This window comes from Rousettus aegyptiacus, unplaced genomic scaffold, assembly GCF_014176215.1.
Source record: "Rousettus aegyptiacus isolate mRouAeg1 unplaced genomic scaffold, mRouAeg1.p scaffold_m13_p_4, whole genome shotgun sequence".
NCBI lineage: Eukaryota > Metazoa > Chordata > Mammalia > Chiroptera > Pteropodidae > Rousettus > Rousettus aegyptiacus.
Genome location: NW_023416307.1, coordinates 82,965,900 through 83,037,988, shown reverse-complemented (window position 1 = coordinate 83,037,988; position 72,089 = coordinate 82,965,900).

Here is a 72,089-nt window from a genome sequence, read left to right as displayed (position 1 = left end):
TCTCTACTTGTAGACCTTGAGTGCTACAAAATGCTCACATTCCCAGACAATGCTGAGGTTAGCTTATCTCATTATACTGAAAAGAAGAAAAAAACTGGCTTGTTCTCAATACATGGTAGAAACAAGGAAATATGTTCTGATAGCAACCCAGAAAGAAAGAAATGTTTGTTTTTAATTCTCCACCAGAATGTACATATTTAAGAATCCCTTTAAGCATGGACTTTATGCCATTGCATAAACAAAATCAAAAGTACTGATAGCTGACTTTGTTCTTCTAATTGCTTGTTTATGTTTGTTTTTACATATTGTGTTAGTTATGCCTAAGAGGACTGACTGACTTTAAAGGTGGTGTAAGTTGATTTTAAATATGTTTTCACTATTTGGAAAATTAGAAAAAATAGCTTTTACTTACAAATCCATACACTTTAATACTTTAATTGAGATGACCTAGATTAAAATTATTGACGCAAATTATTTTGGGGAGGAATCCTATTTTGCAGAAAATATAACATGAAAAACAAACATACTTTTATTACTAAGGGTTGTAATATATTTCAAAGTTCTTATCTAATTATTCCTAGAAATTCTTTTCTTCAAACTGAAGTAAATAATTTGAAAAAAAAGTTATTTAATGAGTAAAAAATGATACTGATAAAAATTAATACAGCTGAAAATTAACTAATTAATGACTGCCTTTAATAACGTGTCTGTCTTTGTCATTCTGTATTTTATAAATGTTTTTATTTTGGAGATCTTCCAATTCTTTAAGTATAATTTAGTTCCAATCAATTTTACTCATAAATTAGGAAAATGTGATATGTTTTACCAATATTTGCCGTGTGTGTGTGTGTGTGTGTGTGTGTGCGCGCGCGCGCGCGCGCGCGCGCTCGCGCACATGTGCCTGTGTGCATGTGTATGTCTATTCTGGTATTTGAAATAGAAAGAAAATATAAAGAAAAGTGTTTTCCTTGCTTGAAGATATCTAAATTTACTTGGCATATCAATGAACTATTAAAACAGATTGAGACTCTATCTGAACCTAGATCTAAGTAGGGCCATTATTATTGTCATTCTTAAGAGAATATCAAGATTTAACTTTTGCTGGATTTATGGTGTTGCAATCAACTCTTGAGAACTGTGAATGTAACTTACTTCTGTTACCTTGTTATCACTTTTGATTCTTTCACACATTTCTGACTTATTATATAAGTATAAAGGAAATATTAGCATAGTTTATATGATATTTATAGTAATTCCACCTAAATTCAACACTGGCAATATATTGTTGGAATATAACCAAATCACCTGGAGAAAATCTGCAAAAGTTTATACTCTATCAGGGACAGTCAGCTATATTGACCAAGGGGAATCTTTCTCAAGAAAAAGGGAAAAGAGCCTGAGAATCTGGCACACGTGGCTTTAATCAATCACAATTTTTGTGTTCAGGTGGCAAATAATTTAACTTTTTTGTGGGCCTCAGTTTTCTCAAGTGAAATGTGCATGATGATCAGTAATAATCTGAGAGTTTTACCATATTATAAATATTAGGTAACATTCTGCACTAAATTCCCAGTAGTGTTGATTTTCTAATTCTAAAACTGTGACACAATATGATGACATTTCCTGCTAAAATAATAAACAATGGTAATACATTTTCAAGAGACTTTATTATGTTTTTTGTACAGGTATCTGTAGTTGTAATAGTAAACTAACACTTTTTATTTTATTGATGAGCATAATAATTTCTTTTAGAAAGTAGAAACTATGCTTAAATTCCTTAGTGGCTAATTTATACATTAATTAGAAATTAATATATTTATTCTTTGACAGCTGAGGTTAGATAGGAAATTAGAATGTAACTACTTTTATATTTTTTTTTCATGGAAATTTTTCTTTTATTTAAAGCCACAGGGTGGGAGGGGAATAGTTTCTCAAAGATTATTTAGTGAGTGTCAAATGTGTTTATTTCAGTATGTTCATGACTAATCTTTGCATGTATTCTTACCTGGGGCAGAATCATACTTTTCCCCAAGAATTAAAGGAAGACAACTATTTATGGGACAGCAATTGCTTTCTCTGAAACACAAGATCTGACTATGTAAACATATTTCCAATTTCTCAATATTAATGAATTCTCTTGATATTTTTACTATAATCTAAGAGGTATTCATGATAATTAGAGGATTTTTGAATCACTGCATAGTATTCTTTACAATTGGTTTAGTTTCTAATCTTTTTCCTTCAAATAATTTTTCCATTGAGGCTTATCACTAAATTAAAAGCCTTTATTACTTTTTAATTATTATTTCCTTCAAAAACATTATCTAGACCCCCAAATTTAAAGTTAATGACCATATAGATCTTTGTTGGTGTTGCTTATAGATATTGTTTTTGAAAAACCCTAGACCTTTTTTAACCTATATATTCAAATTGAGCTTTTTAAAAAAATTTTCTAACTCCAACAACAATAAATATTTGTGTAAGAAGATGTTATAAGTAAATGGGCATTTATAAAGATCATATTTTATTACTTTAACATAGTATATCTTGGGGATTTCATCATACTACCTAATTAATTTATGATTGATGCATATTAGGACAAATTTCAGTTATAGAATGAAATAATAGCATAAAGCATTTTGCCATATCTAATTGGAAAAAATTATAGGACACTGTTTATAATCATCATTGACTTTTAAATACTAAAAGTTTTAGTTTTGTCTTCCTATATTATATAAAGAAGTTTCTTTAGGATAAAAAAAATGGAAGTATAGAAATCATTTTTAAAGCAAATAATTTACTTTAGAACAATATCATTCTCTTTACTGTAACTTTAGCATAATGTAGAATATAGATAATTCCACTGATCTTGTAATATTTATTTATTTTTATTTCTTCTTACTAAAATTTTGTTTTATTTAGTCCAGTTATTTTCTCATGTTAATACTAAAATTAGGTCATTAAAATATGTAATCCAAAAAGATATGAATTATTAAGAAATATTTAATCTAACGAATATGAGAGCTTTCTTTTACAGATTTCAAAGGCAACATCCTTTTTTTGTTATTGTTTATTAGCTTCAATTCTATACTAGCTAATTATGTTTCTGGCAAGATGTTTACTATAATTTGCCCAAAGATTTAAAATATTAATCACCACAAATTGTTTAAACATTTAATAAACTATGTACAAAGAAATAAGTTAAGAGTCTGTTTAGAATAAAACAAATTCAAAAACACTGATGTAATATAATGATAATTGCTATATAATTGCTATATATCTTTGTAACTTGATATAAATCTTAAGCACTAATAAAACATCATTAACTATTAAAGTAAAAAACCTGTAAGAGATACTGAAAAATCATTTTAAGCCTTCATGTTCTGTGCACTCGAAATGCATAGTTTCACTAAACACTTTTTTGAAGTGAATACTGTTAGTATCTATGCCTAAAAATTGGATTTAATGTTAAAAGAATAACTTATCCTCCATATTCAATATGTTGGCATGCCTGTATATAACATTTTAAGCTGTCAAAAACTAGAATTTTCAAGAATTTGCTTTGAAATATGAAATAATATTTAATATAAAACCTGACAAGTACACATGCATGTAATTAAAGTTACATCAAAAAATTAAACCAGCTAATAATATATATGAAGTACAAAAAACATATAATTTAACAATTATTAAAATATAATACATTCTCTTAAACTAAGGGTTGGCAAGCTTTCTGTATGGAATCAGATAGCAAGGCCGTGGATTTCTGGGCAACTATTAACTATTGTAGTACAAAAGCATCTGTAGACAATATATAAACAAAGAAGTGTGGAGTGTGTCTGTGTTACAATAAAATTTTCTGTGCAAAGAAGGGCCCATGGTAGGTTGCCTCACTCAACGCTACATAGGAATTTTAAGCTTACACATTCTAATTAAAACACTTTTTCTAGTTGGAAGGTTTCTGAACTGGACATTTCATCAGTTCATTTATATTTAGTCCATCTGTGTGATTAGAAAGGTTATTCCACATAGTGATAATATCGGGCACGAATGGATTTTTTTAAAAATTAGAGAAACTTCTTTTTTTTTTTTTTTTAAGAAATACTACTAGAGAGAAAAGAATACAAATATGTCATATCAGATTATGATTAATAAATTTATTCAAACAACAATTTTATTATGCATTGATATTTTATTTTAGTAAGATATACTCATAAAATGCCAACTACTTTAATATACATATGTACATATACATAAATTTACCCATTTATACACAAATAAGTATATGCAAATATCTAAGTGTATATATATATAATATACATGAGTTTGTTAATTCGATTCCAGTAATATATATATAATTTATACTTGTAAATGTTTGTAAGTTATTCCAAATTTAATTCTGTTTCTGCCAAATAACTGTGCACATAATCCACATATGACATTTAAGTTTCTCGATTGTTTTTCTATTTGCCTGATATTGAAAAATTTAAATAAGAAATGTAAACTTCTCACTGTACCTATACTTTCCAAGGTATCACTAAGGTAGATCAAGTGCACCTGCTCCAATACTATGAAGCTCATATTGGATTTCAACCTATGGCTTTAAAACCCTAGGCATGGTGTAATTTTCTGAATTATTCATACATAATCACTCCAGGGGATTACATTTACGCATGATGAAAAAGTGTCTTAAAACAGGCAGCCACGAAGGGTCTTGTTCTGTAGTTGATATTTAGAATACATTAGGGATGATAATAACGTAATATTCACATCCTAAATGTGTTAAATTTAACTATTCAGAGATGATAGCAGAGATCATGATGATTTCAGATGTCTCAGATAAATATTTAATCATCATTTCTCCATTTATTTATTATTAGAGGAAAATACATTTAAAAAGAAGAAAAAGAAGAGCAATTCACTAAGTGGCTTGATTCTACACAATACATAGTCAGTTAAAAATGTCCATCAAAAGTGTGGCTATCAAAAATAATGGAATAAGTAAATTGTCTCTTAAAGTAATAATAGAATAATACTATTATTACCATTGTTAATAATCATAATTTTAAATGAAAGTACATACTATTTTCAAGACCTAAAATAATTAAAAGACATATAAGCAAATTACATTTAAAATAATCTAAACTTTATATGAATTTAGGTATTACAAATGATTTGGCACAAGACAGGATTTAATAAATTTAAAAAGTATAGAGCAAGTTTTTGGATTTCCAGAAATAGAACACAGAAGTACAGATATAGTCCAATGATAAGTAAAAATAGGTGAACATGTTTGTATAATTTTATAACATATTGTTTTTATAAAATTCGTTCTCATTTGCAAATCCATCTCTACTCAATCCATAAAGAATGAGCTTTCATTATCCAAAAATATGGCTGGATACAACTGCTTTGATGATTGATACGTGTGAAAAAGCCTTGATTCTCAAATTAGCTTGGTATGAATGGCACTTTGAAAAGAACTAGTACACAATTCACTGAGCAAGAGAATGACTGGCAGAAGATTAAAGGTGTAGGCCAGCTCCTATGAGAATCTGTAAACCATAATATATTCCAGTTGCTATGGATGCCTATTAGAAGGTGTTAAGCAGCATGACGACATAACATTTAATATTAAAAATGTCACCAGGGAACCCTCTGTTAATGAATTGTTAGGAAGCAAAATTGGAAGTTGATAATTGGTCAGGTTGAAACTATATTTTGAGCATAGGAAGAAAGAATTTTGATTGATTGATTGGTTGATTGTAGAGAGTGCTGAAGAAAGTGGAAGGTGGAAATGAAGGTGCCTGGAATAGAAAGAGATTATAGGTAGGTGGAAGCAGAAAAGCAAAGTTTAGTTTAATTTACCAGTGAGATGTCCAACAAGAGATTTCATAGCACTATAATGTGTGAGTCTGGAGTTTAGGATGTATGTCCGAAGTCAGGAAATACATTTAAGGGTTGTTAGCATGAAAATGGAAAAGAGGAAGATGTCAATCAGGAATATGTTTACCAATGAATACTAAGATTGTAATAGGAAAGCCAATATGAACTCTCTATTTTGACAATGGTAGTCCAATTTCTTTCTGCTAAATCTTGTTGCCTTTAGTGAGAACTAAAGGAGTTGCGAAGAAAACAGTTTTATTTAAGCAAATACTTTTGAACATATTTAATTTTGCCATTTAATTAACACATTTAATCATAGCTAAAATATTTACAATAATCAATTTAATAAGACAAAATCATTCCTTATTGATTTAAGCAAATATTATTGGCCACATATAAGAAAGTTCTTCCAAGGAAAATAAAAACTATTATGAGAGGTATAATTTAAAATTAAGTTTAGATGATTATTTATTATCATTTATATTTGGTTTATAATATGAACCTTGTATAGTGTTTTTAACAATTATCCAAGAAATAAAACCAAGATTCAAAATAAATAAACATATGAAAACATATATTTTAAGTTTTTTCTTTAGGTTTAGAGTTAATAGCTATTTTTCTCATGGCTGTTTTCTTCTATAGGAAACATTATATTTGAGAAAATTTATTTAATACTCTAGTACAGAATTAATTAAATTTCTTGTTGGCTTTAGGCTGAAAGATACCTTAGAGGTTAATTTTGGGGAAAAAATGTAAAATAAAATGAAAGAAGGTAATTTAATCTGAGAACATAAAAATGTTTTTCAGGATTTCCAACATGAAACTACTTTTAAAGGAAAAAAAAAATACACCTCTGATATCTACAAGATAGTAGTATTTATTCATGACCTACAGACTCAGTTCTCTGAAAAAAAATTATAGTAAAAAATTACAGCATTTCATATTTATAAGATGTTTAAAAATATTTGTTGATTTTATAATTATTGCTACTTTGTAAGAGGTTTTTATACTAATTTGAATGCGTACACATGCATATTTTTGTAAGCATTAATTAATTCAATAATTTTTATTTGACATTCTTTTTCAGTGTTTTTAATATAAAGATTTTATAATAGTCAATTGTAAAAAAATATATAATGAAAAAGTGACAAAAATTATCTCAAATAATTGACTGGAGGAATTGTTCAGAGTAAAGACACTCTGTTAATACATTTCTATATGAATAAATGTTAATGGTAAATAAATATTAAAACTTTGAGTACTGAGACAGCGTATGTAAGTGTGTAGAAGAGTACCTAGTACCCAGAGGAACCAATATAAAGAACACTTAAAACTCGATAATAAGAAAATAAACAAACCACTTAAAATATGGACAAAAAGTCTGACCAGACACCTCACCACAGAAAGTATAAAAATAGCAAAAAAGCATATAAAAATGCTGCCCATCATGTCATTAGAGGGTTAAAAAACCAAAAACAAAAATGAGATACTACTATGCATGTATTAGAATGGCTAAAATTCCAAACACAAAAATCACCAAATACTGGCAAGAAATGAACCAAAAGATACTCTCATTCATTGCTGGTGGAAATGAAAAATATTACAGACACTTTGGAAGACGGTCTGGTAGTTTCTTGCAAAACTAAATATACTTGTACCATGCAATCCAACGATTGCGCCTTTGATTTTTTTTCTCCAAATGAGTAGAAAAATTTCATTTACACAAAAATCTGCACATGACAAATGTTTATAGCAGCCTTATTCATAATTACCAAAACTTGTAAGCAACCAAGATATCCTTAAAGATGTCATTACACATTTTTCAAAAGCCATAAAATGTTCCCAAAGAATAAACTCTAATGTAAACTATGAACTTTAGTTAATAATAATAGTTCAATATTGACTCATGAACTGTAACAAATGTACCACACTAATGCAAGATGTTAATAAGGGAAACTGAGGAAAGGGGAAAGAGAAATATGAGAACTTTCTGTATGTTTCGCTCAATTGTTCTTTGAAACTAAATCAATTGATTAAAAAACAAGACAAAACAAGAAATAAAGAAGTACAAATAGTAGTTGGTAGTTGGGCATGGGGAGCTCAACAGAGAGAATGCAGTTAGAGAGAATTGAGTGGATCATTTTATGAACTATATAGATGTCTAACCAATGACTTGTATACTTGAAACTAATTTAAATTCAAAAATTTTAAAAATTAAAAAAAACAAAACCAGAGAAATCAAAAAAAGTGACTAAAAAGACTGAGTATATATTCAAGTATTCAGAAAAGAACTATATTTAATTATCATTAAAGTACTCAACAAAATAAAAAAAAAAGAAACAAAAATCTTTTCATGTTATATATGCATGGCTCTACATAATATAGTAAAGTAGTTCTAATTTTATGAATATTAAATAAGATAATGCACTTTAAGTGCTAAATGTATACCTTACATATAATAACTATGAATAAAATATTGCTGTTTTGTTGATATTGTGTTCCTGTAAGAGTTGTTATCTGAAAAATCACCATCTGAATTTAAATTCTATGAGATGATAATTTAAATAACTTGAGAAAAATTGGAAAGTGAAATATTAGTTCAGTATATATAAAACAGGTCATAAAAACTAATGGTTGAAATTGATAAAGCAAAACATCATTTAAAAAATGGAATAAATTTCCTAGAGCAAGCAAATAAATACCATCGAATAAAAAAAATAATGAATTTTTAGTTGGTGACCAAGAACATACTCCCAATTCTCTCTAATTTGCCATCTCCAAAAAGAATTGTAATCGAATTGTAAACAATGGGGAAAAATTTTAAAAACTAATTGCACTCAAATATTGATGCAAAGATATGAGAAAAAAAGCTATATTTATAGGACAGTTATGTCTACAAATCAGAAGTACAGAAGACTCTTGCACATGAACTTTCAAAACAATAGTCAATGAGAGAAACTACATAGAGCAGCAGAAGTGCCAAAAGAATGAAAACAAATATTAATGCAAGTGTTCAAAATGGGAAGTAGGGGGATTCTAGAACTACATATCAGTTAGCCAGTAAGTTTGATGTGTGACTTTGGCAATATCCTAAAACAGATTATGTAGAAGATGTTTTGTGAGCATTTCACAAGTATGGCGTTAATCCCTAGGCACCAACAGGAATTCACGTGGTGCAACTCATATCTAAGTAATTGCCTTTACATTATCATTGTAGCAATTAGGTCAATAGACAGGGCGTGAGGGAGGGGAATAGAGATCTTAACATTTTGAATACACTGAAAAATTTTGCAAAGATTTATATCAAAATTTACTTGTGTTTCTAAAATTGCGCTGGCATAAAAATGCTATTATATGAATTTTTTTTTTGTCATTGAATAGCTAATTCTTGGTATAAATAGAATAAGTATTATATATCAGAAACACCTGTGGAACATTTTCTAAAAACATGTGCTCAGATCCAGGTCCTTTTCCAGATATCCTGATACAGTAATTCTGGTTATATGTAGGCTATTTCAAATAGTAACTAGTTTAATAATATAATGCAGTTAATCTATGAAAATTAACACTATTTATAATTATCCTTTTAGTTTTGAGGTTGCACTATTTACATTTTATAAATTATTATATTTTTAATTATTCTGTAGCTATTCCACCTATAATTCAAATCATGATAATGATACTATCTTGTTTTTACATTACTAAACTTGATTGCCTAACATAAAATCTATTTTCAACAGAACATGCAGAGTGACCCTTTAAAAAATAAGTAATATCATATTATGAGTCCTATCAAAAGCCTTCAATGAATTTACTTCTTATATGGAGTGAAACCTTTACCCACAGCGTTAATACAACTGAGCTCCCTCTTCTCCTCTCAGATCTTATCTCCTAATGACTTTTTTTCTCATTCACTCCACTGCAGCTAAACTGGAGCCCTCTGACAGAGATCGAACAGCACCTGAAAGAGGGGGGTGAAGTCTAAGGGAAAAAAAAGAAGAAGACAGAAAAGTTCTTCGGGAGGGCGTACAGTCAGAGCTGCAGCCTCCAGTTTATTTAACCAAGCCTATTTATACCTAAGCACAGAGTACATTACCATAGGAATGCTGACATTTACATAAGTTCTTATACACCCTTCCCTCAGGGTACAAACATTCTTGCTTCTGGGCTGTAAAACATTCCACCATCTTAAAAGGATTTCTTTAGGAGGCAAATCTACTCACCAGGGTCAGTAATGTTTAACTTAAAACCCTGCTTAATCTCCTCACCAGGGTCAGTAATGATTAACTTAAAACCCTGCTTCCTAAAACCATTGTTTAAGCAGATTTAGCAGCTGCTTCAGTGCCTCCTAATGGCTCCCGACACTGGCCTTTCTTATTGGTCTCAAATAAGCCAAGAATGCCACCATCTTGGTGTCTTTGAATTTGCAATTCCTATACTTCAGATATCTACATGGATTGCTCTATTCCATATTTATTTTATGTATTGCCTGTATCCTACACAAAGATTTTTGTTTATTTTGTTCAATGTTATATCCGGATACTTAACAGTGTTCATATATTAGATGAAGCATACATTCATGAGTGACTGCATAAATAAAGAAATTAAGTTACTTCTACTCCTGTGTGTCCTAAAATATATATAATTACTGTTTTCCCTTGAAATTAATTAGAATATTAACTATATAAGTTATTGATTATAGTGTTGTATGAGATCATATTCTATTTCATGTTGCAATTCTTATAAAAACATTTATAATAATAAGTAAGTTAACATTAATAATACAAATACTTTCAAAAAGTATATATCAAAGTCACTTTGTTGCTTTATTTAAAATCTGACATTTTAATTTTTCAAGTTGATAGTAGGACAACTAGATTTAACATACAGAGGAATAAATTTGAACTCATAGCTCACATTATATACATTTTTTAACTCATATTGAATTAGACTTAAAGGTAACATGGAGTAAATCTTAGTGGCCTCATGTTAATAAAAAGCACAAGGAAAAAATAAATAAATAAATAAATGGGAATTCATCAACATTTAAAAAAATTTTGCTTCAAAATATGTCATCAACAGATGAAAAAATAACTTACAGAATGGTAAAAAACACTTGCAAACTATACATATGATAAGGGACTTATATCCAGTATATATTAAAACACACACACATATACACATACAACTCAAAAAGACTAATAGAATGCCCAATATAAAAATCAGCAAAGGACTTTAATAAACATTTATCAAAGAAGGCATACCAATTACCAATAAGCATGTAAATTATTAGTCATTAGTCTTTAAGGAAGTAGAAATCAAAATCACTTCAAACCCACTAAGATGAACAATAAAAACAAACAATAACAAATGTTGGCAAGGACATAGAAGAAATGGAGAAGAAATGGAACTCATATATTGCTGATGAAATTGCAAAATGGTACAGCCAAGAAATTCCATTCCTAAAATATACCTCAAAGTGGTAAAAACACACACTTACATACATGTTTATATAATAGCAGCTTATTAATAATGATAATAAATGGAAATAACTAACATACTTATTAACCGATTAATAAAAAAAATAAGGTATATCCATATAGTGGAATATTACTAGCATTAAGAAAAGATGAACCTAGAAAACATTATGCCAAGTAACAGAAGCTAGTCACAAAAATTCACACTATGTTTCTGCTCATATTTCCAAACTAGGCAAATTCATAGAGACAGAAAGTAAATCAGTAGTTACCAAGGAATAGGGGAAAGGAGAGAATAAAGTATTGCTACTGTAAAGTTTGCACAACTCTGTGAATATACTAAAAATAAAAATTAAAAAAAACCTGAATTGTACACTTTAGAAAGATGACTTTTATGATATGTGAATTATATCTTAATAAAACTGTTTTTAAAATTCAATACATAACATTGTGACTTTTGGGAAAAATGGAAATGCTTAAAACCTTTTGAAAAAATTTCATTTATTTTTGAGTGTTTCTTAATATTTAAACTATCTACACAAAATCCTACACATGGATATTAATAGCATCCTTATTTATAATTGCCAAAACTTGGAAGCAACCAAGATGTCCTTCAATAGGTGAATGGATAAACAAACTCTGGTACATCTAGACAATTAAATATTATTTAGTGCTTAAAAAATAAGCTATAAAGCCATGAAAAGACATCAATTAACCTTAAATGCATAAACAAAAGACGCCAATGTGAAAAAAAAAAATACATTGTATTTTTCTGCTTAGGCTGTCATAATAAAAATACCACAAACTGGGAGGCTTAACAGAAATTTATTTCTTACACCTGTGGAGCTGAAAGTCCAAGATCAACGTGTCAGTAGTTTTGATTTCTCCTGAGGCTTCTCTCCTTGTCTTGGGATGTCCTCACATGACTGTTTCTCTGCTTGCATATGTCACGGAAATCTCTTTCTCTTCTTATGAGGACACCAGTCATGTTGGATTAGAGTACCACTTATATGACCCCAAATAACTGTAATTACTTCCCTAAATAACCTATCTCCAAATACAGTTCCAACAGGGTTTAGGATTTCAACATATGACTTTGGGGACACATTTCAGTCCATGATAGCTATATGCTTTATAATTCCAGCTGTATGAAATTCTGGGAACAGCAAAACTATGGAGACAGTAAAAAGATCAGCAGCTCTCAAGTTTACAGAAGAGGAGAGAAAAAAGAATAGTGGATGAAAAAGAATGTTTGGGTCAGTTAAACTATTTTGTTTGATATGATGATGGTGGATACATGTTAGTTATACATTTTTCAAAATATATAGAATGTACAACATTCAGCCCTAAGGTAAACTAAATACTTTGGATGATAATAACATGTCACAGCAGGTTAATCATTGCAACAAATATATTGCTCTAGTGGATGATGCTGATAGTGTGGGGATCTGAGGATGTGTGAGAGCAGGGGTATATGAGAACTCTCTGCCTAATTTTTCTGTGAACCTAAAATTTCTCCGAAACACAGTCTATTAAAAAAAAAAAATACTATATGAGTTTCCTAGGGCTGCTGTAACAAAGTACCACAAACTGGGGAGTTTAACACAACATTTATTTTCTCATGGGTCTGAAGGCCAGAAGCGTGAAATCAAGTTGTTGGCAGGGCCATGTTCCCTCTGAAACCTGTAGATTAATCCTTCCTTGCTTCTTTCTAATTAGTTTTGGGTTGTTTGCTGGCAATCTTTAGTGTTCCTTGGCTTATAGCTATGTAACTCCAATCTCTAACTTTGTCATTCACCTATGTGTTTCTGTGTCTTCAGATGAATGCCTTTTTATAAAGGCACCAGCATCATGGATTAGGGGTACACCCTATTCCAGTATGACTTTATCTTCATCAGTTATACTGGCAATGTCTCTATTTCCAAGTAAGGTCACATTCTGTGCATCTGGAGGTGAGAGTTTCAACATATCTTTTTGGGGGGAGGTGGGAGGGAGACGAAATTTGTACCATAGCATGACTACATGATTGCTTATGGTTTGGCCTCCTACTCTCTCTGAATTCACTTTCTGCCCATCTGTTCCTTATCCAGTGTGGTAAGGCCAAATTGGCTTCATTGTTGTTCTGTAAACCAGCCAAACAGATTTCTACACCAGGGTCTTTGCAGTTGTGCCTTCTTCTGCTTATGATACTCTTCTCTAGAGATAACTATGGTGCCTCACTTTGTCACTTCATCCAGATCTCAGCTTAACTATAATCTCTTGAGAAAGCCTTCTCTGGCCAACTGAGCAAACACACTGGATCTCCTTTGTTTTTCATCATAATGCCTCTTGTTATTTGATGTTTCCTTTATTTAATAAATGCTTTTATTCAAGAATATTATGTCTCCACTCACTGGATTGGCATAGAACATGGTAAATACTCAGTAGAGAAATATTGATTGATTGGATGATGAAAATCTGATGAAATAGCATCAAGTCAATCACCAGACTATTCATTGTGAGACCCAAGGATAACCTACATACTCTTACTCTGCAACTATCCAGTTCCTATGTCATTCTCTGTCTCTTCCTTAATTGATGACTGGATTTCTCTACCATTAGATTGAAGAAGTTCTCTCTTTGGCAAGGATCGATTCCTAATAGTAGAGATTAAAGTAAAACTTTATATCATAAATGTTATCCTTAAAAATCCCTAAGCTCCTGAAAAGTATGATTTTGTCATAATTTTAGAATACAAAACCTTGGGTAGTAAAATGTGTATATAAATGTAAAATATAGACTATACTGTATGCTACATAATAAAAATTCATTTTCAAAGTGTGATATTACAATTTCTACAATTACATTAGAAAAAAGAAATATTATACAGTCGAAATTGTTAAATATGAAAATATGACTATTTCTACTTCTGACAAGTCTTCATAACTCCCAAACTGACATTTGTATGGCAGTTGAACCTGTTTGTGTTATTTTTCTGGGCAGTGTTAATTCCTGGTCTTCACAGTGATGCACTGTGCTGAAGTGAGAGCACCGTGTTTCTCCCACCATTGTTAACCTTATTTTATTAGTCTACTAGCAAATACATGCTCTTAGTTTATCATAATATCCCCAACAAATAGCTAGATGAGTTGATCAGCCCTTTCATTTAACTGTCCCTTTGAGTATAGCATTTGCCTTGGTATATACTGAGTCCTTTGGCAAGATCAGCTGGGGCAGCACACACAATGTCACACTGAGGTGATTCCTGCTGATAACCTGCTAATGTTGCTAAGATACACTGCTTCTTGCTCCTCAGGATAAGTTGCTTTTCCATGGAATGCACTAGCCCATTAAGTAAAGGAAAACCTTCACACCTCTTTTACTTATGTTATAATGAGAGGTATAGAGCCTGTCCACAAATTGTTTCCTATGTCTTTTTTATTAGACTCATAGGATTATGGTAACACTGTCCAGATTAAATAACTTCTTTCCGTGAACCACATCCTGCTGAACAAATGCTGCAATGCTTTATTTGAAAAGAGAAGTCAACTATACATTTCCTATTTATCATCACAGTTTTAAATTGCTTTCTCAATGTCTTTTATGTATTTCATTACTCTCTGTTTTTAATCCTCCAAGGCATATGACTTAATTGCAATTCACAACTCATTCTTTGAAATTGACCTTCTTTCTTTTTCCTCTTGAGGTGACTTTGTCTCCTTCAGCAATACGCCTAGATCACCTCCCTAGCTGTATAACCTCAAGATGGTACAAACGCCCATCTTGTTTTTGCAACTTTTAGGATATCTCTCCTCAACATCCCCATGTGCAGCTTGAAGTACCACTGGCTTCAAGGGGTACAACTGGGCAGACCTCACAAGTATTATGCTTGACATATTGTTCATGCAGAATTACCCTTCCCTTTCTTCTAACTTCACATACAAACTCACATTCCAGGCCACTTGATATTCATAAATTTTCTTGTGTTGCCCTGCACAAACAAGGTATCACCATGTATAAGCCATGTTCAACTCCTTGTTTTATCAATAGTGAAGGTGTTTAGAGCATCTGGCCATATGGTCACAAGATCCTCCTGTGACTAAGGATAGGCATTCATGAAACAGCTGCCCAGATTTAAGAGTTCCTGTTCTGAAATAGAACAAATTGCACAATCTGGAAGCAAACCCCATGACTATGTCTGTAATAAAAAAATTCTCTAATGAAGAAAAATAAATATGCCAAAATAAACCAACTGCACTTAAAACTATGCTGCTTTTCTTTACATATGCTTTTGAGTTTCATGAAAATGGCTCAGCTTTGAGGATTTACTCTGTAAATATTTTAAATACTCAGAGAAGAAAATAATAATGATTTTGATGACATTTTTCAAAGAACCAAAGCAACGATATTAGAAGAAATTGTGCTCGACCTGCTTGTTATGTATCCTCAGTGTATAAGTAATGTCAAAGAAAATTTACATTTTGTAACATTCTATGTCTGATGAATTATTTTTCCTTAAAAAGAGTTATGAAAAAAAGAAGAGTTTGTTTTTGTTGTTGTTTATTTGTTTATGAGGGAAAATAGGCGTAGGTAGTATTAAATAACAACAGAAAGATCGTTCTCTTTAAAAATTAAATTTTTTGAGTTTGAGTATATTTTAGGGTTTACCAGAAGATAAGAAAATACATATGCATATTTATAAAAATTTAGAAACCCTAAATCTATCATTAGACCTGTTAGAGATATTACTTAACAAAATGGCTATTTCCCATGTTTCAGTTAAATGGAAAATGAGCTTTTTCTTGAGTCTGTTTCATATGTATACTGTCAACAGCTAGCAGAGACCAAAGTTGCACAAAGAATTTTTATGGAATTAATAACTTTAATTCACTGAGAATCTGTTATACAAAAATCTTTTGCTTATAGGCTATATACATTTAGATAATTAATAGAACAAATTGCTTTATTTTCAGTACGGTTCAATGAGTTTTGACAAATGTCTAACAGCAACTTGAATCAAGGCATAGAATATTTCCATCTCTGTAAAATGGTTACTTTTTCCTTTATGCAGTAAACTTCTACCCTCTTACCAGTTTATGGTTTCAAGTATGTACTTACCTGCTTTCAATCATTGTGTATTTGGCTTTTCTAGACTTTTATTTACATGAAATGGTTCAGCAGGCATTTTTTCTGTGTCCAGGTTTTTTTGTTCAGAATGAATTTTTAGAAAGGAATTCATGTTGTTGCAGTTATTAGTAATTTGTTCATTTTTTTTACTGGATATGTTGAACATACCACCATTTGTTTAAGCATCCACCTATTGTTAGACATTTTAGTTATTTTCAGTTTGAGAGTAGTATAAATAAATCTGATAAAAATGCTTATGTAAGCTTGTATGTAGACATATGTATGCATTTTCCTTGGATAAATATTTAAGTATGGGTTTACTAGGTTGTATGATAAGTATGTGGTTAATTTGATGAGAGGTATTGATTTATATTCTCACCACAGCATCTGAGAGTTCTAGCTGCTCCAAATTCTAATCCACACTTGTCATCATCAATCTTTTTAAATGTATTTATTCTAATGCATTTTATGGTATCTGATGGTAGTTTTAATATTCATTTTCTTAATGATCTTAATTTTCTCATTATCTTAATGAGAAACTTATGTTTCTCTTAATGAGAATAAATATCTTTTCATGTGCTTATTTGCTATCTGCATATTCTGTTATGTGGAGTACAAATATTTCTTTAAATATTTATTTGATTATTTGTTTTCCTGTTATTATTTGTAAAGATTCATTATATATCAGGACATAATTCCTTTATTAGATAAATGACATTTCTAGTCTTTTATTTTTTATTTTTGGTCTTTTCTTTCTTTTCCCTCCCTCACAGTATCTTTTAAAGTGCAGACAATTTCATTTTAATTAAATGTAATTTATTATTTTTTATTTTAAATTAGTCATTTGATTCTATAAATATAATTTTATAGTGCATCTTGAAATTACAGTGTAAATCTTCAAACTTTCTTTTTTAATAAGATTTATTTTGGGGGTTTTCCTAGGTACTTTGAATGTTCATATAAAGATCAGAATTGATGTGTCTATTTCTATAAATATCCTCTTGGGACTTTGATTTTGAATTCTTTTAACTTCATGAACATATTTATAATAGTTGTTTGAAAATTTGTCTGCTAATTTTATCATCTCTGTCATTTATGGATGTGTTTCTATCTAGTGATTGATTTCTCCTGATTACCTGCATGTTTATTAATTTTTACTGTATATTATATATTATAGATGTTACTTTTTTGAGTGTCTAGATTTTTAAAAAATTATTCTTTAAAAGGTGTTGAGTTTTGTTCTGACAGGTAGTTAATTTAATTATAGTTCAGTTTGATTCTGTCAAGACTTATTTCTAAGCTATCTTAGTGTGGGTATAGAGTAACCTTTGTTCTGGGAGTAGTTTAGTCCTACTCTCAAGGTAGGGCCTCTCTAAAATTTGTATTGAATGTACCATATGTTCAATGAGGTTATTTCACTCTTGTTAGCTTATGTTGGGTAGCAAATTTTGCCAATCCAAAATATGGCTCTTTGGCTTATGGATTATTTTGAGGAAATGCAGACACAGGAAAAGCTCTGAAAACAGAGTAGAAGTTACCCTTTCATAAGGGAGATTTATGCCAGGAAAGGGGTCTGCACCGGGAAGAGAGCTAATATTAGAAATAAATTTTACACCTGAGAGACTTACCTGCAGGTCAGGGGAAAGCTTTCTTTACCACATATGTTCTCTTCTCATTTTCCCATGAATCGCCTTACCCCTTTGAGGCTCTAGACCCATATATGGTTCTTAGTTCAGGATAGCATGTAGGTTTTGAACATGGCCACTTTATGAGTCTTATTTTTGTGGGGCTTCTGTATGTAAATACACACATAAATTTTTTCTCTCTCGTTAACCTTTTATTATAGGGGGATCTCAGCCCAGAACTTAGAAAGGTAGAAAGAAAATTATTTTTTCTTCAGCACCTTTAGTATGTGGTCAAAATCTTAAAGAGAACCTTATTCAAATGTCTGGAATTTTTCTCTGGGTATTTCCTCCATTTTGTCCTGCAAATTTCATTTTTTACACATCCCCGAATTCTAATATCTGCTTTACCTGATTTTTGTTAGTGAGGTGTTCATGTTCTGTTCCATTCTTATCTGTCTATAAACTGGGGTAGCATTGTGCCTCCAGAAAAGCAAATAAGCAGCTTGTTTCACCTGGCTCGTTTTACTTTTCAAAGATAATCAACTGCAGTTACCCACTATGTACTTTTATAGGTAGAGACTTCATGAAACCAAGTAATAAAAAGTTGCCCATAAAATAATAAGGAAAAAAACAATTACAAGGAAACTCAGGGTTTTAAGACATCTGAGATCCAGGCAACAAGAGTTATGTGATTTCATTGAGCACATGGGACATTGAGCAGAGATTCAGGAAAGGCCCTACGCTTGAGAGCAGTAATAAACTACTTCCAAAATAAAGATTGTAGCTACAGTAAACAAACTTAGAAACAAGTGTTGTTAAAAACAACTGGAAGTCAGAAACATAAGATTATAGCTCTTATAGTAAAATAAGAATAAATGCTTTGTTTTCTGTTTTGGGGATTCACCATCTATGAAATAATTAACATGCTATTTGAAATGTGTTTCTAATCTAGAAATTATTTTTAGAAATTATTGCTTTTGCCAATTTACAGTTGAAATATTTTTCCTCCTCCACCTCCATTTTAAGAAATCTTCTTGTCATTCTTTCCCATTAAGTTAATTTTTGATTAACTTAGCTTTCCTTTTATATTTTTTATGTTAATTTTTATTTCTGAATTAAACTTCTCTTATTTTATTTTTAGTTTTTATATTTGATATATATTTATTTGATTTATATTTATTAGCTTTAATTTCTTATCTCTAAAGTATTAAAAGCACATTTATTATAATTTAGTTGATCATTTTAAATAATATTTATTTTTGCCTTTTGAATATTTACTTATATCTATCTTATTTTAGTTCCATTTACAGTTTTATTTTTTTTAATTTATTTAGATGGTTGGTTGAATTAATGCTAACTCCATTAATAGTTTTAGAAATTATCTGTTTCAAGTTCCTATCCTTAATTTATTTTTATTTTTAATTAAAATTAATTTAATTAAATGTGATCCTAACTACTTATAAGTTCATATTAATTATTTATTCTTTTTTCTCATATTATTCTCATGCTATATTTAATAAATTCAATATATTTTTAAATAATTCTAACAGAATATATAAGGAATTAAAGATTTAGGAACAATAATATCTAAGATAATTTCAAGCCATTTATTCATTACTTAAAATGTTTAATCGCCAATGTTCTTACCTCAAATTACAAGAAGATCTATAAAATCATGATTCATTTAAAAAAATTACTGCGGTACAAAAAAGTACATAAATTAGACCTTCTCTAAATATTTATGAAGCTACTCAAGTGTATACAGGACACTTTGATTAGCTTTAGTTCCTTCAAGAGTAATAGGACAATAGTTTTAGGAAACAAAGCATTTGCAAAATAATCAAGTACTAACCTAATGCCTTCTTGTCTGCAAGTTTCAGGAGTATGTTTAAACATTAAAGAATCAAAAAGAGAATGTGTTTCGCTCAAAAAGTTTACTGGTTGGAGAATGGAATAAGACCTACCCTTCTGCTGTCTAGCATTACAGTGGGTGCTCCACCATCTCATTATCAATCTTGAAGAATTCAATTACCTCCTACATTAAATATAGGTTATCTTGATGAGGACATCTATTTTATGACGTTCAGTGATCTACCCAGAGTTGAATTTATGAAAAGAATTGAAAGCAGAGCAACCCTTTTGTGTATACCACTGAAAAGCCTCCAGATTTAAGAACTATTGTCAGAGTATGAAGTGAAAAGAATTGTAAAATTGTAAAAAAAAATTATAAAATTTAAAAAGCCCACCATACAAAATGCAACATATTTTTAGAATATGTACATATATATGAAAACTACAAAAAAAGAAAAAAAGTTATAAAACTACTACTGGCTTATTTGTGAAGGAAGCAATACACAAGGAGATTCATAATGTGGATGACGTTCTACTGTTTAATTTGGCTGGTAGATATGTGACAATTGGTTTTATTCCTGGTAACTGACATTTCAAATTTCATACTTCTTATCCAAATATGTCATTTGTTGTAAGATATATTCTGAACACAGATATATCAAACTTAAAAAACATGCATATTTTATTATAAATGTAATATAATGTATCTTTTTATACTAATGATGTATTTTACTATCCAAATCGTGAAATAATCTTTCTATTGAAATGATTCGATGTCTTTAATACATATTTTTATGAATTTATTCTAAATAAAGATAAGTTATATATCTTTCTATTGTTTAAAATAATAGTGTATTTTCCTCAGAAACCAATTTTGTTTTTTTATTAGACTTTAACTTGAATACAATAGAAAAGTATATTAGTATAATTTTGCATTTAATATTCTATCGTTCTGTGTTCCTTATACTATTTTTTTCCGCACACAAATAGCCCTTTTGATATGCCTTAGATATCTGCAATCACATGTGATTTTTTCTTTTCTACTTTTAGTTGGAGATTTGATTGTTTCCAATTCTATCAGTTGACCCCAATTCACTATACCCATTTTTCAAATTCCGTGAGGAAGTAGAATGATAGCCTTTCAATTTTTATAATTGTAAGTTGAATCACTTGTAGTGTCAATCTCTCTGATTGATTACAAAAAGCTTTATGCTTATTTTGTTAATTGACTTCAATCACTTTAGAGTCAGTTAAAAATATAATTCATGTAATCTCCTGAAATGTAAAAAAATTAAATATCTGTTTCTATCCCCAACTTTGTTAAAATCATTTTAGCAGAAAAGATTATCAAATTTCCAAGTAAACATATGATTATCTAGCATTCATGCATTATGGAAATTTTCTTTTTTTTCAATTTTACATATCGTGCATTTCATTATCCATATAAAACTAGAGGCATTGACCACTCTACAAGTTGTATATAGTGTATCCATTTGAGAACACATAGTTGAATTTACAGTGCAATGACAGAGTTAGGCATATGTGGTTAGGTATTTTACAATTAATTTAGTAAATCAATGCTAATGTATGTCTGCATTAGTATTCCTTTTCAAACATGCAGAAAAGTAATTACAATGTACACAAGACAAATATTAGGAATGATTTGTCCCATTTACTACTCTACAAAAGAATTAGTGTGATGGCCAATTAATGGATGCTTTTAAACATAGTTATTACATTGTTTATCATGCAGAATTTACTCAAGGAAGGTTAAACATGTAATTAAAAACATTGATTTAATTCTTTCTACAAATGACTCAAAATTATCATAAAACATAATATATGGTCATAGAAGAGGACTTTAACGAAACTTGGAATAGTTAAGGTGGTTTATCATGATAATTTGCTACTCATAAATGAGAAGTTTAAGAGTACGTTTAAAAATTTTTCAAACTAATGTTATACATTTGATAAAATTGGCTCTATAATATATTTGATATAATATATATTATATATACATGAATATTCTATTGGCAGTAGTAACCTTTTCTTAAATGAAGATGGCTGCTTTTCTTCAAATAGATAAAATAGAAAATGTTTATCAGCTTTAATATCAAAACTAATCACTTTGTGTTGTCATTCCACGTGAATCGGAGTCAAAACCAACACAGGCAAGGGGAGAAGATTGAAAATCGGAATGGATAAAGAAAAAGCAAAATGTACCGCTTCTGCTTTCCCTAAAGCTATACCTCAACTAAATGTGCAATCTTTTGTCGGCGTCTCAGAAAGCAAAACATCTGTTCTTACATGCTTCCATTACAGTTCCTCAAAATTTTGTTTTTGTTGTTTTTTGAGATATCATTTGGCTTTCTGTAGAGAAAAAAATATTAATTTTGTTTATATTATTGTTTCCTATTCTAAACAAATACGATTCAATGTCTAATGGAAATACTCCAAAGCATTTTAAATAGGTGCTAACAATCTTTATGGCTTTCTAACAATGGGAAATAGAGTTTATTTTTATCAAACATTTTTTTTTTATTAAAAGAATAAAGTATTAACATTTCTAAGAACATCATATATCATAAAATAGCTATACAATTTAGTTAATTAGGATAAAATGAAATGTTATTTCTCAAATACTTAACAATTTCCACCCTCATACAAGCTCTACCATTTATTGTTTAAATATCTCAAAAAGTCATTCAGAAAAATTTCTAGTCACTAAAATAGCAACTGAATATAAGAGGAATTAGTGAAAAAAACATGTATTTTATATATATTCTCAAATTATATTCTTATTTTTATTCTTGATAATTATTTTTGCAATTATTGCATACAAGAATCTTCAAGTAGTGTAACTTTGGTTTTTCAGATAATGCACAAATCTATTGGCTCAGGAAAACAAGGTGAATGCTGAAAGGGCATTTATTTTGTATTTTAAGCCAGCTAATACTGAAGGCTTTATATTCCTGTTTATAACCAACTAAGAAGTGCTGAATCATAGATGATTATTATTAATGATTTCTTAAGCAAAACTAGAGTTTTTAATGGGTGAGCATTTCATCTTTAATGTATAGGTGAAAAAATGTTGCGAAAGAAATATGTCACCGATTCTGAGTGCCAACTCGTTAAGAATATTTTAATACAGGTGGGGGTGATGTTTATCACAAGATGCCATAAAGGAGAGGAAGAAAGGATTTCCTGTCGAAACTCCAAAGAGATGTATTGAAATGCACCCAGTCCCTTTATTTTATACTACCTTCTACTGTTAAAACATGTGTGTTGTTTTAGCAACTCTGAACTATTATGGAGTTCTAATAGCTGTTTTAATTTAGATATGCATTGATCCTATTCAAACTTTAAACCCTTGTTTTACTTGGAGGCATAACTTGGTTTCCAATTGCTAATTTATAGGGCAGGATCAAGAATATCTAACATACTATAAACCGAAATGCTGTAAGCCTTTACCACATTAAACAATTGAATCCAAGCAGACCAAAAGTAATGTCGATAAGGTCATTTTCAACAGTCATGTGCCGAGTCAGCCTGCTAAAGTCTAACAGCACCTAAAAGGGGGGGGTGAAGCCTGAGGGAAAAAAGTAGACAGGAAAGTTCACATGGGAGGGCGTGCAGTCAGAGCTGCAGCAGCCTCGAGTTTATTTTGCAACTCATATCTATACCCTACTGAGTGCGTGAGAAGCAAAACACCTCTAAATAACAACCAATCATGGAAACTCTGTAGCTATTCAAAAAATATTCTGTTTCCTGCCCCCACACCAGGTGCACTTCCTCCTGAGTCAGCAGACTGCATGGTTGACTGACTCTGCAAAAACATCCTGCTTAACAAACAATTTTGTTTTCCTCAAAATGGCTCCCAACAGTCATGAAAATTCAGTTCCCCATACCTAAAGTCTTAAAATCTCATGTCAGTACTGGTTTTTAAGATATGAGTAATAACTATTTCTTATTTGCTAATGAAACAACTTTAAAATATTATATTCTAAATCTGTTTTGAAAATTTGAACAATAAAATTAGTACTAACTGAAATATTTTATTTTAGCCCTGGCAGAATTATAAAAAGTTGATCTCATATCAAATTTACAGTCTGAATTTCCCTCTCATAAATCCTTGATTGTCCTTAATCTATATTTCTTTGTTATTACCATTTTGGTTTCATCAAAGCATCTCTGACCTTTTTTTGTACCACACCCTGGTCTTTACCAATAATATTTTATTTTTCTTCACTTATACTTTGCTTCAAAATCTATGAATCAGTCTAAATGTTAAATATCAAATTATATAATACATTATTTGGAGTAAAGTTACCATACAAATTTAAGAAGTAGTAAAAAATATGCTTACTTTCTTTTAAAACTACTCTTGTTCAGTACAAATGCCATTTTGGAATTAATTATGGCAAATTATTTTATATTTATTATTATCAATTTAATTGTACTTTTAGAAGTGATCGATATCATCATATGGAACCACTATTAACAGAGTTTAAGTTATTGTTGAATCACTCATTAACTAATAGACAGTTACAGAGCAATTACTATTCAGAAAATTGTTCTAAACACTGTAGAACTTAAAATATATTTGATGGGTCTCTGCCCTAAAAAAAGTTCATAGTGTTTTTAGAAGATTTTTATGTTGCTGTGAGTTCCAATACATTTATTTTGCTATTAATTTGTCCCTGAACGGATTGCCAATAAAAATGTGTTCTTCTAAACATATTAATAACTCCAATTCAGGTTTTGTCACTATAGAACATGCTCAATTTTTCTGTGAAAAATTTCTACCAATTTCTAGGATTCAGTCTGTGAAATGGGCAACTATTCTTTGCCTGATTTCTTCTTGGGAGAATAAATACTTAAGCATGACTGTGAAGCTTTAAATAAAAAATGATATTAAATTCAAATTTTATCATTAATATCTGCCATCATTCTAAAAGATAAATTGTACTCGTCCTCAGGATGATGAAAAATAATAACAATTAAAAAATTTACTTAACAGATGATATAGGTATGCTTTTTAGGAAATAAAATGTCTTTTTAGTCAAGATGGTCACACTCATTCATGTGTGTTTATGAAATGTTATTTTGTCTCTGCCTATAATAAGGAGTGTGAAGGTTGGAAGGCATAATTAAAAAAAAATTAAATGGATATTTGAGTGCATTTTGACTGATTTTCAGATAAGTTCTTAATGATAAAAATGGTCAGAGTTACATTTTTAAATGAGGCATATTCTTATTACATCATTTGAGAATCCTGGAATACCATCTAGTCATAAGATAGATACATTACACTTCTAATAAAAGAAACATACTTTGACACTAAGAATAACCACCATCAAGATAGATTGCCTCATTTTATATTAATATAGTTTGAAATTTTTCTATAGTGCAATATGTACATTTGAAAGACTGTATACCTTTTAAAATAGCTGGAAAGATGACATTTGAGAGGTCACCCAGTTTAACAGAGCACAATCACTATTTTAGTTTTAATACACAAGCGTACCTACCACTATTCTAACTCTCCCTGACCACCCCAAGAAAAGCCTAAAGCTAAGTTTATGCATTTTCCTTAATTTTATTTAGAATAAATAAACTAAACAATGGTTTATTTTATGGTATGGTAAAATTTCTCAGCTTTTGAACAGTTTGAGTAAACTCATTAAGTAGGATTTATGCTACATGTATTTGTAACTTGTTATTCTCTTTTATGTATTATGCTTATAATTTTCATTCAAGTAGATTTGTCAACTGAACTTTGTTCATTTTCACCTCTTCACAGTATTTTGTAGAATAAATATACAACAATTTATTTATCCACTTTATTATTCATGGATACCAGTGCTGTTTTTAATCATTATTGTTATTCAACAAGTTTGCTCAAATGCTCCTGTCCAAATGTTTCTATGGCATACACACTGAAGTTGGAATTCTTTATATGTATATTTAACTTTTTTTAGCAATAACACCAAATGACTTCAACTGCTCAAATTTTAGCACTAAAATCAGAAGAGCATTGTTCCAGTCAAGCACAAAGAAAATGGCTTTTCTGGAAAGTGTGGTGACAGGGGAATTTACAAACACTGAAGCAAAAGTGTCATTTCTTACATCCAGTCTCTAGTATTATATCTTCTTGTAGGCAGGTAGCACTTTAACTGGGATTTTACTAGAAAGCTTTGAACATATGGAAGTCTTTCTATAAGTTTTATTGTTCCAGACTATTTAGAATTTGAGTCACATCTCTACTGGGGATATAAATAGAATCAGAATTGCTATATCATAAGATATATGTGCTTTCAAGTTTAATGGCTACATCTTAAATATTTTTCCAAAACAATGTACCAAGTTACATTCCTAGCAATAGTTTATTCCTAGAAACTGTTCTCTAACTTTGATAACACTGGGAATTTTCAGACATTTAAACTTTTGCCAGTCTGGTGAATGTGAAATGGTACCTTATAGTGATTTTATTTTGTATGTCCTGATTATTAATGGACTTGATCCTATGAAATGTTTATTCTTGTCTTGTGTCCACTTTTCTCTTGAGTTGTTTTTTTATTATAAATTTGTATAAATTATTTGTGTACTTCATATATTACAATTATAATATCTTCTCCTAATATGTGACTTATCTGTCCACTCCCTTTATGATATTTTCTTAAATTAAAAAAAAATATTTTATATTCATTGTCAAATTTGTTCAATTTGTTTAGTTGCCTTTGAATTTGTGTATCTCTTTTTAAGAAAAGTTTACTATCTAAGATCTGAAGATAAACTGTATTTTCTTCCAAAGTACTGTCCCCACCCCCTTTGGGTATGGTGTGCTAATAATACTTAGAAAATCTAAGAAGACATCAAAAAAAGTTGAAATTTATTAAGAGCCAAAAAGACATTATTAAGAAAATATTTTTAGAGCTATTAGCTTCATGCTACAAAGGTTAGAAGGGAGAAAAAAATGGAAATTTATTTTCTGTATCTCCATATGGATAAGATTTTTCCCAATATCCTTTTTGAATATTCATTCATTGGCAATGCTAGCTTAAGTAGTTGTTAGGATTCAATACATTCATGGGTCTCTTTATGGTCTTTCTTTTCAGTGTCTTGTTATGTTTGTCAATTCTGATGCTAATACGAAACAGTTGTAAAACAGAAGGACTTTATTACTCTAGAGCCCCATCTCCTTAGTGAGACCTGAATTTTAATTTTCAGTAAATCCTTAACCTTGGTCATGTGATTCTGTTGAAAGCCTGCCACTGTTTTTGGAAAAGGTGAAAGTCTTGAGGGGAAAAAGTGTATTATATGCTAGACTCTGCTATGATCTAAATGTTGTGTCTCCTCCAAATTCATATGTTAAAATCCTAACCAACAAAGGAAACCTTCAAAAAAATGAAAAGCAGCATACTGAATGGGAGAAGATACTCACCAATGATATATTTGATAAGAGAGAAATCTCCAAATATACAAAAACCTCATACAACTTAACACCAAAAAACAAAACAAAACAAAAACAAACAAAAAAATAATCTAATTTAAAAATGGGCAGAGGACCAAAATATCTGAATAGACATTTCTCCAAAGAGGATGTACAGATGGCTGATAGACATGTGAAAAAATTCTTAATGTCATTAATCATCAGAGAAATGCAAATTAAAACCACAATGAGATATTACCTTACACTTGTCAAAATGGCGATCATCAATAAATTGACAAGCAGGTATTGGTGAGGGTGTAGAAAAAAGGAAATCCTCTTGCACTGTTGGTGAGATTGTAAATTGGTGCAGCCTCTGTGGAAAGCAGTATGTTGGGTCCTCAAAAAATTAAAATTAGAACTACCTTATGACCCAGCTATTCCACTTCTGGATATTTATTCAGAAAAATTCAAAACACTAATTTGGAAAGATATATTTATTCCTACATTTATCACAGCATTATTTACAATAGCCAAGATATGGATGCAACTTAAACATCCACCCATAGACAACTGACTAAAAAAGATATGGTAAATATATATAGGGGAATATTATTCGACTATAAAAAATGAAATCTTACCATTTGTGACAACATGGGTGGACCTGGAGGGTTTTTCATTTATGCTATATGAAATAAGCCAGACAGAGAAAGACAAATAATATATAATTTTACTTATATGTGGACTCTAAAAACAAACAAACAAATAAACAAACAAACAAACAAACAAAGAAAACAGAAAGAGACTCATAGATAACAGAGAGCAAACTAATGGTTGCCAGACGGGAATGGGATAGAGTTGTGGGGCTGGGTAGAAAAGGTGAAGGGATTAAGAATACAGATTGGAAATTACAAATAGTCATGAGGATATAAACTACAGCATAGGGAATATAGTCGATAATACTGTAATAACTATGTATGGTGCTAGATGGGTAGTAGATTTATGGGGGGAGCACTTCATAAGCTATAGTTGACTAATCACTATGGGATATACATGAAAATAACGGAAATTGAATGTTAACTGTAATTGAAAAGAATTATTAAATTAAAAAAATCTTTACTACAAAGATGGTGGTATTAGGAGGTGGAGCTTTGGAAGGTGATTAGTCACGAGGGCTCCATCTTCATTAATGGGATTATTTCCTTTATAAAGAGGCTATCAAGGAATTCCTAGCCCTTTCTACCACATGAAGTCACCGAAAAGTTGGCAGTCTACACTTGGAAGAGGGTCTTTGCCAGAACCCGACCATACTGGCAACTTGATCTCAGACTTCCAGCCTTCTGAACTATAGGAAGTAAATTTATGCTGTTTATAAGCCACCTAGTCTATGGGATTATGTTAATTACAGCCTAATGGACTAAGACAGGCACATTTCTCGATTTCTTTCACTCCAAGGTCTTGGCTTCTCAAAGGTATGTTGCTTATAAAGGTCTCTAATATTTATAGTCAGTTATTCATCATTTTTTTTTCTGTTCATATTTTGTATTTTTCCTGAGCAAAAAGTATGGTCCAAAAGCAGATTAGTTTTTAGTTACCATAGAAAAAGACAACCTGCTTATTGATTTTTTTTCTATTTTCATTTTACTTATAATTTTAATAATCTTTCTTAAGTCTGCCTTATACATTTTATAGCCTGTTTTTCTTATGATTTTAAAAATTGATTTTTAATTAGCTTAAATATATTAACTATTTATTTTAGATTTTGTATATCATAATTCTGTATTATTTAAAGTTCTGATTTTGTAGTTTGCTTTCCTTCTTTTCCAACTCAATGTGGCTTGCTTTCTCAAAAGTTTATAATTCTTTTATTGTTTCCCTTGAAATTTTATCCGTAGCTGTTCTTGACGGTTTGAATTAAAATAATTCCCTTTGGAGAGGATTATTTGTTTACTTTTTTGTGCAATCAATGTAGAACAACTTTACACTTTTTGTGTCTTTTCAGTCCATATAAAATCATTGTTAATTTTTGGTTCAAACAAACAACTGATTATTTGCTTGAGGGTAAAAGATACCATATTTGTATATATGTATGTATATACATATACAATTATATGTGTATATATATATTTTATATATATATATATATATACATTTACTTACTTATTTATTTTTTATTTCCCTTCACACTTCCCTAGAGCTAAGGACAAGCCTGGAAAGTTTCTTTGCTATCTTTCTCTATTGGGTAACTTTCCCCTCCTTCTTCTCCTTATTTATATTAATATGTCATACTTCAAGGGTTCTGGTTTCTTCAGGATTCTAAATTCTATTTCTCACTTTTCAAGGGCATCAGGAATTGCCTCCTGTTCTTGACATGTGGCCCATTAAAATCCAGGCGATAAGCCAGTAAGACTGGCAGTTAATTCAGGGCAAATTCCAATATCAGCATTCCTTAATTCTGTGAATTCACACTCATGTTATTTTTGTTTTTCTGTTCTCTATTGAATTTTCATACATTTCTTGTCAGTTAGACTGTTATCTTTAATATGATTTAAAACATATTTTAACTAGCATTTTTGGTGTGCTATACATAGTTTTCTCAGAACACTGAGAAATAGTTACAAAGCTTTCCATCTTGCCTTAGTTAACTACAACTCAATATGAATAATAATGTGTTAATTATTCTTAAACATTTAATTAAATGGAATTTCTTTAATAGAGTATGTCTTTTGAAAGAAATATATTATATAAATCCAAGATATTATTATAACATATTTTTACATAAAAAATAATCAAAAAACACTCTCAAGGAAAAAATGTGTTCATCGCCTCATTTTGTTTAATTCTAAAACAAACATATTAAACTAGAAAGTGCTAAATAAAATAATATGAAGACATAAAGATTTATTCATACAGCATGATTATCATAAGCACTAGAATACTTCAGAGGGTCACAATATTCCTTATTTTTTCAAAATTCTTAAATTTCTAAATGGAAGAATAGGTTTATAAACTGATTTTGTGGCCTTTAACTTTCAGATAGGTCAGATGCTTTGAACCTTGTTTGAATCTTTCTTGCAACATTAACTCAAACAATTGCTAAGAAGATACATAACCAGCTTCAAATAAAATAGAAACCAGCCAAGGACTGACGGCACCTATCACTTGTATCCAATTACTTAGTTTGCTTGTTCAGTAACATATAACTGACATTGATTAGAATCCACTGCATCTGAGAATGGAAATAAGTATTGTGCTGGAGGAAGAAGGGACATGTATAAAAGATGAAAGGATCCAAGAACTAATGGCTTCCCTCAAATGTAGTGGTGGTCTGTGCCAACTCAGCCTCATATTTTTTGACTGTGCATGACCCAAATGTGGAGGGAGTTGGACAACAGGATTTGTGTCTGGCCATGAGATTATTTCAGTGTTGTTGCTCTATATGCCATGTTGCTTTTTGCTCTGTGGCATCCTCGAGAGCTAAGTAAATTTGATGCTGAGTAAAGGCTATAATGTATCATAAGTATGGCCATCAATCTGAAAACCAAGACCACTGTTTCAACCAAAACAGAGTGAAGAATTACTAACTATCCCAGAAAGTTATATTTAAAAATGGGGTGTTTTATAAATTAAGGATGTTTTCCCGAAATCTCCAGATTAAAGGTATATGGAATACACTACAATTTTTAAAAGTGTGATGAAAGTGTTGTTTAAAGGTTTACTGGAAAAAATACCTTTTTAGGACATAAAAAGGAAGAATACATTTTATTGAGCTCTATATCTTAGATATTTATATGTTCTCAACAAATAAAATGTATTTGATAGTCTTGTATTCCACTGAGATTTTAGTTGTCTAAAATTATTCTGTAAAGACTATTTTAAAGGTTACACCTAGGTAGTTTACCTAAAACAAGACAATGCTTACAACAGAATGTTTGTAAATGCAGTAAAAATTGCTTTAAAAGTGTACCGTAATCAAATGTGGAATTTTGTATCACACTTACTCTTTCACTATTAGTTGTCTCACTACACTATTGAAGAAAATTATTTCTCTTATTCTCTCTACTTCTAATTTAGCCTAAATATCTCCATAGTTTGGCATATTACTGATAGAAAACTGATAGAATTTGAAAAGTTATATTAAGATAAAGATAACATCAGAAAGACAAATGCAAAAAATGCTTCTGAAAATTTTAAAAAATAAATAAATATTAAAACACATAATATTTGTTTAAAACTCCAAATATTTAAGGCTCATGAGATTAAAAAGGTAATGATAAAATCCATGTATGAATATCTTTATGAAGAGATGTTAATTCATTTCTTTCAACTCTATGCCATATACCTAGAGATAATTACTCCATGTCATGAATTGATAATCCCTATAACCTTAAGCTAGCATACATATGGTAATCAGTTTTAAAAATAGTACATATAGGTCCTTGGCCTTCTGTCAATGCCTGTGTTATTCTTATGTATTTGTATGTTTGTGTTTCTCTCTGTGTATATTTTATATACATCATATTAGATATAATTAATCTCAGAGAAGTACTGATTTTACTACAATGGATTATCCTCTGCTCATTAAGTGTGTAACCTTTTGATTAACATATTATTAATTTGGCAGTATTTTGGTCACATCTGAAAAAAATTAAGGCAATCTTTTGAGAACAGTTAGAGGGTAAGAACTCATATTGATCAGTACTAAGTAGTAAAAATTTATTGCAATGTTGTCAGTTGCCTTATTCCAGATCAATACAAATCTCACCTAAAGCTTCTTAAATGCAATAAGAATCTGACAAGACCTTTTTGTCACAGATTAGTGTTAAAGCAATGAAAAAGCCCCCAAGGAAAATTGTCTTTCTGGCTAAAATGCCAGCTGTATTGTTTCTGAGGTGTTCTATGCATGTATGACATCTTCATTGATATTGTGGATGTCTAAAAAGAAAGACAAAAAAAATTATACGTTTTTGTGCAAAGTGATACAAACTAAGAAAACTTGAGAACTTAAATTTATATTCATTGTTTCTATCAAAATCCACTATTTGATGCGTACGATATTGTGAGTAGAATTAGATTACAGAAATCCAAGCCTAATTAAATTCTGCAACATGTTTAGACTATTCCATCATATTGATTTTAAATTAATAAAAGTAATGTAACATTTTAATAAGATGTAAAAATAGTTAACAAAATATTCACTTTCCTGAAGAAGGAAAGAGTTACAAGTTGAATCCAATTTAAATTTAGATTTTACCCAACTAAACAACTACATGAAATAGTAGAATCTAATTTAGAACTGCAGAGGAGTTCTCAGGAGCTTGAGACAAACTGAATTTTATGAATTCTGATAACACTAGAATTTAGTCATCTTGGCAGTATTGTAATGTCATTTTTCATAAGTAAACCCATTGAGGCTTGCCTATTTTGGTATATTCATCTTTTGGCACTTTCAATTATTTGGACAGAGAAAGCACATGCATCTTCCATGATATTTATGCAAATTTAGTTCTATGAAAGGTACCAGTTTTACTGTGTAGAGGCTTATCTTTTCAAATAAAAGAAAACTCTGATTTTGGAATTGTAACTTTTACTTAAACTCATTATTTTTGTACCCTTCCCCTAAGCAGATAATCTCATGCATGCTTTGCATGCCACTCTTGCTTTTTATTGTGTATCACTTCTCTAGATTCTTGCCTTTCTGGTATCAAATAATATTTCTTTTTATGCACCTATGTGGCTCTATTTACTATGATTTGTATTATTGCCAAAATTTGTCTGATTTTAAGCATTATATTAAGTATTATATTAATTAAATATAAAATTCAGCATACTAATAGATAATATGGTTTTACAAATGTAACATACAATTACATGATACAAATAAAATTATATCATTACAAATGCACATATAAATAATGCATGTATATTATATATACATATACATTATATTATATTGTATCATTTTATTATCTACTTATAATCTTAATTATATAATTAATATTTTGGTCAACAAAGAACTACATGTATGTTAGTAGTCCTATGAGATTATAATGGAGCTGAAAAGTGATATTAAAGCTGTAGTAAGTCCATAGTGCAACAAATTACTCATGTGTTTATGGTGATGCTGCTGTAAACAAATCTGTGCTGCCAGTGTATAAGCACATAACACATACAATTATGTACAGAATATAATACTGGATAATGAAAATAACAACGTTACTGATTTATATATTTAACATATTTTAACTTTTGTCATTATTTTAGAGTGTATTCTTTATATGTATTTTTTTAAAAAGTTCATTGTGAAACAGTACACCCTGTTACACCAGCAGCAGATTCACACATTCCATGTTTACCAAGTCTTTTGATTGCATCACTTTCTATTGTACGTAAATTAATCTTATGTTATTTGTTTATCATCACCCCTAAGCATACAAAACTCAGTAAGAAGCCACATTAAGTGACTGACTTGGAAACAAATTAGAAATGATTAATGATTAGGAAACTGGAAACAGTGACGGTTATTACTTGCCAGTTAGGCAAGCCCCACTCCACCACAGCTACCGTATTGAATAAGAACAAAGTGATAGAAGCTGTTAAACTGACTGTTTCATTGTAGGCAATGAGACTAACAAAAATTTAATAAGAGCCTGTATCTGACATGGAGAAATCCTATCGAACATCAGACACAGAAGGATATCCCTCTCAACCTCATGATGAGCATGACCAAAGCAAAAAAAATTTTTTGCAATGTTGAAAGAAAAACTGAACAAAATTATGATATTGAATTTACTGCTATTTCTGGGTCATTTAAACAATTCAAGAATTGTTATTCATTACATAATGTGGCAGTGAGTAGTGAGTTTGTGAGTGCTGATGTGAAAGCAGCTGAAGAACTTTTGGAAATTCTAGATAAATTGTGGAGGAAAATTACTTGACAGAACAAATATTTAATATTGAGGGAATCTCTCTATTATGGAAATAAATGCCGGAAAGTTCTTTCATCCATAGGGAGGCCAAGTCAATGCCAGGTTTTGAGGCTTTTAAGGACAGAATAATAGTCTCACTTGAGAACAAAACTGCAGGATACAAATTGAAACCCATTGTGATCTGTCACAATGAGAACCCCAGGGCCTTCATGCATATCCATAAGCACACATTCACTGCCAGTAACTACTAGAGCAATTAGAAGTCAGGGATAGCCTGATTCCTCTTTCAAGATGTCCTCCTATGCCAGTGTTTGGAGAAAAACATACTTTTAAAGATTTTGCTTATTGTTGATAATGCTCCAGGACAACCTCTTTTTCTTGGTAATCTTTATCCTAATATCGAAAGGGTATTTCTCCCTACAAACACCACCTCTTTAATCCAACCAATGGATCAAGGAGTTATAGCAGTTTTTAAGGTCTACTACTAGAAAAAGGATCTTATCTCTGGCTATTGCTTCAACTGAGGAAGATACTGAGAAGACAGAGATACTGCTTTCTATGACTGCATCAAAAACCTTGCTTGATACTGTCACCAAATAAAGTGTTACTTGCATCTTGAAGACAGTCAAGAGGTTCATCCATGACTTCAAATAATTTCTCAAGGATGAGGAGATTGCAAAAAATCATCACAGCTAACGTTGAGATGGCAAACTACTTTAACCTGGGTATGGAAGAGGATGGCATTGAGGAAATCCTGGAGGTGGTTCCTAAGAAGTTGCCTAATGAGAAGTTATTGGAACCAGAACAGAACCATAGCTAAAGAAAAGGCAGGAGAAAAAGAAACTGCAGGGAAAAACAACAAAAAAGAATCCCCAAGAAAATTCACAGCAAAGGGTTTAGCAGAAGCTTTTGCAGACTTTTAGAAGCTTCTTAAAAAGTTTGAAAACATAGACCCTGACATCAAAAAGTTTTCATTAATAGAGAGGAATGCTGGTGGTGCATTAACTGCTTACAATTAAATTCATGATGAATAAAAAAAACAAAACAAACCACCACAAATATATGCCCCAAAAGAGTGACACTTCCTCAGTAAGAGTTTCAGGCCGGTCCTTCAGGAGACATTCCAAAAGAAGGCATGGTTATCCCAGGAGATGAGAACTACACGTGTGTTATTGCCCCTGAAGACTTTTTAGGGAAAGAAGATGTGAAGGAGAAAGATAGTGATATTGAAAATCCTGACCCTGTGTATATTTAGGCTAATGACTATGGTTATGTCTTGGTTTTTATTAAAAAAAAAAAAATTAAAAAGTAGAAGGGAGGGGAAAAAATGGTGTAAATGATTGGGGCTCTGTTCATCCTTTCAGTGACCAAATCAAAGTTGTGACAGGAACAAGGAGCGACAGCAAGGAAAAATCTACTGGAATCTAGATGAACAAGTCATACAACTAGGGAAAAATCTAAGAAATCACCCTGCAACAGCAGAAGGTAGGATGGAGCAAGGACGAAGTGCTGCCTGGTCCTGAGCAGCTAAGTGAGAAGGAAGCTGCAGCAGCGGCAGACTCCTCTTAAAAGGGCCCTGTCAATGAGTGGATTTTCATGGTGACGGACCTGTTTGCTCTGAGCACCAGTGCCGATTAAGAGGTGTGCAGGGGGTACCAGAAACTTACAGGGAGACATTGTCGAAGTGAGGGATGAGGTGAGACTCACTCTGTACAGAAGCGCCAGTGTATATCCATGGTTCCCTGTTAAGCTCTCCCCTTTACCAGTACAGTGGACACAGCACCGCCATAGCCATGACTTCATTAATCTGGATAAGAGAAGTCGCTCTGCCCAGAGGGTTCCCTGAAACTCCGCCTCCGCCAATTCCCCACATCCTAGTTTATCCTCAGCGAGTCAGGCGCTCATTGCTGAGACACACTGGAGGCAGCTGGTCTTGGTTTCTGATGTGGCCTTTTGAGGCAACTATAAGCACAACACTTGTGAATAGCTTGCTGAATCTTAACTGGTGGCCTCAGCAGGGTAGAGTCTTGGGCTAAATTTGGCCTGCAGCTGAACTCTTCTTGGGACTGTGCCACTGGACAGACACCTACTTCACAGATCCACACAAATAAGACTGGGAGACGTGGGAGTGTTACTTAGTACATAGAAACAGACATGGAAAGATAACCAAAATGGGAAGACAAGCAGAAACCATATGAGACAACAGAACAGAGACCCACATATAATGAAATAAAGTAATCTAACAGATGCAGAGTTAAAACATTAGTTATAAAGATGCTCAATGAACTTTTGGGAAGTGTAGATAAATTCAGTGAGACTTTCAACAAAGAGATAAAAAAAACCCATAAAAATGGAAATGAAAATTTTAAAAGGAAACCGGTCTGAAGTGAAGAACACATTATCTGAGATGAGGAGCATATTAAATGGGATAAACAAAGAAATAAACAAAGTGAAAAAAGAAAAGGATCAAATGCCCTATCTAGACAGTGGGAAAGCCAAGGACACTCAATCAGAATGGCAAGAAAAAAGATGTCAAGACTATAAAAATAATTTACAGAGCATATGGGACACTATTTAGGGTCCAAATATCCATCTGATTGGCATACTTGAAATAAATCAAGATATTGAAAAGCTGTTTGAAGAAATAATGATGGAAAACTTCCTGAACCTGGTGAAGGAAATGGACATAAAACCCTAGGAAGCTCAGAAGATTCCAAAAATTAGGGATCCAAAAAGGCCCACACCAAGACACATCATAATTAAAATGCCAAAGGTTAAATACAAAGAAAGAATATTAAAAGCAGCAAGAGAAAAACAGTTACTTATAAGGGAACACCCATAAGATCAGCAGCTTATTTCTCAAAAGAACCTATGCAGACAGAAGGTCTTGGCACAAAATATTTGACAGGATGAAGACCCAAGATCTACAACCAAGAATACTTTATCCAGCAAAGCTATCATTTAGAGGTAAGCTCTTTAGGTAAAGAGCTTCCCAGACAAAAATAAACTAAAGGAATTTATCACCACCAAGCCAGTATTACAGGAAATGTTGGAGGGACTTCTTTAGGAAAAAATAGGACAGGTATCAAAAACAGGAATAAAGGATGGTAACAACTACATTCCTATCAACAAGTACCTCAAATGGAAAAGAATTAAGTGCTCCAACCAAAAGATAGAGTAGCTGAAAGGATAAGAAAAGAAGACTCCTACATATGAAAAGGAAAGGGATAGAAAAAGATATTGCTTTAATGAACTTAGAAGGTATTTATGTCAGACAGAGAAAGGAAACACTATATGATTTTACTTATATGCAGAATCTAAGGAATAAAAATAACAAACTAACCAAAAACAGACTCACAAATATAGGGGACAATTTGGTGATGGACAGAGGGGAGAAGGGCTTGGGGGACTGGGAGAATGGAGTAAAGGGTTAAAGAAGTAAAAATGAGTAGCTGATGGATGGTCACAGGGATGGGGAGCACACCATAGGGAATGCAATATGTTGGTTAGGTGGGAGGGTTGGAGTGAGAGGGAGCAATTAGGGGAATCCTTTTATGAACTATATCGATGTCTAACCAATGTACTGTATACTTGAAACTAATTAAAATAAATAAATTTTAAAAAATTAAAACGTAAAAAAATAAATAAATTTAAAATAAAAAAAGCTTACAGAATAAAAATACAAAGAAAGAAAATATTTTGTATAGCTGCACAATGTGTTTTAAACAAAGTGTTATTACAAAAGAGCCAAAAAGTTAAAAAAAATTAAATGTTTATTAAGCAAAAATGTTATAGTAAGCCAAGGTTAATTTGTTGTTGAATAAACAAAAATATTTTTTTATTAATTTAGTGTAGCCTAAATGTTCAGTGTTTTTAAAGTCTACAATAGTATACAGTGATGTCCAGGGACTTCACATTTACTCACCACTCACTCATTGACTCACTCAAACAACTTTTGCACAATATTTTAACTCTACTATTTCTATGTCTAAATATGTTTAGATATACTTACTATACTGTTACAGTTGCCTACAGTATTCCATGCAGTAACATACTGTATAGTTTTGTAGCCTAAAAACAATAAGCTATATGATATAGAGTGTAGTAAACTATACTACCCGAGTTTGTGTAAGTGCACTCTGTGATGTTCAGATAATGACAAAATCTCCTACTGACACACTTCTCAGAATGCAACCCAATCATAAGACAACACATGACTGTAATATTATATTATATTATATTATATTATATTATATTATATATTATACTATATTAATTATATTATATTATTCAGTACCAGTCTAAGTGCAGTGATACTGTAATGATAACCACTATCATTATTTAATGTTTCCCAGTTGACTTAATGAATGCTGCTACATCACAAGAAATTCCAGAATTAAAATTGACAAGATAAGAGCATGGAAATATCATTTACAAGTGAAGCAAAGTAGTTATTTAGCCTACTTGCAATTCTTAGTCACAAGCAAACATGCCTATAAGGGTAACCTTGAATATGATTTATTGGGATGTAAGACAACACAGTAAGGGGCAAGGGTGGTTTAGATTATTAGTAATATCAATGTACACCTATCTTTATAATGTGATGGAGTTTAAAATCCATCATTAGTATCACATTCTGCATTAGTATGTTCTAATGTAAATATGAAGAAACATGTGGCTTATTACACAGAAGAGCCTGCCACTACATAGGGCTGTCACCAGTATCACAGCTTTGGAACTGCCTTTTTTCAAAAATTTGAGAAATGATAAAAAGACAAAAGTTATATAAAAGGAGTATAGCTTTGAGAGAAAAATATATTTGGCTTCGAACACAGACTCAATTTGACTAGCTCTGCAGCCTTCTGAAATTTAGTTCAGCTCTTTGACCTTAAGTCCTTGGTCTTTTAAAATGGGGATAGCCACAATATACCTTTCTGAGAAACATTTCCACCTTAGAGTCTTCATACCCTCTGGAGCAGGAGAAATAGTGTTTTTATGTGAGTTCTCATTTATCCACTATTAAAATAAATACACTTTCCTCCACCATGTTTTAATTTCTTATTCCTGCCACTGCAGCTGAATTACTCTTGACTTTCCTAGCTACTAATTCTCAATCATTGGGCTTTGAAACCAGATCTTCTCTAGTTGGTCTCCTGAATATGGGATCTGTTTCACAGTATAATCTGATAGTTTTCAGAAATCTCCAGTCCAAGAATAAAACTGTAGCCTGTGTCGGAATACAGCCTCACCTATTGGTTTATGTCTTGTCTATGGTTGCTCTCACTATAAAAGGAGACCTGTGAAAGAGAATGTATGACTATCGAAGCCTAAAATGACCACCATCTTCCCTTTGTGCTTCTGATTTAGACAAAGGGGTGATAGTCTGGTTTATGAGTTATTTCAAGTGAAATTTATCTTTCTAGTATAAAGAAGAAGGCTCTAAACACCTCATTTAATCCTGTAACTGCATCCTGCTTTTATAACAGTTATTAACAATCACTAGGTAGGTATAGGTCAGAGGACTAAATTAAAAAAAAAAAATGTTTTAAATGATCAAATTAAGCACACCTTTTCTGGGCTTTCTGACATCAAACTTATGCATCGGTTTCTTACTTTAAAATAGTCATTAGTGGTAGACTATTATGAAAAGAACATGTAGAGCAAACATGAGACCACAATTTAATTTCCATGAGGAATTCTGTTTACTGTTAAAATCATTCACAAATGATATTTATTCTCCATTCCAAATTTCCAAACACCTGAATTACCACTTGGGTGGAGAAATCTTTGGCTAATAGCCCTAGTATCTTAATATTTAATATATTTTTTGCACTTAAAATGTACTTAATTCTAGAAAAAGAAAAAAACAAACTGAAGTTTCTATTCCTGTAAAGATAGCACCTTTAGTGGCTGCTAAAGCCAGTGTAAGAAGCATTAAATAGATGCATTTATTCATCAAGATATTATGCTCCTGTGGCTATGCACATGGAATAAATCAGGCTTAGCGGTTGCACTCTCCCTCAGGACTGCCAATTGGGTTGAAATATCTTTCTGCCTGAAGTCATATGGTTTAGAACCTAATCAAATGTGTGGATTAGGATTCCAGAGCATTTTTGACAGTCTAGGGAACAAATAGAAGTGAAAGAGGGAGTTTCTGGGTAATTTTTTTGTCTGTGCTTTTTTTAGATACTGATAATAGTGAAAGGGTGATAAAGTTCATTTTAATTTCTGCTAAATCAAATATGGCTTCTACATATCATGTCTATGTCTCAGTATGTATGTTTTGTAACTGCTTTTGAAAGCTAACCACAGAGCTGGAAAGGACAAGTGAGAAAACTATATTTTATAAAAGTAAGTAAATGATAAAACATCTTAAAAATCATTTATTTGGAGGTGACTTCTGTGACTTCCACTCTTACAATAAGTTTTAAAAATTTTACATCCTGCTTCCCCTTTGATACACACTGTTTCTTCATCTCTTTTTTCTGAGCATATAAAAGCATGTTTCTCAAAAAGAAACTAACACATTTTTAAAAAATAGTGATAAAAGGCCTTGTATGATTAGGCATAAAGAAGATTTAGAGAATCTGTGGATAATAAATATGGTGCCTTGCAAAGTAAGCATTCTTTCTCAAAACATCATTATTTTGGTTATCAATTGCTGTGTGTAGCAAACAACCAAAACTTCGATGGTAAAAACATCAAAAATCTCTAGATGTAATTTTATGGATCAAGAATTTGGGCAGAGTACAGTAGGGATGCTTTTCATATCTCCAGGATTCTCTTCATTAGTCCTGAGCCGAGGTGGTTCATATGGATGTAGATAGCTGAGATGGCTTGACTGTGTTACAAAGCTTAGGGCTTCAGTTCTGTCTGATATCTGGGACACTCGGTGCTTCTCCTCTTGCTTTCTGCTGAGGCAGGAGTGCTCAAGAAAATTTCTTTATTCATATTATGGTGCTTGGGCTGGAATATGTGGAACCGTAAGGGGTTGGTTGGACATCTGTCTCAATATTCAGGCCCCTCCATATGTCTAACTTGGGCTTCCTCATAGCATGACATTCTCATGATAGTCAGGCTTTTCCCAAGACAGCTGGCTTCTCTCTGAGTCTTCCAAAGGGCACAGGTGGACACTGTAAAGTTTTTCCTGTCTCTGAAATTACTTTCACCACATCTTATTGATCAAATAATGTGCTATGACCCATCAGAATTCAAGGGGAGGGGATATAATGGCATGAACATAACAAACATGCACTCTAGAAAGGAACTTATAGTAGTTGTCAGTGGCCATACTTTGTTTTAATTTTCACCGTTGTCACTCCTCCGGTGATAGCAGTATGAACCCAACAATATGAATAAGAGGGAAGAAGATAAGCTCTAGCAGTAGAGAGCCATCGACTGTATTTACTACCTGACAGGCTTGATATACCTCACCTCTTCCTTTGATTCTCACTTCCTTACTTGGATATGTAAACCATATAGCACCTGGTTGATGCTAACTAAACCATAATTGTTACCATTTTTTATTAGGTTTAAGAGTGTTCTGTTTTCACAAAACAAAACAAAACAAAACAAAACAAAACAAAAACAGAATTAAGATGAATGGTGTTGTTACTGCCTTTTTCACATATTGTTTTATCTTTCTATTCTTCTTCAAGCACACATAGTAATATCGTGAGAAACCAGTTAGAAGCATGGGTTCTTGTCTCTTAACACAAGTGTTGCAAATATGCTCTTCCCTATGCATTTGTATCCAAAGGAAGTCATTCTGTGCATAGGTTACAGGTGTTAAAACTAGCTTATTGAAGAATCCTTATGTTACTTAATGAATTAAAGGAAGATTTGTAGCCATGGTCAATGAGAAGACATGTATTCCAATGTTAAGGCACATCTGCTATGTGCTGTTATGCCACTTGAACATCATAAAATGCATAATGGGGACTCGTCACACTAAAAAAAGTTTCAGAGTCCAGAACAAAACAGGTAACAGATGTTCTTGTCAGATGGTCAAACTAAAATATATATTATAACTAACATGTGAGGCAGAAAATAAATAGAATTTATACTTTACATAGGGTTTTAATTATTCTGCACTCAGAAAAGTTTTAGTTAAGTTGGGAATTATTTTTCAAAGGGGGTGGTATCATTCTGGAAGGTATCAATATTATATGGTAAATCGAGTTGTGATGATACTGTTCTCTATTACTGATTTGACTATATTTGACAGAAAAAGCCATTGTATAAATTAAAATAAAGCCTTATATTTTACATCTAACTTACAGTTTATTTAATGTGGTATACAGTATATAATTTTAATGTTCATATTTTTTATTTCAATTAATTTATGCCTTTTATTGAAATATAATTGACACATAACATTATATTTTTTCAGGTATACAACATAATAACTTAACATGTGTATATATTGTGAAATGATCACCACAATGTCTATTTAACATCTATCACCACATGGTTAAAATTTTTTCTTGTGACGAGAACGTTTAAGATCTACTCTCTTAGTAACTTTCAAATATATCATACTACTGTATGATATATTAACTATAATTACCATAATAAAACATTACATCCTGAGGACTTATTTATTTTATAAGAAAGTTTGTACCTTTTGACCACTACACCTATTTCTTCCACTCCCATTCCCACTCACTGTCCTGGCAAGCACTAATCTGTTCTCTGTATCTATGAATTTGTTGCTTTTCTTATTTTTAGATCTCACACATTAATGTTGCAAATTTATGTGTAACATATTAATAATTTATAAAATGCAATGATTTCACTTAGTAGTAGAACCTATTTGGTTATTACTGGCTATATTTTAGAAAAACTTAGTATTCTCCTTCACATTTTTAAATATGCACATGTAGAGCTCATAAAAAATAATTTAGAAAAGAAATAACAACAATTAAAAATAATGAGTATATTTGTTCTTTAGTCCTGAACTATACCATAAAATACAAGATTCCCTAACATTGCAAGAGTCAATTATAGAACTAAGCACTCTTATTCACAGTATGAGGAAAAGACTAAACCTTTATTAATATATAAGCATGAAACAGTCAGAAATTTTTTTTATTTTACTGAACTGAAGAATAAAAAAACAAAACAAAACAAAAAACAAGCTCATTTAAGCTCCATGGCAAAAGTGCCATATTCCAGCTGTCTCTCATTAGGTAATCTGGTGGCATCCTTTGCAAATCTGGTTAACCCTCAGGATTACTTTGACTCCTTCTTACTTGGAAACTCATTTTGAATGCTATTGCTTGGCTGTAGCTGTCTTTTCCCATTTAAAAACTAGCATTGATGATAATTGCCTAGTCTTTACACTGCTTAGTTTTTAAAGGAATCTTTGACATGCCACCTCTATAATGTTTTCACCACCCATCATTTACAGGAACTACCTTACAACTCACAAATAATTGGACTTAATTGTGGGTGCACTCAGACCTTTACAATATCAAAACAAGAGGCCAGAAACCAATAGTGGCGCAATTATTACAGAATATCATAGTCACGTTATTATATCAAGAAAAAGATAAAGTGACAAAAGGGAATATGTTTTTAAAATATGTTTGTCTCATTGAGTTTATCATAATACGTTTCTCCTTTTTGTTCCCAGTAATGAAACCTTATCGTCTCAGAGTAGCTGCTTACTAACTGCTCTATTCTGTGTCCTTTATTATAAAAACACTGCAGCAAATCTTTCACAACCAGATAAAATATTTCACCCTTTATTAGCTTCTTTTTCTATAGACGAAGAACAGCCAGTAAAGATGTTGTTCTTTGAAACAAGTAGATTAGTCCATTTTCTCTTGGGGTTTGGCAAAGTCCTTCAACAGACGTGACTGGCAGAGGAAGGGCTGAAGATGCTGGCCCCGGGGAATAGATTGCTGACTTGATAAATCTTTAGGTCATAAAAAGGTCATTTCTTGATGTCTGGAAGAAAGATTGACTTACTAATAAATATCAGCAAGAGATCTAACTATAGTGTAAAATATAAAGAAAATAAATTAATATTGAAAGAACATTTGCATGGTAGCAACGCCAAATGTCCAAGCAAATACAGACAAGCTATTTTTAGTTTTAAACATATTGTGAATGACTTTTTAAAGATTTAAAGTCATTGCTGAAGGAAAGCACATTTTTCTTAGTTGTTTAGATGTCCAGTGGGCTTTGTAAAAAATACAAAGTGAGCCTTTAAATAGGCAATTATAAGCAAAAATAATTATGGCCACATCTTGGAAATGCTACATCGAAATGTAGAGGTAAAAAAGTTTTGAAATTATAAGGCATTTCACAAAAGCTGCTAGAAATTAAAAATTACATGTACAGTTGAGGTTGAACTACTTATTATTAATTAATTCATATACTTCACTGTAATACTTGACTGCAACATTTTCAACTTGAAAAGGAAATGACAGATTATAAAACAAAAACAAAAACAAAACGGGTGATACAATTAGTTAGGGCCATTACAACCGTATCACCACAGCAGCTATTCCTAAGTTTAGAAAATAAATCTTCTTTCCTCCTCCAATTAGCTTTTTTTTGTTTTTTAAATCAAGAGATTGAAATATTCTGAGCATATGCTTACAATGTTTTTAACCTCCTGTAAGATACTAGTGAACTATTTCCTTTGTTTGTTTTTAGTTTACATTTTTACCAGTTTTTTTGACCATAGGCCATCTGACTTCCCCTTAATATTAGGGCTCTTTTCTTTATTCCTAGTGGATTAATTTCACATGCTAAGTCTATATCTTGGGAGCTGTATCCTAAGAAGTTTCTTCAAAATTCTGTATTGTGATAATTCTTTTTCTGAAAGAGCAAAAGAGGAGTATGAGTAGATATTCTAAAAGAAGAGCTTCACTATAAAGGGAAATATACCCTGGCTGCTGCCCAAGGTGAACATTATCACAATGGTCCAAACACTATTTCAATTTTCCAAAAGTTTAGTGTCTAATTTTAATATGACACCCACACGCGCGCGTGCGCGCGCACACACACACACACACACACACAGATTGCTAGATTGTGATGTTGTGATGCCTGGCAAGGATTCTAAGATAAGACTTTGTCTCTAATATTTTACAAATTCAATATTTCGATGTATTCCCAGAATCCAGTTGATGTTACGTGTGTGTGTGTGTGTGTGTGTGTGTATACATATTGATTACTATAATTAATATAATGCATGTGTATATATGTCAGGCTGTAAATCATCCTAAAATGTGGGCAATGTAAGATTTGTATAGAGAACCAGAATGCAAGGCTAGAATTTTATGAAGGACTTCTGAGGTCCTGTAATGATGAGAAAAATTGTTATAATTTTTGTTAGATCCTTTATATGCATTATCTCCAATCCTTGCACAGCCCCACATATATATTACAACTTCTGTTTCATAAATGGTTTCTAAAAGTGTTCAATTACTTGTCCTGAGTCACATATATTTTCATTGGAGTTGTCAGGTCTTTATTATATATCCACCTGACTTAAATATCAAATGTTTGACCAATCCAAGGATGACCAAGTCACATGTTTGTGAAATAACATAGAAAGTGCTAACAGGAGAATACAGTTATAAAGAAAGAGATTGGAATTTTCTTGGCCTGAACATGTGTGTGCATCAGAGACTTCAACAGGTTGCAAGGACCAAGGGATACATGAGGGATACAGTTCATTTGCAAAAATGTGGTATTTACAAATTTCTGTCTTCAGGAGTGGGAGGATCCTCAGAGGATGATTGTTCCTGTTAAGTCCCTGAAGAATATCTGAAAATAACTCATGATATTCTATTCTTTTTGAGATGATTAGAAGCTGGATGCAGACAATAAAAGAGGTCTTCATTCAAGGATGATTTGAAAGGACTAAATGAAACTCACATAGAAAGAGTACATCTCAGAAAACTCATCCAAGCATCTAATTTTACACAAGGAAAATGAAGTTGCAGAGAGTTAAAACCACCTTTGCCTGTCATTCTATACAGACTCTCGCTATGATGTCTCATATACTCCCTGTCCTATACACATCACTCACGTTTGAGCCAAACAGAACTTCTCAGCCTTCCTCCAAAGGCACATTTGCTATTCACTTTCCCCATTTTGCTGCCTGAAAATCCCATGTCACTCTTTTAGACACAGGACCAATGGTACAATGTATCTTCTCAGTAAAATCAATGAATAAGTAAGTAAATAAATAATTTAAAAATTAGCCATTTCTCTATATCATTGGCAATTCCTAAATGGTAGTTGGAAATAGGTGTCTATGATGTAGAAAATGCCCAGAAACAGTGAATGTGATTCAAATGTCTTTTGGAGATGAACCCTTGGGTATTCAGTGAATCCTTTGCCCACAGTCTCCGTCCTAGTAAAGCTTTCCCAAAGAAACTCAAGAACAGGTCACTGTGAGCTCTACGCAGCGCCCTCACCAGGCTACTTACGACAGAAGATATCAGTGCCTGAGCATTGGACTGGGAGTCAGATTCTAAGAACAGAACTTTTCAACAGGAAATGCGTGTTCCAGATCATGATTTGCTGGCTCAGTTAGTGCCTCCTCTGGAAGTTTTAACGTGAGGTTGAGGAAATGAAAGTTAACTATGTGTGGTGTCGTAAATCTATTGTGAAAATAAAATTCCGTAGAACCAATAAGTTAGAAGAATTTAACCACCAAAATGGCAGACATTGGTTGTGACATCAGGAAAAAGGAGATAAAAGGTAGCCAGACGGACACTTCTTTGGAAGTTCTACCTGTGCAGCCAAGAAAATTTTCTACTTTCTTTGAATTTTAGTATATCCATAAGTAGGTCCTGCATTAAATGAGATAACCTAGTTATATCTCTGCTTCTTGCGGATTTGCATGTGGATAGTCAAGTATAATTTGAGAGAACAGAGTCAGTCCACACAGTGCCCCTTATGGGAAGCAGCAAAGAAGCAACTTCCTAGAAAACATCAATGCTTCATTATTATTATTGGTGATGTTGTCACTTTATTATTATTATATTTTGCCTTTTGTGGCTAAATCAAAAAATTTCATTAGAGAAACATCAAGTTAAATTTTAAAACATGTTTAAGCCAACAATGAAGTTAAATGTTTTTCATTTTTATCAGAAAATTACTATATGACTTATATTTCAAAATACTATATGACTTAGTTTAGAATTTGTAAACATATTTAGCAGCTAAAGAAGAAAATAAGGCTTTTTAACATAAGAATTGTTTTTTAACAAAAATATTAAAGTATCAAAAATTATCACAAATATGAATGATTTCCATGTTCTCACTACTGATGGATATTTTTCATCCTCATTTTATTCTACACCTAATCAGCTTTCATTGCTATCTCTTTATGGATAAAATAAAAATCCAGAACTTCTACTTTTCTAAGGTATTTTGGGAATAGATGAGGTAGCATACATCAAGTGATACATAAATGTTTGTGTATTTTTTGCTTGTCCCACCAAATAAAGCAAAAAATTACAATTGAACCAAAAGAAGATAAAATACATTAAGTTACACTAAATTTTCTAATACCTCTCAGAATTATGTAATGGAGTTTATATGGTTATAAGTGAAATTTATTGTCTATATAAAGAAATAAAGATACTTTAATTTTCTATTGATTACTTAGTGAGGCTTATAATAAGTAATAAATTTGATTGTAAATAAAAATGGTTCATGTTCCACTGCAAACAATGTTTTTTGCACAATAGAATGTGCTTTATATAGCCAAGGATGTAGATTGCCTAATATTATAATAGATTAGTGAGGCAATATATTAAATTTATTTCCCAATAAATTATAGGTAAAATGTAAATTCCCAATTAATAATAAAAAGCACAGGCATTTTGTTACTTTATAAATAGGAACTAATTTAAATATATTCATGCACTGTAAACTGTTGCTTGGTTTCTGCTCAGAGTAATTAGGCAACCATGAAATTAAAGAGAATAATTTGATTACATTTCCCATCACATTATAATTTTTTAGGGGTTGGAACAAGAAGAATAACAGATAATTGAGTCTTATATTTTTCCTTCCCACTGATTTAACATGAATTCTCAAAACATTTTATTTTTATAGTTAAACATATATGTCTAATTCCACATACCTGTTATATTTTATTTTAAATACAACTGGAAAAAAACTAATTATATATATATTTAAGTTAAATTTTAAAGGATGAAAAAAAAACTTTTGGTTAACTCCCTCCTTTAAGTCTGAGCTCAATTCTCCTCTTCTCGGCTAAGGCCAGCATAGTCATTACTGCAGTCTGGCCCCGAACCCCACTAACAACACTCCAACACCCCTTGCTCGAATTTGGTTATCTTTCTATAGAGTTTATCATTTTAAAACATACTATGTAACGTATTTAACTGGTTATTATCTATCACCCTCCTGGGAAGCTCCTAGACCACAAAGATCTTTGTCTCTTTATGAATGTGTCATAACCTTCTTTTATACTTTGATAATATTTTTTATTGGATTACATTTTTGTTTATTTATTATGTTAGGACAATCACATATAAAATATTCAGAGCAGAACTATAAACATAGTATGTATTTTACACTTGCTTAGAAAAATGGCTATTTAGTAATATTACATTCTGTCAGTCAATCTTGCCCAAACTGAGAAGGAAAAGTAATCATGAAGGTCATTTTAAAGGCACCATTTTAAATGGAATTTGTTTATTAATGTTGTGAATTTGCAATATATTTCAATAGTAAAAAAAGATAAGTTAGGATGCAACCTCATTAATTGGTTAATAATTTTGAAAGAATAGCTATTAACATTACTAGTTTGTAATAATAGGAAGTGCAGGTAATAGCTGAGTTTTAAACACTGTATCTTCAACTGCTGGTGACATAAATGGTGAATTCAAAAAGCCAAATAATAAGTAGCTCTTTTTATACTTGCTCAGCTAGCTGGATATAGACTTTCATTCCATCAGTGAGAGGAACATTTACATTAAAAAGCTGAATGTGATTGTTGTACAAAAATATTAGAAGAAATGTGTTCTGTTTGAGGGGGCAAAAGGAGTGTGTGCATGCACGTGTGCGTGTGTGCACGCATGTATACGTGCATGCGTGTATGCCTACAATATCCTATAACTTGGTAAAAAGTTTATAACCTGTCTGTGATTTCATCTGAAAACTTTAGAAGTGAAAATTGCCAGTTTTATCCAAGGGAAAAATCTCTGCCTCTTTTATCTGTTTGAACTATAAGCATAATCACAGGACAAGGAAGGATGTGCGAAAGGAAGCTCTTGATTCACACTCAGTGTGGTGTCTGCAATGACATCCAATTATTCTATAAGAAATTCAGAGAGTGCCAAACTCTTATGACTCTAAGTGTTTGTATATTGTACAGCTAACCCACTTTCATAATTTCTTTTTTTAATACCTATCATGTTTCCCCTAATTGTGGGCAACAGCAGTTTTAAATTGAAATATCCTGTGTTAGCCATCAATAGTTCCAAGAAAGAAATACATTGTAGAATAATCCTTCCACTTTCTAGACAGACTTTGGAGGAAAATAATTTCTTAATCATAAATTAGATGGGGCATCTGCCTAAGAGGAGAAAATTGAGTGTAGTTCCCATGGCCAGTAATAGTAAAGGAAAACTGAATAGAACCTGAGAAAGGACCCTGAAATTTAAATGTTTACCCATTTGTAGTTTGCCGTAATCTCTATCAATCCATGTTACTGACATCAGTCTAATTCATACATTTCTTTTACTTGCCTGGTATTTGTGTTAATGACCCTTGTGTTAGTCTGAATCCACTGTGGAACATATAAATGAAAATTTTAAGTAGGCAGGGTAATTAAGGCTCAGAAGTGGTTTCAGGACCGAAAAGAAATAAACGACTGCCTTATATGTCTCTAGAATTATTACCAATTACTTGTTACCAGAGTGCAATTACTGTATTTGCCATCATAAGTTTTAGAGGAGAAAAATCAAACTGGTTTTGCACAGAAAAACATACATAAATTATCAATTCTTCAAAGAATTGCTAATTATCCTATTTGATCAAGTTGTACTTTATCAATTTCTAAACACCATTTCCTTCCAGTATAGTTGTTCTTCCTCCAGGGCACAGTAAAGTGCCCAAACCATGATGAGTAACAACCTTACTGGTAAAGAAAATAAGCTGTGGCCCTGAGTCTTATTGAGTGTCAATTGACATTTAAGCCCCATAACTGCTCACCAGCTTCCTGGGAGTGCTGTGAACGGCAGGCCTATTTTCCCTGATGGCTAATTTAGAATTTTCTGTAACCTTCTGGGATGGCTCTTTATTCTACTACCTAGAACTCTTTATTACAACTGATTTTGCTCCTCTGACCCTGAGTTGCCTCTGATGGTTCACCTTTTGGTCTCTACCAATTTGGGTCCCATTTTCCCTCCTGCCACCAAGACGTTGGTGGCTTTGGTTGAGATAGAAGAGAAGGGTATTTCTACTAGTGTTTCAGCTCCATAATGAGCCACATTGGAGAATTTGCCCTCTTGGTGCTTCTCTCAAAAACTATGAAACAAGTCATAACATCTTTGGCTCAGCCCATTGTGGCACCCAAGTCTCTTACAATTCACAATTGTCCAGCAATCAATATGCATGAAGCATCAGATGGCATGTGCTTAGCTGTTTGTTCTGATGAAAATATTTATCTGTATAACAGAGTCTAATCCAAATATGCAGAGAATAATATTGTGAGAGCAAAATATTTGATACTTTTATTGGTTTTATCCTAAATGCAATCATATGTGTGTGTATGATTATGTATATATAATATATATATATTCTTTAATTTATATATATATGTGTGTATATATATATGCACATACACATATATATATACACACATATATATATAAATTAAAGAAAAACACACTTCAGAGTCAGCTGTAAGGTCAAATTTGCTTCTTACATGCCTCCCATGTTTTCTAGGTAAACATAATTAATATCGCACAAGGACAAAGCAAAAGAATTCCTGAGTTCTGAAAAATTCACAATACAATTTCATGATTTCCTTGAAGTCAAACTAAAGATGACTGTTGACTTTGAAGGATGACTACTGTGTTTACCTCTGCTCTTAGACAGATCAGAGCTGCCAGCCTGTGACCATGTGATTGAGCACACTGATGTTTTCCCATCTGTTATATTTGATTTTGTACAGGTTCGAAAGCAACTACCTATTATGATTTTGTCTGTATTTTAGGCTTCTCTTTTCTCTGTGGAGATGAAACTTTAATTGTTTTACAGAAGACTTTCAGCTTCACAATTATTATCTAACACAGGCAAACAAATCTGAAAAGTCTGTGTTCTAAATGATATTCACTTATCTATCATAAGAAACTGTAGATGATAATGTTTTAAGTTGAAAGAGTTACTGCAGATGAAGAAGGGGAGAAAACGTCTTAAACTGAATTGACTGTTACAGGGTAAAGATAATTTATATAGTACTTTAATTGTTAATTGTACAATTGGTGGATTTCAAATTTTTATTTATGTGTTCTGATAAGATTTTCTAGCAAATCAAGGATATATCATAAATATTGGTAGAGGCTTATAGAATGTCTTTCCTTAATTTTACTTTCTTTTTCAGCTCTAATATTTCTGTATTTTTCAGATAGAAAATAAAAAGGTTTACTTAAGTTAATGTGAGCAGTTTTGACTATTTTATTATTTATTACCATAGATTCTTATTTTCATATCTATCTCCAACTTTTACCTTTATTCGATGTTAATATCTCTTCATTTTATTAGATGATGTAACATTGGCTATAGTTTCTTAATTTTAAAGTTTGTTTCTTCTTTTTTAATTTATTTATTTAAATTATTTTCAAGCATACAGTGCATTGGTTAGACATCTATATTGTTCATAAAATGATTCCCCCGATTGCTCCCTCCTTCCCCTGGCCTTCATCCTAGCTATCGTATTAATGTTAACTGCATTCCTTCTGCCGTGCTCCCCATCCTTGTGACCAACTATCAATTACTAATTTGAATGTCTTTAACTCTTCATCTCATTTTCCCAGTCCCCCAATCTGCCTCCCCTCTGTCCATTACCAAATTTCCCCTTTTATTTGTGAGTCTGATTTTGATTAGTTTGTTCTTTTAGTTCCTCAGATTCCACATATAAGTTAAAGCATATGGTATTTATCTTTCTCTGTCTGACTTATTCCACACAGCATAATAACCTCTAGGTCCATCCATGTCATTGCAAATAGTAGAATTTTTTTTTAATGGCTGAGTAATATTCCATTGTACATATGAACCATAATTTCTTTGTCCAATCATCTGTTGATGGACATTAAGGTTGCTTCCATATCTTGGCTCTTATAAACTGTGCTGCCATGAATATTGGCATGCATAGATCTTTATAAATTATTGTTTTGTTTCTAATGTTTTTGCCACTAGGAAATAAATAAGAAATTATTTTTCAATTAAAAAAATTTCTGAATTAAAAATACTAATTGAGAGTTAATGACAAGCAAAGTGCACTGATTATAAGCTTCCTTGGTCAGGTAAAAAACAACATATGCAAATGGATGTTCATTATGAATTTATCCATTAATGAAAGGGTAGTTTCTTTGATTTTTAAAATTATCATTAAAGGTAGCCCACATGATCATTCATTAAAAACACAAATAACAACTAAAGCTGAGATTTTATGCTATACCTATCCATTTAGCAAAAATCCCCAAATTCAATAATACATTCTGTTGGCAAGGCTGGAGAAAAAGCAATATGCTCAAGTATTTCTGTTGGCATCATAAGTTGGCTCATCCCCTGGGGAAAAATATTTGGCAATATCTACTAATATAACAATTCATATATGGGAATTTATCCTTCGGATACTCTGGACACACATGTAAAAGACGAATACTTAGGTCAATCATTGTGTCATTGTTTGTAATAGCAAAGAAGTGGAAACAACCCAAATGTTCATCAACAGAAGACTGCTTAAATACATTATAGAACATCAATATGAAACAATATTGAGCAACTCTAAGGAAGAATGTGAAAGGACTCTGGTCACTTATACAAAAAAAAAAAAAAAATTGCATTGTAAAATGGAAAAGAACAAGGTATAAAAAAACATATGCAATATGTTAATTTTATATAAAAAGGTAAAAATAAGAATATATATATATTTGCATTTGCCTGAATTTGCATAAAAGTAACTGTAAAAACGAATCCATACAAAGAATGTGTTCCCTACCAGAGCTTGAATGGAGTCCAAAAAAATGAACAATGGTGAGTGACATTTTGCTTTATTCCACTTTGTTTGAACATATTAAACATATTACTTATTACACACACACACAGAGAAACACAACAGGTCCGATCAGAGAAGAAAATTTATCAGAAAAGTAAAGGTAACTCTTGTTGCTACAATTGAGCAAAGAGTTTGTGTCCAAGAACATTTCTGATATGATGGAAATATTAAGAATTGATTGTGGTACTGGTTTCATAGGTACTTATATCTATTGGGTCATTAAATGCAAATTATATCTCAATTAATTTGAATAAAAAATTTGTCTGAACCTCCAGAAATAATAATAATTGTTATTATAAATTAAATAGAGACCACCCAATCACATAGACATTGCCTTTAGTAACAATGTGTATAATGTTAAATCACATATAAGGACATCTCTAAAGTGTGCTAAGGCTGTCTGATTTAATTTATGCTTTATCAATTCTTGGAAAATAGAGTTCACATAAGCACCCTATTGTTCTTAATATGATTTATTTTCTTCAAATAATTTATCACCACTAGACATACTATATGTTATCTGCCCTCTCTCTTCAGAATGTAAGCTCTTTAAGAACTGAGACTTTGTTTAATTCAGTAATCTAACCTTGGCACCTAATGTTCTCAGTATGTAGTACTCTATAAATACCTGCTTAATTACTTCTTCATAAATGAATTGAAATATATTATAAACAAAACTTATAAAGTTGCCATGTTAAAAAGTCAAATATTCTTCCTCATGAGCCCTAAACAGCCAGGATTTCCTCCAGCATTTGAATGAATCATCTTGTCTTTGATTGAGTTCCAGAGGAAGTGGTTGACTAGTATTATTTACAAGGGAAAAAAAGTACAAAAAAAATGTTATCGGAGTTGCACCTTTAGTAAAATAACATGCTCCCTCTATGATAAATGAAAGCTGAGGCTGGCAGAGATAGAAGTAGATTTACATGTTTCTTTTAGCTCACTTCTGAGAGTAAACTTATGAAACAACAGATCTGCTGGAAAACCTCAACTATTTAAATTGCTCAATCTTTCTCATGTGTAGTCTTTTTGTTGTTGTTTCATTTGCTTTGTTTTGTTTCACTGTAAGTGTATATGTGTGTCTGTGTGTGTTGATCTGTTTGCTTGTATTATGCTTGCCCCAAAATTGAATTTATGTATGTTAAGTATATGTCATAAAAAAATCTTTACTAATTATTTCATGATTACTGTGTACTTTGACTGTTTCATTCATTCAGTTATGTGTTTATTCAAAGTATATTTATCAAGAACTACTAAGAGCCAGGCACTGTTGTAGGCACAGGATAATTAACAGGGAATAAGACAAAATAAAAGGTAATTATGTGAGGTGATAGATGTGTTAACAAATGTTATTGCGGTAATGTCATATGACAGTTATATTTCTAAAGCTGAAAAAAAAAAAAGAACAGTTGGCAGGGGTGGGGGGAGAAACAAAATGAAAAGATACCAATAAGTATATATATTTTTAAAGAGAATAAGCATCTGTATTATGTATTATATATAAATCTTGAAGAAATTTGAGTTAAGTTGAGATTGAGAAATGACAATCTAATTAAACCAGATATTAGTGTCTGGCAATCTTGCTCATAGAACCTCTGTGGAATGTTAGATGTTTATGATAATTAGAATTCATTAATGAAAATAAAGAGATCTAGAGACACACATTTCAGATAACTCTTTCAACAGTTTTGCCTTAAAAGGGACATAGCAACGTCTGTATCCCAGTTATCTATTGTGTTGTAAAAAACATCATGAAATTCAGTAATTACATTCAAACTCCAGGTTCACAGTTGGGAGATGGGCAGGTCTGGTGGGTTCATTATATCTTTACTAACATTCCTGACAACTTAACAGGAACTTTGGGAAGGATAAGCTCAGCTGGGTCCCTCACACTTTCTGTGTAGTCTTAGGATCCTGTCCTCAAGATCTCTTCAGAAAGAGCCAGTCTTCTTCATGGTAGCACAGGACACCAAATGTGCATACTCCAAGGGATGAGACAACAGTCTCTTAAAGTCTGAGCTCTGAAACATGTTCAGTGTCACTTCTGTCATATTTGATTGGTCAAAGCAGGTACACAGACTGTCCATATTAAAAAGGAAGGACCATAGACCTCAACTTTCCATAAGAGGGTAGCTTAATCACCCATAGATTGCATTTGGAATTGTAAGGGAGGGTTTTTCTCAAGATAGGAAATATATATGTGAACGTCAATTGTCCCAGCTTGATGTACACTTAGACTTATTTTAAAAGGTTTATTCCAGGTATTCAGTAAGGCTAATGTGTTCTTCTAGCACAGCCCTGTCTACATCTCCAGTCTTGCAATTTCACGTACTGATCTTTATCAGTTCCAACACAACTGAAGCTATTTTAATCTATTAGTCTTCTGCTGAATATCATGTGCATTTCCTTCCACCCCTTTGCATACTTTTCCTATCCCCCACATGTTTTCTTGCAAATCTTACTCATCAGTCATTTTATAGCATTAAATTTATTTTCTTTGAAAATATTTCTGATGATTCTTGGTAGACCTGAGCAACAACCACTTTTCCATATGCCATTACTTATTCATAATTATACTGCTTCGTATTTTATACCACATTACAATTGTACCTCTTCCATCATAATAATATTCTTGAGGGCAGGAAATTTATCTTTTGAGTCTACATAATGTCTAAACAGATAGAAATGTTTTGGAATTAATGACTTTCCCTGATAGATACTTTTCTACATATTTATCTTGATTAAATTCTAAGACTACAAAGATGTCAAATTCAATTATAGAGAAATGACATCTGAGATTACCCCAGATTAATGTTATATTCTATTATCACTGTTGAGTTATAATCACAATAATTGAGATTGATTTCCACTTTCTATCTTTTATTCATTATATTAGGTCACTTTATAGGTTTTATAGAGCAGGATGTTTTTGCTTAATGATAATATACTAATATTAGTAATGCTGACTCCTTTAGATATATGACATTTGACACAAGTGCGATAAGAAATAATATGATAGTTGTAAAAATCTATTTCGAATGTGAGAAAAAAATTATTGAAAATGTTATCATACAATGCTATTCAATGTTATTATACTTATATAGTGATGCTAATAAAACTTGTTTATACCTTTTTATCACTTAGCTAAAAAAAATTATTTTGCATATATATATTTGGATAAAATCGATACTAGATTTTCTTTAACTGTAATTTATTTTTTAAGACTAAACAGTTTTCAAAGAGATAATGAAAAAAATATTTGGTAATTTTTTTCATTATGTATCTAAGCATCACTAAAAGTATGTCAGGCATTTATATTTCCTGTCACTTAAGTAAAGGCAGTTAGAGTCCATAAAGAAACTACAGATACTGGTTTAAATTTTAAAAGATAATAACACAAAATGTTTATTTATTCCTCTCATCACAGATCCATATTTTAAAATTTTAGCAAGAGGTTAAAGGTAAAAAAAGAGTATCCTTTTCTAAGATTTAAATTATTATACTACCAAGAACCAAAGACAGGTTTCAAGTCATCATAATTCTTTTCTGGTTGAACTGGAAATTGATAGTATCAATAACTCAATGCATTAGATTTCAATTTATTTTAGAAATCGAAAGTAAATTTTAAATGAATTTAAAAATTTTACTGCATAATGATAAACATTGTATTGATTACATATTAATTTGCCATCACGAAACTAAAATCATATTTTTTGCTGCTTGTCTAAATAACTTTTGTCTTTCCGTCAAAACCTGCCCATACAAACACAAATATTTATATTTCTGATAATTTTATTTTTCCTATTAAAATTTTGAACTTTAAAAAGAAATATTTTAATGCCACTATCGGTGCAGTAAATAACATATGCTCAATATTTATTTACTGAATAAACATATTTTACTCTCATAAATTTAAATTAAAATATAAATACCTTGTAAACTAGATAAAACACATATTTAGAAAAAAATTAATATTTTTATTATAGATTGACTAGCCTTAGAAGTAGTTCTTCTGACTGTTAAGTTGTCCATAAGTATGCGAGGGCTGATTGAAACTCTGACACACAAGATGTCTTGGCATAAAGGGGGATGTTGAGGTAGAAAGAGAATAATTATTTAACTTAAGTTAAGGTCTGATGAAAGTTCAAGAGTATTTACTAAATCTTTAGGGCTTCTGTATAGCATGGTGAAGGCAGACTATGAGATTGAAAGTTTACCTACTGATATTTTCCTGTTATAATGGTAAAGAAGATATATAGGCAAGTGATAAATCATCCTAAAATATCAAAATATCTTTGATCTAAGTCATTACTATATAGTTTTCCAAGTTATTTATATCATTTGAGAAGGAAAAAAAAAACACTTTATTCACTATCAAGTTCTTTGCATGATAATCTTATCTCTTTTCACCAAAAGGAAGCACATTTTTTAAACTTTTTCAGATTTTAGATGTAACATATACCTTATATGAGAAGAATACTTCAATCCATTAAAATTAAAAACAAAAGGAAGACCAGATGAGAATTTCCTGGGCAGACAAAACATTCAAGCTATATAAACAAAACTAAATATAGCTTGTTTCATGAATATAAATTGATCTTAATTTAGGCTATTTCTTATTGTTTCTGACAATCATGAAAGAAAGTTGTCATCTTCCTAAAAATGCTACGAGATAATTAATTTAACCAATCCTCTGCTGCCTGGAAACCTCCATTGTAATAACCAATCACTGAAAAGGTTAAACAGCTTCCTAATTTTAATTGTATAAGCCATCCTGTCTAAGTTTTAAATTTGAAAGCTGCCAGTGTGTTTTTATGTTCATAATAAACTCTCACTAAATGCTATGTATTGGTTTGTTGCTTGTGATTTTGCTATTTGTGAATTTTTGACAAACCATAAACTTTTAATTTTGAGTAGAGCCCAAGTAAGGAATGGCTCTGCAATAAGTCTAGTTGTAGAATAAACTTCCCTAACGCTTACGCAATGTGACCTGACAGATCCCATAGTTTTAGAGTTATTTGTAGTAAGGCACCATATGTAGACTGGCAAGTCTTAATAAAAACTGTGTATCATATACCCCACAATTCTAATGCAATTCTATCACATTTGAAGCAGAAATATATACTCCATTTGAAAAGCACCTCCTGGGATGCTACTGAGTTGGGATGGAGGCCAAACATTTGACCATGTTGCCTTAAGTAATCATTTGCCTAAAGCTGCCCTTCTAGAGCTAAGAACTGTCACCCACCATATCATATGGTTGTGCGGCTGAAAATTTATTATGTAATGGAAAGATTGTATTCAGAAACAACACTGAAAAAGTCCAGAGTGTGTGTATATATATATGTGTGTGTGTATGTGTGTGTGTGTGTATGTATATATACCCACACATACACATAGCACAAACGAATGCCTCAAACTGGCATTTACCCACCAGAAATGAATGACATTTTCCCATCAGTTCATATGTATGGTCTCATGGGGAGTTCCCTACTATAGCTAATGGAGGAGGGGAAAAACAAACACACAATCAAACAAACAAACAAACAGGGCCTGATTCACCTTTAGGTCAGATTAGTATGTTATTGTGAGCCAAAAATAAGAGTACTGCTGCATACAATCCCATTGAGAGAGTTGTGAATGAAAATTCTCTTCATGAGGAGAGTTGCCATTTTACCTGGTCACCTCCTTTGAATGGAGAAAGATGTAGCTTAGTGATGGATATATGTGTATTCATGGGTGAATGGCGTGGCTAGCTGTTCAGTGCCTTGGAAAAAACAATAGTAGAAGTTCAGGACAAAGAATTCTTGAAAAAAAAAACCAATCGTATGGCTGGATCTATTAAAGTGGGTATAAAACGCGAACATCTTTGCACCTTAATTCCCATCAAAAAAGAGACTAATCAACTAGATGAAAAACTATGGTCATCAGGTACAGAGCAGCCTGCCAGTGTCTTCAGACTGCATAGTGCTTGTGTAATGGAGTTGTGAATGCAGAGGCCACAGTGGGAGAACAATGCAGACTATTGAATGGTTCTAAAAGTTGTGCTCCTCTTCACCTATGAGGAAAAGATATACAGACAAAGATTGAAATATATTTCCCGGTATAGGTTCACCTTTCTTGCCCATAGTGCTTTGTCTCACATTACCATCCAAGCAAGGGCTCACTATGTTTCTGACTTACTAGCATAAGATATAACATAATATTATCCTAAAGTACTCACATTATTTTAGGGTGAATACATGACTATGAAATTCACTGGATCTATAACATATTATATCAGTCAATAGCTGATGGTCTGAAAGAATGTTGGAATTATCTCTTAAGACAGCAGTTGTAATATCAGGATAGACCTAATACAAGTTTGCATTGTTGTTCTTCAAGATTTTGCATACTTTTTAAATCAATACCCATTATATGGAGCTATGTCCCATATAGATAGATCATGTGGATATAGAAGCTAACAGGTAGAAGTTGGAGTGGCCTATTCACTATTCCTCCTAATAACTAATTTGGGGAATTCTGGTTCCTTTTTCTTTGACTTTTGACCCTTTCGTTCCAAATATCCTGGTTCATGGTAAGGTAATTTTCTCACTAATAAATAAAATTAGAATCCTGTTAGATATAAATATTTAGATCCTACCCAGTCCTTTCAGGCTTCTCACAATAGTAGAGTAATAGGTAAAGAAAGTTACCATACTAGTAGAGTAATTGAACTGATTATCAAAAGCAGATAGAATTGCAAGATTATAATGGGAGAAAGGAAGAAATATTATTGACAGTCTTACAAGTGACACCAAGTGGTACTCCCACAACCAGTTTTAACTATAACAATTACATCAACCTAGGCTTACAGAAATATGATAACTAAGGACTTAGGACTCTTTAGAGATGCAATTTTGATTTATTCTATTAGGTAAACCATTTAGGCCAGCAGACATAATAGCCAAGAATAAGATCTCAAGTATGGGTAGCAGAGGAAGAAGATAACAAGTATAAACACTGTAATGATTTTAGTCACAACTACAGCAACAGAGATTATCATTCATATAATCGTCTTCTCTTGTTTTTCCTCAGAAATGGTAAACAACTTGAAGAAGCTGATGTATGGTTGAACAAACTTAATGTGAAAAGCAAGAGGATCTGAGCTGTGTTGAAACTACTTGGGACGACATAGGTACTCCATCCACATCTCATATTTCTTTCACCATGGTTGTGTGCCCATTCTGCATGACCTTCTGCTTGTTTTGCTATTAACGATTTACAACAATGACCTTCAGATTGCTCAAGGTACTAGGAACCATCTAGGCCACATGAAGTGGCTTAAAGTTTTAGAAATCTCACATTCAGCCTGGGAGTGGTATGTAGCCAATGGCTGATTAATATGAGAATACAAAAAACAAAAACAAAAACAAAAAACAAAAAAACAAAAACAAAAACAAAACAGCTCTATTGATTAGAGGCACTACAAACTCTGAGGGATAACTTACCTTCCAGAGCTTCCTGGAGCAGCTGTCATCAGAATGAATCTGGGACATGCTTGGTTTTTTTTTTTTTTTTTTCCTCTCCTGCCTCTGACCAGCTTCTCCTGGAGCACTTTCTAAATATATCACTTGCCCCTGGATTTTCAGCACAGGCTATTCTTCTTGAAGAACCTAATGCAAATCTCAATGTTTTATTTCAGTAATATTTAATGACTTAGAATGAAATTTCAGTGTACAGAAATAAATAAATCCCATAATACAATACTATTATTTTTTCACAAACTGTAATAGAAAAAATATTTTCTATAGGGATTACTCATCCTGTACACGTTATAACTATAGTCTACACCACATGCTCTATATGTTAGAAATGTAGATCTGTTATACATAGCAAGAAAATATTCACTTTACATGCCAGTGAATTAATAAAAATTTGATTCTTTTCACTATCTTTTTTTACATCCTACCCCAAAATACCTCATATTCAAGAAAAAGGACAGAAAACAATGCAATAAACTATTGATCTACATAGTATTAATGAATAATGTGTTTTCTCCCAATATTTCCCCAGTGGTATTAATTTTGAAACTAATTAGCCTCATACACACAAAACATGCCAAGTGTCCTGAGGATAATAATAGTAATTATAACAATGCTTACTGTTAAGTAAACTTTAGGATTTTTTAGATTTAATTTTCACTACTACGAAGCATTGAGATCTGTTAAAATTGAAATTCCATTCTATTATGATAATTTCTCAGTATGTTAAGACTAAAGAATTGCTTGGCTGGGAAATTTTTTTATAAATTGTCTTGAAAAACTATTTCATGTACTTCCCTCATTCTGAAACTGATAATTTGCTTTACAAATTTACCTGCACCCCTATCTTTAACTTTTGTATATCTTATCAAAAAAAACCCCTCTTGTATTCTATGAATTTTCCTTCCTATATTAATAGCCAATGAATTTTCTTTCCCATATTTCATTCTCTATCTGAAAATTTTATTCTCAAGGAGAACAGATATCTCTATAAGAGTCTTAGAGGAGGAATGAGAAATATATATATATATATATATATATATATATATATATATATATGTGAATCGGTCCTCACAGATAGGCAGTGGTTGATATCACAACCAGGTTAGACTTGGACTGAATCACATTGTGTATATGTTCCACTTGAATAACACTATCAAGATAGCGTTATATATTTAAAAATATCATGCTGCCTGAGGTAACCACTGAAGTTTATTATTTTTCTTTATTTTTAAAATAAAAGTACTTATAATATGAAAAATAAAGCCAATATTTAATAAATATTCATTAAATGAACAAATGAATAGATAAAACAAATTTCTTGTTTTTTGACAATTGTTGGAAAATATATCTCTCTGCAGAAAGCTCTCATTTTAAATTAGTCTTTTATAATGAACGGGAAATACCAAAAATTGAGGCCAGATGAAGACCAACTGAAAAAATTAATTTAAGGTAATAATTAAACAGGTGAAAATTGAGTTATTTGTAAGGTGACTCCTCCTGGGAAAATGTATTTTGACTAGTGTCGAAAATTAAAATATGATGATTGGGTCAATTACAGAAGTATATTCTAAAATCTGATTCATTTAATGTGTGAGATTTTTTGTGTTGAACTCAATGGTTTTCACAGTGCTTTTGCTAAGTTAATGTTGATATTCATGGAAAAAATATGCATGAAACAAATGCCAAGTTTCTTAGAAAAGATTCTCATTATAGGATAATCTTGTTAAATTAAGAAAAAAAGTATGCAAAAAAAATGTTTTCTGTATATACATCAAACAAAATATACCAAAACTTACATATTATTGTGACAATATTTAATTTTATTTTTTGCTCATTGACTGTATACATTGTCCATGTAGGGAAGGGCTCCCTATGAGAAAACTTGAGTGGCTTAAGGATCATTTTCAGGAAATCTCGAGAAGTAACAGGAAAAATAATGAAGAAATAACGTTCTGTTTGAAATCTCCGGAGTTTCTGATACATGAGGTATAATTGAAAATGCCTAGCAACACAATATGCCAATTTCCAAGTCAAGATTATTAGTCATTAAAAAAACACGGATACTTCAAATTCATCTTGAGAGTCTAATCAATAACAACATGAGAAAAGAATACAAAAGTTGTCTTAACTTTAAAGTTTCACTAGTAATAAATGTTTCTGAGAGAGAAACTCCCATAATATTTATTATTTAACTACTTTGGTTTGTAGATTTCCTTTTTTAAGAACAATCGTGGGATTCTGCTGACTTGAAGCTTTTTCTTGAATTTCTCTTTTTGAAAGTTATTTAACTTTCAGATGTAAACTTTTTAGAGGTAACCTGAAACTTTAATAGTGAAAAGATACAATTCAAAGGTTCATGAAGCAGAGATAGTCTCTGCAACTATATATATATTTATATATAGTAAATAAGTATGTTGCATAATTTTATTCTAAATATTGAAGTATCATTTTGACTAAAAGGACATTAATTTTTTTATTTGTATTTACATCAAATTAATATTGTAATGTTTTCTTGAAAATATTTCTCCTAAGCTGTACAAAATATTTCTTTTATCAAATTTCATAAAAAATATAATTCATTTAATTTACATATATACATGAATTATTTAGTTCATGATTTGAAAATAGATATTTAAAAATGTGTACCACTGGTTATTATGAAGTAAATAAAAACACAAGTATGTATAAACAAACTCAGAATTTCTACAAACTTCTGCAACTATTAACAAGGATGAGCACTTTCTATTTTGAGAATGGGAGCCCAGTATCTAATGCTCCTAATTTAAAATAGATTCTTACATTTTAGTGAATTTCTCTTTATATAAACTCTGATCTTTTCTCTTTGTACCCTACCAAACCTCTCCTGGTAGAGTGTGAAGTGGTTAGAAAAGAAATGACAATACCAATTCACAGCTCTGGAACCCAACTGGGATCAGTTGCTAAAGATATTTTTGATCAGAAATAAAGAAATAACCTACAGCCATGGGTCTTTCATTTTTAACAGCAGGAAATCTCTTCAATTCTGAAATCTGAGATATTACCAAAATAATTATCCTGCAAAATCCTGACTCATATTGTGGCTTTAGCAATAAAACATTGCATCATAATTATTTTGTCTTTTTAGAATACAGATTCAGGCTATATATTTACTTTTTTGTATGTCTATTGAGTTTTAAGAAATAAAAACTGGGAAACATGATGGTGTCTCCTTTAATAGTATCGCTTGTCTAAGATATTTAGTTGTGTATATTATCCAGTACAGATTATTACTTTTTCTCTTTTTTATGTGTATGATTTTTTCCTATTTTCTGCAACATTTATATTTTTATGATTTTTTTCTTGAGAAGCAAAGAAGAGATGCATTTATGTTAATCTTCAAATTTTCATAACTATGCATTGCCTCTTGGCTAGAAAATAATCTGGCAATTCTAGGAAAATATTTGGCAACACAAAACCAATTGGATTAAAGTGTTAGTACAAATATTGTTATAACTGTACCCAAATTTTCCATCATCTATGTGAATTCTCAGAAGGAAACTTCTCTTAAGAAGTTACCGGACACTAGGTTTTTCCATTACCTGTCATTGGGGTAATATTTGCAACTTCAGGGAAAAAAATTATTTCTCAGTCTTTTCTCTCTCTTTCTTTTTTTCTTCTGTCTTTTACCTTCCTTTCATACTTCCTTCTATAAACAAACAAAACAAAACAAAACAATACAACAACAAATGAAACAAGAAAAATCCTTTTAGGGTTTGGCTCTATTTATGGTCTTTCTCTTACTTTCTCCTAGAATGGGTCTAGGGAGCAGTACTTATCCTGAGAATTCAGAGTGTTCCTGAGTTACTTGATTGACGTAATAAATAAGTTGATCCAAATTGTGGTTATCAAATTCTCTCTCCTGAGAAGAGCACCCTCCTGGAAGAAGATCTATCATATCATAGAAAAACAGAAAGAAGCAACAACAACGCAAGCAAAAAGAAAGAAAGAAAAGAAAGAAAAAAGAAAGAAAGAAAGAAAGAAAAAGAAAGAAAGAAAGAAATAAAGAAAGAAGAAAGAAGAAAGAAAGACGAAATAAAGAATAAAATAACAAGAAGTAAAGAACGAAAACCCCCGAAATAAAAACCTAAACAATCAATGAAGCCCCCTAATCCCCTCATTACCCTCCCTCCTCCCCTCCTTCATTCCTTCCCCCCTCCTTCCTTCCTCCTTCCTTCCTTCCTTCCTTCCTTCCTTCCTTCCCTCCTTCCTCCTCCCTCCTCTCTCTCTCTCCCTCCCTCCCTCCCTCCCTCCCTCCCCTCTCCCTCCCTCCTCCTCCCTCCCTCCCTCCCTCCCTCCCTCTCCTTCCTTCCTCTCCTTCCCTTCCTTCCTTCCCTCCTTCCTCTCCTTCCTTCCTTCCTCCTCCTTCTCTCTCTCTCTCCTCCCTCCCTCCTCCCCCCCCTCTCCTCTCTCCTCCTCTCTCCTCCCCTCCCTCCCTCCCTCCCTCCCTCCGCCCCCCCCTCCCTCCCGCCCTCCCCCCTCCCCTCCCTCCCCTCCCCCCGTCCCCCCTCCCTCCCCCCCCGTCCCAAAAACGCCAAGCGAGAATATTGTTTGGTTCTTCCTCAGAATTCTATTCCCAAGTTCTTACCTGTTCTCAAGGTCTGGCTATATCCCTGCCCTCAGCGTCAAGAGATACTCCTGTAGCATGATAAATATAATGTGTTTTTTATTTGAAGCTTGAGTTTTCTTCTATACGCACCCCAAATCTTCACTACATTGTCTTTCCACTGAGATGAGAAGAAAGAGGATTCCTGGGTTGATTTCTGACTCCATAAATTATTACATTTTGACCATAAAAGAATAATCAACTTCCTGAGGCTTGATTTCCTCTAGTGTAACATGAGCCCCATAATATAGATAGCACAGGATTGATACGGGAGTCAATTCTACAATTTAAGTAAAACATCTTCATAGTACTTAATGTGGTTAATAAATGTTCCCCTCCTTCCCCCTCCTCATGTTACTTGCACTCATTAAAAAATCTCATGGCCCTCAGTAAAACAGCAGTTTTCTCCCTGTTATATTTTATTCTTCTCTGGAGTTTTGGTTTTAGATCTGAAAGAAGAAAATGATCACATGTCATTTTTAAATTTAAAGCATGAAGTTTTCTGTGCCCATTAACGAAGCTGATTTTTCTTCTAGGATTCTGTTTCTTATTGTCTCCCTTTCTAGGCATTGCAGAGGCCATTCTCTGCTATTTATTAATGTCTGCTCTAGTTAATTGAATAAGATTTCTCTAAAACATGTTCCCATAAGAAATACTATTTGTTTCTTTGTTAAAGAAAATATAGGAAAAAATCTTACTTATATATTTCTATTTATTGGTTAAATTTTTTATGAGATTTGGTTCAACAGAAACAATGGAAAAACCTTACAAAAATTCATCCAATGAAAAATATAAACTTTGAATTGGAAAAATATAAATTCGAATAGAAAAAAATCAGGAGAAGTGTATGTAGCAGATATCTAACGCGACATTCCGATTTAGATTCTGAATGTCAGTATAAAACGAAATGAAACAAAATAAAAGGTCGATCATTTAGTAAATTAATTATACCATAGTCAAAATAGAGAATTCATGCTGGAGTGTTAAAGGATGCCAGTCAAATTTAAATATTAATTTAGTATTTTTGTTTTAGGATATGTGATACTGAATCACTTTTCAAATAATAGTTATATTGCAAGATCAATTTCCCATTAGCTACCCTCCTTTTTTATGGCATCCTAACACATGGAATAGCAACATATTCAAGAATACCTTTACATCTTTTATATTATCCTTAATAGAGAAAGACAGTTGAAAATATAGCCCACACTTACCCTTTCAGGATATTTTGTTATTTTACACAAAGTTTTTTTTGAGGCCAGATCTTTTTATTCCACTTATCTGATTCAACCCCGTGTGTTCTATTCTCTTCCTTTTGTTAAAGCAATAACCTCCTAAATGGCCTCCCTTCTTCCAGTTTCTTCCCACAACTGCCAGCAGAATTCCATTTCTAAAAATCTGGTCATTCCTTGCTTAAACTTCTCTGTGTGCTGTGTGTAATATAAAGTCTAAAATCATGCAAGTGTTCTCAACACTTACTTTCAACACTCCTTTTTAATAACACGAGGGTTTTTTGTTTGTTTGTTTGTTTGTTAGCATAAAACATATCAATAGCTGATGCCTTTGTTGATATTTTGGCTTTTAGTTTGTTTCTTTACTGCCTATCTCTAGTGTCCTCTCTCATACTGGCACAAACACAGAAGAGAGTGAGCAACACCCAGGACACCATCCAGGCAGCTCTTTGAAACTACTTTCTGGTACTCAGTCTGTAGCCATTTCCTTACAAATAGGCAAAATAGTGGAGGAGGATATATTGCCTTATTGACGATGGAATGTGGTACGTAATTTCAATACATATTCTCTAGGACTTCCTTCAAATTGTGTTAATTGGCCCATAGGAAAGGTCTTTCTTTCTTTTCCAGAAAGACTTGTCTCTGTCACTATCTCATCCTTGTTCTAATCAAGACTACCAGAACTGTGAGGGGTCCAAGAATTTGCCTCACTTATAAGCTATCAAGTTAGGCTGCCACAGTTCTATAGATATTGGCAGAAAAAAACAACTTCTTGGTTCAAAAACAACGGGCATTTTATTACTCAAATTAGTAATAGTTGCCAAACTAACATCATTCCAGTTCCCAGAGCCTCAATTTCCACATTATGACTTATAAGGGCTGGACGATGTCTGAGCACACAGTGGGGTACATTGCAGAAGAGGAACCCTAGGAAAGACTAGAGGAAACCCTAATCTTTTATAAGGGGGCCACTGGCAAACTTGTCTAACACTTTATGGGGAAATATTATCTGTATTGTCTTGGGCATCAATCAGATTTATCCTCTGGTCCAGACGGAATCATTATTTCTATCTCTCAAGGATATTTGAAAAGACAGTCAAAACAAAATCTATTAATGACTTTTCTCAGAAGATATGAGAAAAAAAATTTCCCAACAGTACACATACATTATTATGAGAAAGCAAAAAAATTTAAGGCTAGAATGGGAGTGGAGTATTAGATAAAACTAGCTAACAATAAGAAAAGTTAACATTTTCTAAAGCTTACTGTATGTAGGACAATTAACACAAATTAAGATGTTATTGGCATTAACATCAATGTACATATGGGAAAGAGGAAAAGAATCAAAGTTACTAGCTCAAACTAGGATAATTATAGAGCTAATTTTGTATGTTTCTCTGCTCACGGAAATCATATATCATCACTGACTGCTGTCCAATGTCTAAAAACAATTATTTTGTATATTTCTCCAGTATGGTAGTTGATTACTATGTAACTGTAATATAGGACCTTGCTAACTCCAGCATGACTTAGAAGCTTTGTCTCAGAAAATTGTTAAAATAAAAAATAAATATAAAATTCCAATAAAATAGAAAACTATATAGCCAGAATATAACAACATAAAAGATAAAGGAAGTTTATTTTTATCCCATAGATACCAAAAGTGAATTAGATAACACTTAAAGAAAGATAGGTGTGGATATTAGAAAAGTTACATGAAGCAAGCATTTCAACTTGATCCACATTGACTGTAGAACTGTCTTCAGCAAATTTGTCTTTGTTTCAGCTGTCACTTTGAAATTTTCCCCCTTCAATCTAGCATTCTCTTTGATATTTTCCAGTTTGATTCAGTCTACTATTCACTTTGAGAACCCTGGAAATGTTTATTCTCTTTGATTTCAGCCTTATTTCAATCATCCTTCAAAATCTAACCTCAGATTTGCATTTTTAAAATGTTAAAATAGCATATATAGCAATAAAATATTTTGAAAAATGTTCATGTTTGATATTTGACTTATGAAATACATTTACAAATGGAGTTGACTAATAAGACTTGATGCTACATTATTGAAATAAACTTTAATTTAATTTACTATTTACTATACTTGTAAATTCTCACTTTTGACTACTACAATGAGTGGTAAAATTAAATATCATAGCAAAACTATTCCATAACTGCTTATCAGAATTTTCTCACATATGTACATTATTTAATTAAAAAATTGGCTTTCAAAAAATCAATAATGTTTGTTTTTCTCTAGCAACCATCATTAATTAAAATTTTATATATATATTAATTTTGATTTTATCAGTTATTTTCTAAAATGTATTCTAAGCTAATTTTAATACATTCTTATGTGTATTAGGAAATTATATTTGCTGAGATTTTAACTGTTTTGACATTAGCATTTAGGAAAAGTGATGCTAAAATTTTATCTCCACTGTAAAGAGTATGTTCTTTATGTTTTATCTTGTATTAGTTGGTTTCCCTGGGGTTGATAAGAACATATGTTTATAAGAAAATCATTTTTTTTCTCATTAAATATTACCTACTTATGTGGCGGGTATTTTGCTAAACACTGAACTAATGGAGATCTTCAAATCACAATATTTAAAAGATAGAATTTTCAAAGAAAACACTAAAAACAGGTAAAACCTTAAATTCTGTAAATTAGAACATTTTCAATGAATTAAGCAAATTACATAATTTCAAATTGGTATATCTTTACATTTTCTTAAAACCTCACTATTGTCTTTATGATTTTAACTCTCATCTTCCTTTTAGTAATAAGTAATATTGTTGTATATGAAGTTTTAGAGACTAAATTTTAAGTAATTTTTTCTTTTGTTATTTAATAACAATGTCTGAAAGGCTTTAGTTAAACAGTGAAGAACTTCAGTTTAGCTTCACAGGTCTTCTGTTTTATGTCTCTTTGTAATCCCTGGGAAATAGCCAAATATTATCACCTCAGATATTAAACAGGGAGCCACTCCATTTGAATCTCATCTGCCTTTTTCCCTAATCGATGTGTGTATTAATTATCTGAGTTTACAATAATGAAATACCACAGACTGGGGGGCTTAAACAACAGAAATATATCTTTTTAACTATGTGGAGACTGGAAGTTCAAAATCAAGGTTTCTTCTGAAGCCTTTCTACCTGGCTTTTTTCTTTGACAGATGACCACCTTCTCACTGTGTCACATGATGTTTCCTCTTTGCGCTGGCACTCCTGGTGTCTTTGTCCGCTCACATTTACTTAAACATTTACTTAAAAAAAAAAAAAAGTGTATGAGTGTGTGTGTGTGTGTTTATTCTGGGAAATGTTGTACAGATTTTTTACTATGTTATAAAAAAAATATATAAATATTTTGCCAAAGCCCGATTCAAATTTTTTTCTAAATGATATTTAAATCAATTTTATCTATAGCTCTTATAGTGTTTTTATCACTAAGTTTTCATTGTTTGTACATTCAAATGTTTTTTGTCATGTAAATTAATTCCCTGTTAAAATGTTTTATTGCAATAGGATGTTACAGAACTTCCTTAAAATAATACATTTTATCTCTTTCACACACACACACATATAATAAAAATACATGTATTTAAAAGTTAGACACCATTATATTATCTCATAAAAAACTAAAATATTCTAACAAATATTCCAAAATATTCTCTTAACATATGTTACTTTTTAAAAAGACTGCTTCAGAGAAACTCAATTTATAAGACATAGAAAATTGGAAAATTTTAACTTAACTAATTTCAAAAAGAAATGCAATGTTACCAATTTTGGATTGATTCTTTTTTTTTTTAATAATACAATTGTTTAATTGTTTAGATTTAATCTGCTATTTGTACTTATTTATTTACTTTTTGTATAAAATGATTACTCAGTGTTAGACTTTTTGTTATGGCTGTTTATATTATTATAAATCTGGAAAATGTGTGTCTGGTCTTGAAAAAGCTCATAGCCTAGCTTCAGAAGTAGCTTTTTAAAAAAATCAAAAAGTTAAAACTTAGAAGCAGCAGGACAAAGCATGAGATAGGCAACATTTATGCAATTTTTTTGGCAATTAAGGAAGAAGTTAACTGAATGATAATATTTGCAATTGAAAGAATAGGAGATAAACAGGTAGACGGATAATCTGAGTGAGTAGGAATAAAAAGAGACTTCCTTAAGGAAATGAAATGAAATCTCATGTATAGTGGCCAAGAATAGGCTAAATTTTGAGAGATTTCAAATAGTTTAAAATCACTGGGGACTTTGAGAGGACTGGTAGAGGTGAGTCTAGCTTGTAGGAAGAGACCAGATGACAAAGGAGTCCTAATGCCATGCTCAGTAACTGAGGCATCATTTCACATGTAAAAGGGGATCGTGAGTGGTTTTAAAGAGAGGTTTTCAATATTGCATCTGTACTTTAGAAAGATCAATCTAATTGCAAAATGAAAGAGAAACAGGAAGAGGCTGAAACAGGAGATGGATTGGTAAGTAATATAGTAAACCAGGGAAGAATGATAACATTCAGGGGTGAAATGATGGCAATAGAAATAAAAATTTTTATTATTTTTATTGTTCTTTAATTTAACCTGAAAACGGTTTTGCTATTCCATATAATTAGTTTTTAATTAGAGATTTATAAATAAAAAATGTCATAGTATCAGCTTATAAATTTATTTATTAACAATGTATATGTCCATTTATTTATATTTTACTTATGTTAAAAAGACAGTTGTGGTTTACGTTGAAAATTATAGATAAACTGAAGCTAATACTCTTAACAAATAAATACTTTTTAAGTTAATAAGGAAAATAATACATATTTAGCTAACATAAAGAATGTCCTTTGAACCAGACACTATACTTTTGTGTATAAACATTATTTTATTTAATTTCACAATAATCCTTAAGCGAGGCACCATATCATGCCATTTTAAAGGTAAGAATATTTTCAAAGTGTTTTTGGCTCTTAGTCTTGGAGCAAATTACTAGAATGAGTTTTCTAAGAAAATGTCCACCCTTTAAAAAGCTAACTAAAAAAGCTGACTAAAAATAGAACAGCAACAATAACAAATTGATTTTAAATTTCCTAAG